The following is a 72,089-nucleotide window of genomic DNA, read 5'->3' as shown; positions in this document are numbered from 1 at the left end:
TTAGATGAATTTATTAGATTATTTTATAATAAAAACTTGAATTTTGATTTACATTATTCTCAGCGCTCTATAGCAATTCGTTAATTGTGCCAGTCAACGCATGTCGTGCGAGTATACTATTTTATTTTATGTTGTGCGTATTACTGTATTGAGATGGAATAAAATGATATGTGTAATGACTTACGAGAAAACGTCTTTTCTTATCCGTCAATGTACTTCTGTTTGGGTTCAAATTATTACACTGTTGATTAATTTGAATTTCTATTATATTGCTGTACATGTACTTGATAGTATAAATGATGGTGCGTTCTGTTTTGCATGTTTCATTTATATTTTTTTACGTTCAATGAACAACAATGATGAATGCATCATGTATGAAATAAAATACTCTCATAGTTACAATAAAACATTTAGGATGCGATCCTTTAAACGCTGCGCAAATGCTTTATTATCCGTAGACTAATCAAAGCATTTGCAGCGTGAAGTGAATCGCCACCCTTGATCAAATTATTCTACAAAATTTTGTAAATATACAGGGTGATCAATGGGACTATGAAGTAAAACTTAATGATTAATCCTTTACAACAAGTCGAATGAAATGAATCAAATGTGACTAAGGAGAAAAATTGAAATGTTACTATTACTATATTTATAAAAATGAGACGTAATTATTTAACAGGTGAAACATTACAATAAAAAAGGCAACATGCTTGCATGCAAGAGTTAATGAAATAGCGTCCTGCGCGTGTGTTTCGTGTTCAAGCGACGCGGACGTTTGGTACGCGTTGTGCCTTGATCGTCATTTCCGCAAACGGAAGTAAATCTCTTTCGTATAAAAAATTTGAAATTAGTGACGTATTCGAAAAGTGTTTTCAAATCATTTATTTTTAATTAGAGTTAACTTTGCGTAATCTTGAATGAATTTTAATTATAGGTCATCTTATTTGTCTTAAAACGCTCTAGTTGAATGTAAATAAAAAAATTATAACAATTCATTTAAAAAAAAACGGGGTTGATACTTTGGCTAATACTTTGCGTTTCGAAGTACAAAAAAAATTATTGACGTTACATTTTGTGTCCCTTGAAACCAAGCAACTTTTGTTTGGCACTTCTCCTTCTATATTGTTAAAATCAAGCGAGTTGTTCAGTTAACCTGTCTTACAATTAGTTAGATGCCTTACCATGTATATTATACATTTTCATTATCATCTTCTTTAGTAATTAAGGACAAATGAGAGTTGTTGGTACGCACAGTAACAAGAATAAATGAAATTCTTTATATTGCTGCTTTATTCCATTAAAATAACAAATTAGTAAGTTTCGATTCATTTTGGAGTCATCCTCCTCAAGCAGCACAGAAAGATAGGGGCAACGTCAAAGCGACATCAACAATGCAACTATTAGTTAGCAATAATGACGTCGGCGCGATATGGATTTGACTGCAATTTTACCGAAGGAATCACACAATCAAGGTCGATACGACTTCGCGCACTTCGATCTTTAATTAAATTTAGTATAAATGCTTATATTTAATCTGACGTTAGATTCTGTACGGTAAATTCAACTTAAACTGACTACTCGTTCATGTAAGTAGAAATTATACATAAACCGTACTATATTCTGTAAAAGTTGACCGATACTATACTTATTGTTGAAAATTAGATGACAATTTTATACCTACTTTATTTTTGCGCACAGTAAGTTTAAGATAATATTATACAAAGGTATAGATCAAAACGAAAGAATATGTACGTTGAACAAAATTATACTCAACTTTAAATATAATATTTCAAGTGTTCGGGTATGAGAAATCCAAACGCAGCAAATTTTTCTGATAAACAAGTACAACATAGATCAAGAAAATTAAAGCGCCTTTAAAATTAGACCATTTTTATTAAATAAAACTTTATTATAAAGTTTTGAAAATTTATTTTTTAGTTTTTTAATCATATATTCAGTAAATACTATTAGTTAATTTAATTTGTATATGTATAAGTAGAAATATTTTGTGATTAAGAGAATTAAAATGCAAAAAAATTAAATTATAATGTTTTGTCACAATGTGTTTAAATAGTGTTTATACAAATATTTTATATTGAATATCTTTTTTACACTCGTTATTGCGATCTATAAGTTCTTTTGTCTATTTCTTATCGCAATTGTACTTAAAGAGAGAGAGAGAGAGAGAGAGAGAGAGAGAGGGGGGGGGGACCCTCTACTATTTTAATGTTATATGTATAGGATAAAAAAAATAGAAAAAATGTTTTATATATATATCTATTTTTTAGAGATACTTCTAAAATTGTCTATAAATGTGTATGTACCCAGCAAATTTTAAATTACACATGTAACGTATATATACATGTTTGTGTAATGTCAACAATATAATTGTAATATAGCACGTAAGTTGTATGTTATTTTCTGATATTTAAAACTGGTTCGAAATAATAAATGTATTGGAACAAATTTTTGATCTGAAATAATAAAAAATGTAGACAACTCTAGATTATACATAAATCATAGATAGGTGTAATATATTATGGAAAAATAACATATAATTATTTTCATATTTTAATTTATAATACAAATATTATGTTGAGATGATATCACCGGAATACTATTAATGCTACTTGGGTATGCCAAGTTTTTTCTTCACTATAATCCAGTTAACAATTTTAATCACTTTCAATTCATCTTATGTGTCTGGCATTGTGAAATATTTGCATATATTTCGTATCCATTTTTTATAAAGAAAGATATAATATTCAAAACCTTTTTTATGCACATGGCGCATATTTTTTTCTTTTTTAAAGAGGTTTTTTTAAGGATTATTAAACACATATGTATTTTATAAAATAAAATTGTATACGAATTATTATATTCTACTATATCGACATTGCCGAGAAAAAGATCGGATAGATTGCTTTGACTTCCAAAAGATTGCGCTAGAAGTATTTTCTCGCCTCAGTATTTACGATCCAACTTATTCCTGTACAAAAAAATAAAAATTAATTCTTAAAATTAATTACACTCCTAGAATGAATAATTTTGATATGTTTAAATATAAACAGTATTTAATTGCATCATTAAATATTTTAGATTTTTCTTCAGAAATAGGAAATTTTGGATATTCTGTATGATACATAACTATTATAATAATTATATCAATATTCAAAATAACTGAGGCCTTATAAAGTTTAAACAATTGTGCTAAATACACGAAGATCTTTTAAAAAGAAGTTAAAGTTTTTTGATAATACACTTCAAACCCAGGAATGTATTTAAATAAAGTGTGACCAGAGTTTTTCAATGCAGTTTAATTGATTATATTATTTTTTATAGATTATTACGTCCGCAATTTTGATTATCTTATTTCAGATCTTATTTAATACATTTGTAGAATACATTTAATGTTACTATAATGGATATTTGAAAAATGCATCGTCAGTTTTCACATTGTGTGCAAATTCTTCGGTGATTTAGGTGGCACCGTCATTAGTGCCACGGTCATCGATAAGCACAGGCAATGTGTCAGTCACACCGTTGGTCACACAACTCGTGAAAGATGGGACGAAGGAAAGAGGCAGAGAAAAGGAAAACATGTAAAAGAAAAAGGGAGAGAAAAAGGGACAGACTTCTGCCGAGCATCTATTCTCTCGCTTGCGCGTCCCTCGTGTGTTTCGTGCGGCTTGAGCTGGTGGATCATGGTGACCACGGTGCTCTCAAATCGGTGTTGGTAGAGATGGTATGTACACTAAGCAAGTGGCCCTCCCCTGCCTCCTATGGTTAGTCTCGTGTTACGTCTGGCCTGGTCGGAGCGACAACACGGTGCACATCGGGTGACACAATTTCCAGTCAGTACTCTTCCTTTTTATATAGGATTTTATACTGGATGTACGTCGTACAAGACATTACGGAAATTTTTGCTATTTATTTTTAATCCTACATCGACTAAAAAATTATGTCCTCCCAAGCATTTATTGTTTGTCGTGGTAAATTTGAAATAAACTTCAGTGATCGTAGTGGTATACGTAATATATATCCTCAAAATCAGGAAAGTCTAGATTTTTAAATCTATAATATGTATGATTTAAGTATAAAATGTTTATTATTACCCTTAGAAAATTAAATTATTTATCAATATAATAATACAAAATTACATAAAATTCTACCTGTTAATGGAAAGACTCAATATTTATCTATAATTCATCGTTTACTGATATGATGTACTTGTTATAATTATACAATGTAAAATATGATGTATTTATATAATTAAAATATATATAAATGGAAAATTTAAGTTGCAAAATCAAAATTAATAAATAACTCTGCAAGTCGATAAAAAACGCGAATTACGTGTTTATAGGTTTTATTTTGTTCACTCCTTATTGGTCAATTTTAATAAAAATTTATTGCTGCATTTATGTCTGTTGAAATAGGAACAATAAAAATTGTATTTATTTGATCGAACGTTTGCAGCGATAATTACTTTTTTACGGGTTGTTACAGTTTTTGACACGTCTCGAGAAAGCAAAAACATCTATGAAATCTACTGGACTACTCGGCAAACGAACCACCCGTTGTGCAAGATTGGCGCACACTTTGACGGAATCACGTACGGGCAATTATGGATATGTGGTGCAAACATAGGTAGCAAAGTGTAAACCATTATTATTTTTAGCCAGACATGTAATAGGAGACCGGATCGGAGTTTACCAAAGAACGGTAATACAATAACCAGCGAGTAAACCGGGCTCGTATTTTTTCGCCCCATTAGGCAGCAATTATATCGCGACCTGTTGGCGATTGTGGCAGAACGTTCTCGCAGTTGTGCGCAACAGCAAAGCTCATGCTCGTGCTCCATCGAACAAAACAGATGAATCGTGTTGTGTAAGAGAATAAGCGGTTTGCCGTATTGTGAAACAATCTGATTAGAGTAGCATCGAGCGTTCAAGTTCTCAGGTTGCCACGAAATATTTCATTATACGTTTATGGATCAATAAATCTGCCAATAAATTCGTTGTCGATAGGATGGGCGGGATGAGCGTGAAAATCTAGGACGGCACTTTGCAATCTGACATTTCGCGAAACTCTTTTAAACCTCGCGTATATCTGCACTTTACGCTCAATCATTGGCTCGTTTGCGCTATAAAAATGTATATTTCGCAACAATATGTGGTCGCCGATCAAAGATTGCAAATATGTATAAGCGTAAAATGTTGACACGTTGACCACATTTACAGATATAAATGTAGCACTGCAGAAAGATCGACTCGTAAATCATCGCGTCGCATTTACACGTTGAGCAGAATCCCCTTTTCACACGTCATTTAAACCACAGAAATGGGAAATACATAATCGCAGTTGTGACATTTAAGGCAGCATAAAGTCTGCAACCTATTTCCGCTTCTCGTAGGAGCGTCTACGATCTAGTATCAGGTAGCATTGAGTACGTCGGCAATGTGCATCTCTCTCGCTAACAATAAATGTACAGAGAAAGTAGAAGCTGGCGAACCCGGGAATATTGATTGCGTTCAGCAGGAAAAAGCAATTATAAGATTTTTTTTTTATGACCTCTCTTTTTTAGTTTTTTTTGCAAAAATTTAGATTTTAATATAAAATTTCTACAATAAAGTCATTATCTAAATTTTAAGTCTTAAGTCGTAAGAAATTAACCAATCATAATCGATTATTCTTATATGGTATACGACTGCAATGGTCGATTTCTTATGGTTAAAGACTTAAGCTTAAGTAATTCTTATTGTCCATAAACCAATCACATTAAAGAATCTTATAACAACTGCAAAGCTGCTTTTTATACTGAACGCGATCATTGGCTGCAGAGAAAGCAGCTTTGCAACTGTTGTAAATTTTTTTAATATGATTGATTTTGCCCTTAATTCGTTATTGGATCAAAATGCATAAACAAAACATATAAACAAAATGCATAAGCTAAATACGTGAACTAAATAATTATATTATGAATTTTACAATTGTTGCAAAGCTGCTTTCTCTGTTAAACGCAATCATTGCCTATCTTCTTCTGTTTTTTTCTCAAGAATCATTAAGATAAATGATGCACGTGAAAGGGGAAGATCGGATGGCATCAGACAGCGGTTGATATCGGACAAGATTGTTTAAAATGTTAGATGTATGTGATAGTATTTTAAACTATTCTTATCAGCCGTTGTGTCCAATATTACCTGCGACTTTTCTGTACACTCGCTCGGCCGAAGGAACAAAAAAAAAGAGAAAAACATCTTGTACTACACAGATTATTTGAGCAATATTATAAGCAACATTGTAATATTTCAGCAATGTTGCAATAACATTACAAACGGTACAATAATATTGCTGCAAATTTACGTGTTGTATGAGATCGCCCAAATATCAAGAACCATTTGTACTCTGTCAACACGCAGTTCTATTTCTAACCACCTCTAACTATTGCAACATCCGTTCTCCGTCGTGAATTCGCATTAAGAGATGTAGCATATGCATGCTGCAAGATTCACCCCATTGAATCCGAAAAGCAAGCGGAGAAGACGAAGTGGTGGGTGGAGGGCGAGGGGGAAGCTGGCGGCGGGGTTGCGCCGATGTGATAGAGCGAGAGAAGACACTCTGTTGCACAAGGGACGGTGGAGCAAGGGGGAGACCGGTGGTTGTAGCCGAGAGACGGTAGTGGAGAAGGAGGAGGAGGAGGAGGAGGAGGAGGAGGATGGTGTGGAGGAGAGCCGAAGGAGGAGGGGGGGAGAGCGACATTCCAGAAGGCGGCGGCGGCGGTGGTTCTCGTGGGAAACCAAAGAGAGAGAGAGGAGAAAGATCTCGTCTCGAGGAGAGGTTGCGGGCCTTAAGGCACCGTTCTCATCTCCCCGACGTGTGACAAGATCGTGGAGGCTTCTGCCGAGGTGCGCTGCCACGATGGCAAGTCACCGAATTTATAAATCCGTTTGAAGACAAGTGCGATTTCTCGTATACTATTCTCGTACTGCTCCGAAGCTAAATGGTCCACCTCAATTCGCGTGTTCTTAGTGGCTTCAAGAGGTCGATGTTCGAAATTAATTAAAATACGCTTTCGCGCACCGTTCCATGTATCTCGGAAGAAGCTCAAATTCGAATTGGATTACAATTTGAAATTAAATTAATGTAAAATGGAAAATCGAAAATACAATCGATCTTCATGCATGTATCAAGTGGGAAGATTTTTAATTTTATTTTTGCAAGGCAGTTTAGATAATATTTTATCTTTATGTATTTATATGTCATATTTAATTTAATCCTAAATGAGAAAATCCAAAATTTGAATCATTAAAATATGTGTGTGTGGTGGAAAATTTTAGTTACTTTTGGAATATATTATAAATAGTAAGAATTAGACAAATATTATTACGTTTCATTAGCATAATTCTATTATTTTTATTAAAGTTATGTTTCTCTAAAGTGTTTTTTAAATATATTTTTAAGGTTTATTTTATTGAAAAGATACAATTAAAAAGTCAAAATAATTTATTGCAAGGAAATTTTGAAAGTATCAGATATTTGATATACTAAATATACTTAGTAATAATGAGCGAAATAAAATAAATTAGATGATTGATTGACGATTAATTAAGAAGAATCTATTAAATAATTAATTTATATTTTACTTCCTGCGCGAAATACATTTTCTTCTCTATTTCTTGAATTTTGAGGGCCATTTGAGTATATCATTATTTTACAATCGGATGATAATAATGTCAGAGGTTTCTCTTTACAGCGATGACGCAACGAGCTTACACACTTGTCTTTTAGTCTTTTGTTTAGTTTCACGCGAACAATCGCTGCATCATATACCACGGTTATCACAGCAATAATGCAACTCAGCGTAATCCGATTACCGCGCTGCCAATATCGATAACTCGCGCGGTCGCGATAAAGAAAGCCGCCCCTTGAAGGAACGCTTAGCGAAGGCAAATCGGGTAACAATGATCTCGACTCGTAATCCAATGATGGAAGATTTCTTACGACGTGACACAACAAAGTGCGACAATCGGTTAGTATATCGATTTTATCTTATGTTTGCCCGATTATATTATTTGCTCTCTGGAATACTTTTTATGATTATCATCACATTACTCTTATTCGCGATGCAACGTTATCTTGTTTGCTCGATATTATTCAATCAGTAATATATTTTTTCCGTGATCGTCAACACATTACAAAACCGTGTTCGCAGTGCAATGCGATTTAGCACAGGGATACCGAGACGAGAACTTGCCGCGGGCCCTGTGAATCAGCCCTTAGGGCGAATCCGCACAAGGTCTCGGGCAACTGCTTCCCAGTCAAGAACGAACGAGTCAGGAGGAGATAATGGCACGTTCACGAGGCGTCGAATCATTACGGACAATCAAACTCTATTTGCGTCGCGATAAAAGGATTGTCTTGTAGTCGAGGATACGGCAGAGAGGAGAATCCTCAGATTCGTGCGATTCTTTATGTAAAAATCTACGAGTAATGAAAAGCCAAGCTATATATATCGTACTAACAAATTCTGTTTGATTCTCATAGGATATCGTTTTACGAGACTCTCCAATCTCGGTCTTCTTCAACCCTTTTAACATCGGTAACATCGTCGGCGGATCCAGAAATTTGTCAACGAGAGGCAAAAGCGAAATATTTTTTAAAGTTGAATGTGAAAAATGATAAAATATTAAATTATTACTTATTGATTTTAAATATAAATTATTACTTATTATTTAAATGTATAATTCATTAATTCATAAAACGTTTAAAATATATGTTTACACAAAAAGAGATGAACAATATAATGGAGTATACAATTTTATGTCCAGTTTTTAAATTAAAAAGCATTTTTTGAATATCAAAATATAATGATTAGGCATTTAAAAAATATTAAAAATATATTATATATAATATTTTGCGCGAAATCTATCGAAAAGGGAGACTCAAGAGGGGGCATGGTTCCCCTTCACAGTGGTTTCATCAGTGATTATCTCTCGATTTCACCAAGAAATTGATTCGTTAATGTAAAATTTTGTCAACTAATTCATCAGAGTGCAGATTTCGAATAGGATGTCGCATCAGTCGTCTCCACTTAACCGCGAGAAATTTCGAGAGATACAACTTCCGTAACTGTATCTGTTTTCTACGTGCGAGCGAACGAGTGCGAGAGCGCGGCTACTCGCGAAAGCGGATGCATTTTCAATTTCTGGTAACAATGTTCTTATCTCGTCGCGACCACTTAACACACGACAGGTAGGACAGGTTCCCACCTGTATACGACGTCGATAAAGCGCCCCATTATTATTAACTAGTGTCGTAAGAGTCAGCGCGTCGATTGCACGCGGCAATTACAGCAGCGATAATCGCGCGTGACATTATCACCGATGACACGCAAGTACCTGAGTCCCCCGGCTGCGAGGATACCGTAACCGACACGTGGAAATCCAACACCGTTCACAATTAACGAGAACATATCGAATCGCCCTATGAATGTACGCGCATCTGGCTCGAACAATTTTACCCTGAAAAGAGAACACGCGGCGCGAGAGACTTTCGCCACGGTTGCGCGAATATCCACGCGGTGCTTGCGCGAATATCACTTATCCTGAAATCAAAGTCTTCGGTCGAGACGCTAAGTGATGACGTACAGACGTCCCGAGGAACACCCTGTATAAGACAGGAGGAGGAGGGGAAGGGAAGGGGGGGGAGGAGAGCAGAGCCAGGCATGCCGGCCGCGAGATGAGAAGAAAAAGGAGGGAAGAAGGTGGAGAGTTAATTGAATCCGAGCAGCGTATAAGTAGAATGGCCTATTCCTCCTTTGGTTCTCGCTCCTCTTATTCTTCTTTCTTCCCGCGCGCTTCTCCTCCCTCGCCACCATCTCGGCCCTCCCCCACGGCACCCCGCACCTCGCGCGCCTTCCTTCGCAGCTCCTTGTACCCTCTTCGGTCGGGGTACCAAAGAGGATCGGTGGAAGGACGCCGAAGGTTCCGGAGAGAGAAAGAGAGAGAGAGAGAGAGAGGAAAAAAGAAAGAGTAAGAAAAAGAGAAAGAGAGAGAGGAAGAGGGAAGCATTCCTTTGTCTCTGCGCACACGGATCTAGATCATATGTAGCATATAATGCGCAGAGGCAAGCATAAGGATATATACGCGTGATATGCGTGCGCACACTCGAGCCGCATCGACGGGGCACACGTGAAACACGGACGGACGGTGCACGTGCGCTTTCAAAGGGTCCTGCCGCGATATTCCCTCCGGCCATCCCGAGGAGGTTCTTGTCTCGGACGATATACTCGGTATGAGTTACGTCCGCGTTAATTCGATTTGCCTCGCGCACGTTATATCCACGGGTACAATTATCATTTGAGGAGTTGAAGAGCCGAGAGGCCTCCTCTTCGCAGTACGATATGATATGGATCTTACGGAACCTCCGGCGCGGGCAGAGAGAGAGCCGGCCACTTAAAGAATCACGTATAGCGAAGGAGTACGCAGTCGCGCGAGTCCTTAAATAATGTCCAAAGGTTTTTGGCCTTAAGGTGTATTCGGGGAGACGCCGCTATTAGTGTCACTCTATCCTTGTTTTACGTTTGATAAACGATGAAGATAGACTGACACAAGTAGCGCTAATAGCGTCTCCCCGAATGCACCTTTAAGCGCAAAATTCGATACATTCTTTGACGAAAATAAAAATCAAATGTAAGAGGAGCCTAATACACACACACACACACACATAGAAATATAAACGAATAGGAGGTAAAAATTAGAATAACGAAACGTAAAAGAGGCATCATTACGTTTTTTTTTTTATTTATTCTCTGATCCTTATATTTGATTTAAGCTCTAATTTTTATTTTCGCGAGGGTTTTTTTTTCTTCACGAAAACAGACAAAATCGACAGATGAATAAACCCCGAGATTTCGCACCACGCTGACTTTTGTCGATGATATTACACGTGCCGCCCGCCACGGCTGCTCGTTGGCACCCCTCGCATACGAGCCGGGTGTATTTGCGTACCCCGAAATAGCTCTGGGCTTCCCTGAGACGGCGGGAGAGAACGGCGGTGGAGGAGGGCGACGAAGACGAAGAGGAGAACGGACGGTGTATACCGCAAAACCAGTTCGTTGGTGAGTAAACAAAAAACGAGAAGGGGCCAACGCCGCGGCGCGGCCTCGTTGTCCGTTGCGAAGGGGGAGAGAATCGCTGCTTTATTGCTAATTCGAAGACATTCGCCCGGCAGAAATGAAACTTTATAGTTCGCCCGTAGGCCAGGAGAGACCTCACGCCCGGACCCACGTATACACGAGGATTGACCCACGTGGGTATCAGCTATGTTCCTAGTTCGGCACCGTCTAAGAAAAAAAAAAGAAGAAAAACCGCTAATGAACCTTTGAGATGCATCATAAGATTGTTTGCGTCGAAATATTACAGGTGGGCGTTTGAAACAACAAATTATACCAAAGTTTATGAGATAATATAATTGATTTGATGCTAAATATTTCTATCGCTGTCCGATAGTATATTAATTATCGAAAGATTTTCTAACTTGTGTACATTTAAATGAGAAACATGAAATTTTATTTTTGGACATTGTCGTGTCGTATGTCTCATTAATTAGTTTTATAATTTAAGATATAGAATTATTTATAATCGAATGCCTAAGCTTGATGTTCAATGTGTTAAAAGGAATCGATGTTGGAGAAACTACGGCGCGCGATATTGACGAGACGACGGAGTCACGGCGGGTGGCTTAAGTTGTGAGAATCTTTGGACTTCCCGGAGCGTCGAAGCTCGTTACGTCCTCTCATTACGTCCAATGAGTACATAAGAATGCGTAATGCACGTTGCTGTAACCGTTTACGCAAGCATCACCGTAAATTGCGATATTTGGTTGTTAACTTTTAGTCATCATTTTCGTGTCACGTACGGAGATTCGCAAGTACGAGAGTATACTTGCTATATCAATATCGCTAAGAGAAAGCAAGTTTTCTTCCACCTATGAAGTAGCTAGACAGTGACACACGTGATCGTGCGTAAAGATAAAAAGATGGAGCGCATCTTGACGCGACAGCTGTGTAAAGTGTCGTGATTGCGCATTGCTAATGCAGGTAGGTGCCAACGTGAAAAGGGAGAGAGAAGAACAGGAGAGGAATGCCCGTCAAGGTAGCGGGAGATGCGCGTCAGGGGCCCGTCCTCCCCCTAATTGACAAATTGGAATCTTATTAGAAGCTCGTGATGCCGGTAGAACTGAGACCGGAGGGGCTCATGGGCTACGCCGACGGGCTGCGAGAAAAGGAAGGTGAGAAGAAACAGAGAGTAGGAGAGAGCCCGGCGGTGGACGCGCTGTGAAAGACGAGGAGAATGAGAGGCATAATGCGTGGACGGCACGATACTAACAGGTTGTACGGCCCACGGTGGAACGAAGAGAAGTACCTTATGCTCGGCCTGCCGGCCGGCAGGCGAATGCCACCCAGGAAGCGTTCGCGCGTGCGCGATCTGTGTGGCCTCGGTGCAATCCGACTACGGGGCCCGACCGAGGACGCACGAGCTCGCTCGAGGTAGAGCGAAGATGCCCGAAGCCGACGTGTGCTGGCCCACCCGGTAGAGCGCGCGCGTGCCGCGTCCTGTGTGGTCTTCTTGGGCCTTTACTCTCTTCCCGTCTCTACCCCTTACCTACTCCATTCCGCTCGTCCCTTCTGTTCACTACTCTTCTTGATGCTCGCTCCCTGAGACGGCTACGTGCGTGCCACTCTCTTTCTCTCTCTCTCTCTCGCTCCTTCTCCGTCTTTTCTCTCTTCAACTCATTGCCTTCACCGTCCGCGCCGTCTCTTAGCTCGGCCCGGGCTGCGAAGATGAGGTGGTTCCGAAGAAGAGAAGAGCGAGAGACGCTAACAGTGGCGCGAGTATTGAGGGACGTAAAGAACACTGCGATAACTACCACGAAATCTATTATGATCAGTAGACTGTATATGCACTGAGTATTTAACGTCTTCTACAAGGGATTGTGATAAATGTAAACTGACAAGATGTAAACTCACAAAAAAAGAACGCGCGATTGGTACATTTTGTCAAAATCTAAAAATTCAACGATGAAAGGCAAAAGTTTACGTAAGACTATAAATAAAGTATAATAAAAGAAAATATATGTGGCCAGTGGAAAAGCACAATCGGACAATCTAGATATCTCGCGTTATTTCGCCTTCTCTCCGGTTACTCATCGTGAATTATCACAAACAGCCGATAACGTCTACGACAAGGCTTCCTGAGATCGCGTCGACACGAGGGCTACTTAGAATTCCATCTACGTCAGTGGTTGAAGAAGCGAGATGAGGTAGTGAGCCCGCTTGACTCGTTCCACCTCTCCTTTCCCGCTTCTCGGTTTCCTTCGCACGGCTTGACTCGACCACGTGCTAACTTACGAGCTACGATCGCTGTGTGTACCCTTCCACGTTTTCTTCTCTCTCCATTCCTCGTTCCATCCAGCTTTCTTTCTCTTCCTCTACCTCTTTCTCCCGCTCGTCCTCCTATCGGTCCCTCGTTCTAACGCTGCCCTCACGTCGTATCGTTTTTTCGCTCCTTATGAAAGAGAGAGAGAGAGAGAGAGAGAGAGAGAGAGACCACTCTAGATTATTAATCCACCAGCGAGAGAGAATCCGTGACGTTCGCGGAGAAAATTATGGGCTGAGAGCACGGTCAAGGTGCTGCTGCGTTAACAAGCGTCAGCACAGAACGGGAGAATAGCGGCTCCGAAGATGCAAGATCGTGTTTCCTGCAAGAGTTCGAGACTTTAACATCACCGTGATACCGAATGTCAAAACTGATAACAACGACAGTTTGCTTCTCACGGATTCTTCGCGCGATCAACCTGTCCCCCTTCATAATCTTGCCATTCTTGCGGCAAAATGGCTTGTCTCGGCATCCCTTGATATAAACTGTAAAGTTATAGCGAAGAACATTGTAAAGCTATTACGTAGCTATCGAGTTAGAGTCCCGTATTCGAAAAAAACGTGCGTGTAAAAACGACTGCGCCGTTTCACGTTATAACGCACTGTGAAGATTCAATTATTGGAGCGAGCGCTATCATCTACGGAGGATACAGATTCCCTTCTGAATCGATCGTCGGCGAATGTATGCCAGACAGACAGTTTATGCAAAAACTTGACGCCTGTTTTTCAGTGAAAAAGAAAGGCGCGAAGAAGACGCTTGACATGAATCGAGCTGATGAGAGCGGGGCAATAATTGATTAGAACAATAAACAATATTTTCACGTGTGAAATGTAAATGATATTTTACATTTACGGGTATATACGAACACGAAGCAGGCACATTGAAGGCACAAGAGACAAAGGGGATGGAAAGAGAAGGAAAATGATAGCACGCTGGGCAGAGGCGGCACGAAAAGATGAGAGAGAGAGAGAGAGAGAGGAAGGGAGAGAGAACGAGAGGTAGATAGAAAAGAAGAGAGAGCGCGAGGGAGATCGGCAAGGTTCAAAGAGCCGACAGTGGTTAAAGAGCCTTCTTCCTCTCTCCATCTTGACACGCACAAGTACAAGACGCAACGTTTCGAGCTGACCAGAAGGGAGGGAAACCAGTGTTCTCGCTTTTTTCTATTGCCTCTCTCCTCTTTCTTTCTCTCTCTCTTTCACCTCTTCCTTCCTCTGCCCTCTGCCCTGCGCCGTCTTCCATCTCACATCGGCGCAGCAAATTTATTTCATGTTGCTGCCTTTTCTGGACCTTTCACAATATTTGGCCGCGCTGCGGCATCCAGTATACCGTCGTCGGGCACCGGTCACTAGAAGGTACGGCTTTGAGCCATCCGTGATGGATGGTTCGCTCTCCAGGCTGCCACGAACTGCTGCCTCTACTCTCTCCCTCATTCCGTTCCTCGGTTTCCTCTTCTATCTAGAGGATGCTAGACGACGGCGAAACTCAGGGCCGCTCGGTCTTTGAGATCTGAAATCAAAGTTGCGCGCATCCTTCTCGCAGGACTGCGAAACACGCGTAAATCGCGCGGACCGGGACTTTCATCGAAGATTTACGTTTCTTTTCACGAACGATTTCTTTTATTTTCAAAGAATCATAAATCCTACGGCTATCAAAGTTGTAGACGCGTCGTCCGACGATTTCACGTATATAGCCTCTGGACATTCAAAGTCGACCGAATGTCGAGATCAAAACGGACTCGCGAACATCGCTGAAAGTATTGTCCAGGAGCGCCGGAGTATTGTCCAATGAGCCGTCCCTGGGTCGGCGGACCCTTCCAGCCGCGGGACCGTTCTCCACGGAGTTCGTGCAGGTATATAAATTCTGGTGCTATTATTGGGGTTTGCGCCTTCTCACAAGGCCCTCTGGACCCCGCGGCGGCCCCTTTGAGCTACTCTTTCCGCCTCTCTCGCTCCTGCTTATCGTTGTTGACCCCCCTCAGCATCCCCGCTCATCCTCCTCCTCCTCCTCCTCCTCCTCGTTCACCGCCGCTCCATTCTCTCCTTCTCGCCGGCTATGCCACACCGCCCCTGTCCTGTTTGTTTTTCCTCGCGTCGTCTTCCGTTTGCTAAACGCACCTTAAATTACGCGGCCGATGATAAATATTTGAGCCGTCCATTACATGAAAGGCCCACTCGGACCGTCGTTCGTTCGGCCGGTGTTACCTCCGCTTGCTCGACATTAGGTTCCTCCAGGATATCGTGTTACCTCGAAAAAGAGACAGCTGAGCTCATACGTTCACGACGCATCATGGACCGCTTGTCTTGCCGACAGAAACTTGCAGGCTAAAGAAAAACTTTCGGCCTGCGCTGGTATTTTCCGACTCAACGCGATAGCGAAAAGTTAATTACTAAAACATTAAAATACCTTTAAGTTTTGACAAATACTATATATGGAATATCGTATATTTAACGGATACACGTTACAGCATTCTGTGATCAATTCAGAATAAATTCTTTTTTAGTTAGGACGGTAAGCATTGTTAAGGTCAAATTATATTGAAATCATTTTTAGTCGTATATATTTATAGATTATCATTGCAGTAAAGTTAAACAATTTAAGTCAAGAAGATGTATTCAATTTGATCCAAATTGAATTTATTATTTACTAACAATAAGTGCATACATTTGCGCGAACAATATTTACTTTAAAACTAACCACAGAAATGATTTTTAACATCAATAAACAGTTAAATTTTTTATAACAAAATGTTATTATTTTGATTTATCAAACTAGAGTCATTTTGACTTTCTCTCGTGACTTGAAAGTTAAAAAAAAGTAACAAAACATTATTTAATTAACTCAAGGCACTGAGTTATCAGTGTTCTTTTGATATCTAACAGTGAAATGTGAATGAAAATGCGTTTTAAGATACGAGATATATAATTTATCACAGATATATATATGGTATATTAAGACGTTCCGTGAATCCGTATCCGTAAGAAACGCGATAAGAATCGTACGCAATCAAGGCTGTTAGGTATAATAGATAGATACCATTTCGATAAAACCGATCGATAGCATGCTATTTTCGTTGGTCCCATAACTCAACCGGAGTCGAGTGTCACGAGTGAAGATCGTCCAACGCGACACGAGGAATCTTAATCGTAGCTCCGCGCGCACAGGACCACCGACAATATTCTCTTCTCCTTTATATTTTCTCACGATGCAACGATCTTACATGGCACGGCAACGCCGCGCCGTTACTTGCACCTCGATAGCAGAATTTTTATTTCCAATCCCCGTGCGCGCGCACCACACATACACGCGTGCACATACCGCAGCTGGCCACGAAAGTCAAAGTGCCTCGTAACAGGATTATGAAATGTTCCGGAGTAGCGTTCCACGGATGTTTACAGCCCGCGAATACTCGTTACCTTTTATTGCCGGCAAGTTTCAGCGATTTCTGGCATTGGCTCCGTTAACGAGCGACATTTTATACTTTCATTGGGCCGTAATTCTCCCCCTTTCCGCGTAGAGCGATGCATACGGCTCGTAATTCGGCCATTGTGTTTCCGGATGCACCGCGATGAGGAAAATTCGCGAAAAATCGAGTTCGTGAAACCGTGTCGTGTCGGAAGACGCGAGAATTTGGATTTGGAGCGCTGAAATACAGTTTCCATTTTCACGATGATGAATATCACGAGTTTGTCTCATTGCGTCATTCTTGCTTCTAAGGATTTCCAATTTTCTCCAAATTTTCGAGATTTTATTAGAATCTTTACAAATTTAACATATATGTATAGGTGCTCAATATAATCTTTTCTATAACATAGGAACTATTCTGGAATTTCCTTCGTACATTAAAAAGTACAAAAATTCTTACCATTTTATTTGATTTTTTTACTTCTTTTTATCTAACTTGATAAAAAAAATTGATATTGATTCTTATTTTGCGAAAGTCTTATTCGTAAAGTCATTGCGTTTTAAACGATCATGACGCGCCTTGTTCAAATATACCTGTTAACAAGTGTTAACCGGTATTTGACCAAAATATTTAGCAGTAATTTGTACAGTTATTAGATACAGTGAGAGATATAAATATTTCGGTTTTTCTTCCTTGAAGAATGATGACTTCATGAATCTAATGTCATTATATTAAACAAAACTGACATCATCAATTTACTTTTTTGTCTCATTTTTTTTCTGTGAAATCTGATGAGCGGATACGAGCGTAACGTTTATATACGCTCGCAGTGTCAAGCATTAGGAAATATTATTTCACAGACGGACGAAGAGTTTTGCTTTTCAACGCGGTTGTAGTTATGGCCAGAATGCCGCGGGCACGTTTCAGCACGACGTTGTGTAAATGCGAGCGGGCCAGTGATCGTCTGTGTATTTGGGAAAGATGTTTATTATCAGTAAACTGAACTCTTTGCTGTATCCCCCTTCACCGCTTGTTCCTCACCCTCCGTGAGGTAGACTTAGACTTTCATATCAGTTGCCGTGTAGCCGTGCTCGACCTCGTATATTTCACTCGATACACACTGCCGTTTATAATGCCGATCAACGGTATTTGGTTCGCATAATCGGTCCTCCGACGTGCAAATACCAATCGCATTTCTCGCAGACAGATCGAACGGTAACGATGATCAATGATCGTGCAACGTTCGCACATCTGTAATCGGAACGATGCGTTTACGAATTTTTCTCACGATATCGCGTGAAGCGTCAAGGTGCTCGAACAGATAATAAACAGCTTACGCCAATCCGCACGTGCAGTTATCAATTAACAATAACGTAAAAAAGGAAAATAACACATTCCGGTAAACGATAGTTAGAATGATAGCTAATTATTATTCGTGTACGTCCATATCATATAATTTTCGTGTAATATAATAATTATCGAAAGCCGAGTGTTTAAATATCAGTCTTGAAATCTTTCCGTGAAAATTTCGTGAAAATGTGAGAAGGAATTGCAAATCTATATGCCGAAGTGAATCACAAATACTAATAGTAGAAAAAGAAATGGGAAAAATTGAATAAGAGAAGAGAAAGAAACTAGAGAAGAAGAAAAGAACGAAGAGTCCTACAGCGCTCCAAGTATCCGTCAAGGTCATTCTTGCAAGCCTCCCACGCTTCGCGCGTTACTTTTATCATGGAAGTACTGATTCGTCTTTCGAGGGTAGGAAATCATTGGAAATCTTCGCAATGAATCTTATACGTACTATAATGTTGGAAGGTTTTACAAAGTGGAGAACCGAGAGAGTGCGATAGACGCAAAGAAAGCTACGTGCTTCGATGAAGAGAACAATCGAGTAACGAGGTAAGACGTATGACGAAGAAGAAGTATATAGTCCAACCAGCGATAGACGAGAAACGTCGAAGAAACAAAGATAGTGAAAGAGGAAACAGTTCTCGAGGGATGAGAGAAAGAAGGAAAGAGAGAGAGAGAGAGAGAGAGAAGAAGAAGATTACGATGAGTGGAAGAGAATGAGAGACCGCGATCGCGTCTAGCCGAAGAAGAAAACTGGAAGATTATCATCTTTCTCTGCCTTTCTCTCATTCTTTACCTTTTCCCCTCTTTCTTTCTCACACTTTCTAACTCTTTCTCTCTCTTTTTCCTTCTCCCTCCCGTCACGTGCACCTGTCTTCGTTTACCTGGTGAATGCCCCGCCCCGGCCAATAGAGGTACAGCGGGCCTCGTGACGTCAGTCACGCGTACCAAGAGGCCCTAGGTGGAGGGGGCGAGATCATCCACCACCACCTTTGGAGGCCACGAAAGCCTCACGGGGACCAGCAGCTAGCAGCAGCCAGCGGCGGTGGTCTCGCCGGCCGTTTGCCGCGGGGTGGGGGCAGGAAGAGGGGTACTCCTGGACCTGGTCAGGCCAAAGAAACAACGCAGGAGTACCCACCGAAACCCATCCTGCATTTCCCACCACCGGCTCGTCCGGAAAACGTGCGCTAGCTTCCGGACGTCGTTCGTCCGAGTTCAGTCAAGTGAGTCGACTCGCACGTACCTTCTCTCCGACGAAAACGATTGCGGAGGGTTCCACTCCGGAAAGGCGGGAGTGTGTTGGCGCGTGCCGACGAGAATTTAAAGGGCCCAGTACCGGTTGAGAGAACGTCGAGATTAGAGTCGAGGAAATCCAGCCTTTGAATATATTTCTCCGTGAAAGTTCGACAACACTTAAAGGATGCGGAAAGATCCCTTCTCGTAAATTCTTCGATTTGATACCATACGAGTTAATGTTGATATCACGGTGCGGTGACCATACGTCACCTCCTTTCGATATTCAAAACAGAAGAAAAAGGATCTTTTCTCGATCCTCCGAGAGAGCGGTAGCCTCGCGTCGATCGCTTGTGTTCCGCTCAAATTCTCCCGGTGAAGCGTCATTGTTGGTCGGCCGCGCGCGGAGTTTATCAACGCAATACGGGGATCACATCGGTGGTAAGAGTGCGTGCACGGGGGGTGTGTGATGCTCTGGTTATGGTTAAGCGTGAGTGAGGTCAGTGGCAAGAGGCGGAGAAGAAGAATCGGTAGCAGAACGTCAAGCGGATTGTCACCCTCGTCATCGTTGCTGCTGCTGCCGCCGTTGTTACCACCGTCGTCCTCATCGTCGTCGTTCTCCCAGCCGTTCTGGAGACGACGAGAGCAGTGACCGCGCAAGGTCGACCTCGAGGCAGAGGCACGCGATTATGGTGCACCATTATCATCGTCGCCGCGGCCTCCAGGCGACCCACCACTGTGCCATTGGGAGTCGCGTAGGCACATGCACTTCGCTCTTCCAGGTTCTTCTGTTGCTCCTCACCCTTTGGCTGCCCGTGCTCGATAACAGTGGCTTTGCTTTGGCGTGCGGACCCGGCAGAGGCGCCGGCCGACGGCCGAATCTGCGGAAGCTTACTCCTCTGGTCTTCAAACAGCATGTACCAAATGTCAGCGAGAACACCTTACCGGCGAGCGGACTCAGCGAGGGACGGATTACTAGATATGACCCCAGATTCCGAGACCTCGTACCCAATTATAACACGGACATCATCTTTAAAGACGAGGAAGGCTCCGGTGCCGATCGTCTCATGACACAGGTGAACGCGTGCGCTCTTCTTTTCCAAGATAAACAAAGGTGCGAACAAATGGAGGATGAAGTGTTTATCTTCTGACAATAAAATAAAATATGTGAAAAATTCCTACTGTTTCATTCAATAATTTACGTACATTATTTTTTCCGATTATATGGAAAATTATATAAATCTGCAATAGTTTTTAGCGATTTACGTGAGATAAATCTACAGATTGAAATATGAAGTCACATATAACAATAATATTAAAATAAATGTATCGTCTTCATTTGCTTGCACCTTTAATTACTTGCTCTCTAATATACGATGGATAGCTTTAAGAAATACTTATTTTAAGATTTTATTTTCAATTTTTAGAAGTATTATAAATGAAGTTAAACATGAAGAAAAGACATATATTTAATGCTTTTTTAAGCAATAGTAATTTGATTATAAGGCTTTGTTACCTTTGTTGTAATGGGAATTTTTGAATTTTGACACTGTCAATAAAATATGTGCCTTTGCTGGTAAGTGTTGTGATAAAGACGACCGTCCTTGAAGCAGTCCGGCTCACCGGTGAATCATCCTATGAAACGACACCGTATTTACGAGGGATATCATATACGACCAATCGATTGGTCGATCATGGCCGCGTTTAGTCTCATATTAATTAAAGCGACAATCGAACGCGACGTTATCAAGATCGGCGGGTTTCTTGCTTCCTCATCGATTTGTCTGGGTGCAAGGTGGTGAAGCATAATAATCAGTAATCCCAGAAAAATGCAACCGGAGAGATGTTTACATTAAATTTTAGTAATAACAACGTTTGTACACGTTTTCCTGAGAGTTTGCATCGATTTTTTGAAAGTAAAAAGGAAGAATATCATTATCTTTACGTTCTATATAATTTATCCCTTTAAAAGCGTCATATAGCCTCGATAATTTTGTAAATAATTTGTATAATAATCATGCCATTTAAGTTAAACATAAATTTATTTTCTTTCTCCAAGGTTAAATCTCAAACTAATTAAATTGCCGTAGCAATTACTTGCACCAAAATATCAATAATTATTATCATATTGTATTACATTACATTAATAATTAATATAATAATGAGTCACATTGTTCGTAAAGGATGAATAATACAAACAGTTCAGTTGTGCAAACATTTCGACTTCTAATTTGAATTTACTTCAACGCAATAAGATAAGACATGGATAAAAAATTTTAATCCCTCCTCTAACACAGTCAAATTGATAAAACTTTTCGTAACATCGTAGGCATTACGTAACGTTCAAAATAAAGAACTAGAGGACATTTTTTTTTATATCATGATATTATCTATGTGATAATCAAACATATAATTCTTTGAAAATTGAACGTAGCGAAAATGAGAAAAGTTGTAAGATAAAATCGAAAGATAAAGTCGAAAGGATTAATAATGCACTCGTTAAGTATTTCAGTAATATATGGTAATTTCCAATACATACATCGATCGACCGTCTCTTCCATGGACACGTAGTAATGCGTGTTATTACTTTAATGCGTGTCACTGTACTCTGGTCCGTATGACAAACTAGCTACTGCACGTCGTTAAAACGTCGGTAGGTGATTCACGCGAAATGCTAGCCGGCGTGATAAGCGACTCGATTATGTTCGATCAAGCTTGCTTCATGCAGATAGTTTATGTACGATTCTATTACGTTGCGTGATTCTTCTTCGCTGTCAATTTCGAAGTATCATATTTCTTCAGAGAGATCAGGACGAGTTTTCTCCATATAAAATTTACGTATACATATAATAGGATCGAAAGCTACAAAATAGTAACATCAGATTAATGACTATTAGTTAGACGACCTTTGCGAACGATCTTTCTCATGTAAATTTGTCACTTCAGACTTAAAAATCATCCGCGATGCTGTGGGAACTGAATGCGAGAAAAGGACGTTCGATCGCTTGCCCGTCATCACCTTTAAGAAGCGAAGACTATTCGAGGTTTATTTCTCTTCCATGGAGGCTCCATTAGTGCTTTATTCATGCATTTTTTATCGGTGTTTGCCTTCCACTTGGCGCCCCCGCGAAGCGTGAAACGATTCTCCTAACTCCCGCTCCGTTGTATTCCAATTTGTAAGTCGACATCGCCGCGTCACACAAAAGGCAGCCTCGGCGCCGCGCGGACAGTGGTGCTTAAGCGGACAAAACCTGAATTCTTAAAAGCTTATCCAGAAAATATCAAAATATACCGATATAATCTTGAATTGTTGGCTAATGAGAGAAGTCACGATGAAAGTAGATAAAAGATCTTCCCGAGTAGCATGTAGCCTTAAAACTTTAAAAGTGTGCATACGAACGCTTGTTTTAGCGCTTTGCAGGTGTCGCTGTGCTACTTGGGCTTCCGGGTCGAAGCAATTGTCAAATGCGACAAAGTGTCTTTCATGCATTGAAAGACATTTTGTTCGCTTGAACACGTTAATATTCCTTTAACACGTTGACTGTCACGCTGAATTTGCTGAATTCGAAAGTTCTACTAGTCTATGCTTACACAGCAATTGTGACATATTCTGCTACCGTGTTTAAAACTCGAAGATAAACCATTTTTTACTTCTACTTCATTCTGTGAGCTCTTTCAATGAATGTGAAAATCTCAATGAAATGCGTGTCACTCGTATACGTGACACACGCAGTAGTCAATCTGTTAAAACGAAGCATTCTTGAAATATTTTTGCTGTGCGAAATTGTAGTATTTAATAATCTGTTGTGCCCGATTCGAAACAAAAGAATATTTAATTTTGGCTTTTTCGAACACAGTTACTCATTAATCCTCCAGTATTCCATTATGCTGTACTATAACCTGTTGTGCAACAATGAATAAAAAAGAACAGTGAAAGAGTACACATAGATATGAATTTAAAAGTTTGGTACTGATATCCATTGTCTTGAAGAAAAGTTTCTCCGTATTTCATTGAAAATAATTAAAATTATTGTCGTGAAATTTCTTTTGAAATGGATCTCGAGAGCAGAGAACGTGTACGAACTTATTTCAACAAGTTTGAGTTATAGGGTCGCAAATATGAATCCAAAATTTATTCAAGTGAAGCATTCACCTTTTGTCAATGTGTCAAAGATAACAAATCCTATTACACTTGTTACTCGCTTTGTCGTAAATATTCATTCGTATACTTTAATAGGTTTTGTCCTGCGTCCATCTTTAGACACCACTGCGCGCAACGTCCGGACCGGTTGCTTTGTGTAAACTAACAGGCGAGGTGGAAATAGAAAGAGTAGACTTTCCTGGCTTCATGTTTACCCGAATTTCGCAAAGAAGGACCGCCTTTACCGGCACGCCGCTAAAAGAACACAGAACCGGCATCAAATCTATCACCGTCACAATATTTTTACTCGTTCAAACATTACCACAAGATAACTACTGCTGCCGCCGTCACCTCTCTTTTTTTTTTCTTGCCAGGTGCATGCTGTGCTTTTGAAACACATCACAAGTTATAAACTTGTAGTGCTTATTCTGAAAAGTTGACTTTTTGTGCTAGCATTCTTCAGCATAAAATGACAGTTGACGTTTTCAAACAGTTAATGAGAATTGACCGAACATCCGGTCCTTAGACACTTAAAAGTTTGAAAGTCACAAATAAAAACTGTTAGATATAAGAAATAGGTGCAATAAAAATTATCTGTTTTCCTGTAAAGATCCATCGATATTAATAACACTTTTCAGTTGGTATAGAATTTTTTTCTATAAAAATATATTTCATCGATTGAATAAAAGATCGATAAATATTATGAAAATTTGACGAATTTTACATAATCCAACTGGACAACAATATTTAATCTGATACATTTTCGGACCTGTCCGGGCATCGATGTCTCTCAAGTCGCGATCCGTCGGATTCGTAACTCGTTAACGTCACGTGTTTCCCATGTATGCATCTAAAAATACAGAAATACATTTTTCCGCAATGAACGACATTCTTTCCTGTGAGAGAATGACAGTCTGACGATGTCGGGAGAGACGATAGACATTTTTAACTTACTCATAAAGCTCATAAATAATGACGTATGTCAAAACGCTTGTAAAGCATAAATGAAATAAGATATTTGCTTTCGCAAAGCGAAGTTATTTGTTAGGATGATTAATGGCCACGTATGAGCGGAGATTTTCTTACACCTTACATCTAACCCTAGTTAAATTAATTTTTAGCATTCATATAAGCAATGAAATGTGAGATTTATAGCGCGATATTTTAACACGACAAATTTATAATGGTATTTTCAATAGTGACAAGTTAGCTAATTGATATCACTACTCTAATTAATCTTTTTTGAAAATATCAAACACGCCGCATTGCAATAATCACAATCAAGTAATTATAATAGAAAAGACAGCAATAAATTCATGTCCTATGTCTAATATTAAATACAGCAAATCTTGAGCTTTCGTTCGTAAAAGTTTCAACCAACATTATTGCAAGTTGAGAAACTCATGAGTCTTTATATTCCTGAACAAAATAGACGAATCGATATTTTTAAAAAATTTGATACATTTTGCTCGTTTCAAATTATCTATGTGAAGTCAATGATAGCAGAAAAAAGAGCGTTGCAACTATGTCGTAAGATTTTTTCATATGACTATCGTTTATACATTTGGATTTAATGAGGAATTAAAGATAAGGGGGACAATCTTAGAAAAAAATCTTACAAGAGTTGCAAAGCTGCTTTTTTGCTGAACGCAGCCAATGTCGTTTTAAGTTCGGTAGATCGCGGGAGGATTGAAATTTGTGCCAAACGACAATAAAAGGCAAGAACCCGAAAGTAGCTGGGCTCGAGCCGGGGAATAACAAATCGCCGGTAACGGCGGTAACTTGAGTTCGTTCGTCTGTCCGTCCACTTCGTCCTGCTGCTCATCCTCGTGATCGCGCGCGGCGACTAGCAGCGCCGGTCGCGCGGAATAAATAGGGAGAAAAAGCGCGTACCGCGCGCCGGCTCTAAGTGATTGTGGGTAGTTTTATGGCGGCCATAACCGGTGTTTGGTTTAGCGCGTTAAAGCTCCCCCAATTACGGCAAATAAACCTAATAGCCGCGCTTCTCGTTTCTCATCCCGCTGTCCTTCTCGCTCCCCGCCTGACTGTTGTTCTATCTCACACGAGACTTCCCCCCCACCCCCGATTCTGTCAGATCGACCTCCTTCTCCTTCCTGCCTCTTTTTCTTTCTTCGTTCTTTTTCCTTCTACACCGTTTTACTATGTTCATCGTGTTTCTTATAACGAATCGCGAACGCGACAAAGGATTTATCAACTGAGCGACAAAATAGAGATAATCATGAGCTAACTGTGATAAGAAATATTGCATTTGTCAAAAATGACTGTCGTTTCACGGAAATCGCTTAGGAAACTAAAGTCTGATAAAAGTCGAATGTTAAATTATGCCCATTTGCGACACCCAATATAATCCCTGATTCGGAATAGTCGCGAATGATCGCGAATGACTATCACAATGAGATCCAGACGACCGTAATAAGTAGCGCATATAGAGTACCTCCTGAGAGCCGCTTGCAGTGACTTGCAGCCGGTGTCCAATGACGGTCGATGATCAACCGAGTAATCCGATAAGCGCACGTGGCGGCACGTGATACGAATCGTGAAGCTTGCAGGATCGGATTCGCGAACTGCGCGAATCACGACTTACCTCGATCGTTCACCACGTTTGCCGAATCCCGTGCTGCCAGGGATCTTATGTATTTTGATATCGCTTTCATAGAAACTGCAAGCAATACAGAACGATGTTTAAAGTACGTAAATAAATGGTTGCATTCAGACTAGAAAAGACAGCTTTGCAATCGTTGTAAGATTCTTTTGTCCGCATCTACAATAGGTGTTTGTAAGCCTTAAGCCGTAAAAAATTGATCAATTATAGTCGAATGCTAGGAGAATAATCGATTATTATTTGTCCTTGGATTAAGGCTGAAAACACGTATTGTAGACTCGGATTTAACCCTTCATAGTCACACCTTTCGAAAGTAATGGTTACACCAGAGTGCAGAGTCAAAATGATCTCAGCACATTTAACCGGTTATCGTATATTAACAGTACTGTTCGTTCTTTGAGATAAAAAAGATTACTGAACTACTTTAAACATTGTAAAACATAAAAATACAACGGCTTTGTAAAAATTTCAATTTTAATTTAGGGTGCAGTTCACTTGACGCTACGAATGCTTCGAAACTTTTGATTGACCAATCGGAAGAAAGAATTCTATTAATTGACCAATCAAAAATTTCGCATTTGTCATATCAAAAGAACCGTAGTCATATAAAGAAAATCGCTAAGTAAAAATTAAAAAAAAAATGTGTTTTTATGCTAAAAAATAACTGTTTAATTTTTAATTTTTTAAATAAGAATTTATGCTGTACTCTACAGACATAACTTTTATAAAAAATTGCGCAATAATTCCAAAAAAAGTAATTGTTCTGAGAAATGAAGGAGGCTATTTTCGAAAAAAAGTGTGACAGTTTATATAAAATATTGATTATTATACTATAATCAAAAATATATTAATTAGAGATCCTCAAAATTTTTTTAAGCTCAATTTGTCTCCTCACTTATAAGATTAGTTATACATTTAGATTCAGCAAGGAACTAAGAGCAAGAATAGATTATATCAAAGAATCTTACAACAATTACAAAACTGCAGCTTTTTTTCGCCGAACGCAGCCAATATTTCCTCTAACGATAATCTAACTTGACATTTTGTAAGAAATTGATTTTGGATGAAATAATGACTTTAAAAGCATCATTTCCAGCAAATATGTTTAGAGTAAAAAAATATTTTAATAGATAAGATTACTTTGGGATTCGTATCTTTTCCTTGCCTTTAATTGAAAATCAATCGCGTGTCATGGTAATCAATTGGCTAACGCGATAATCGTCGTTGTTGGAAAGCGATAAATAGACCGTTTTGCTTTCTCATACGCGAGTTGCTTATCCTACGAACATATCAGTCGAAAAAAGAGCGCTGATTACAGAGCACTCGCACGGAGATCAACCCACACGCGCGCGATTTCGAATAATAATTCACTCGCCACAACGAAAAAATAGCACCCGGGAAAATTAAGCATTCATCATACTGATACCGGTTAAATATCCCGCGGCCCCCGCAAAAATTTACGACGCGCGTTCACTACAAATGATCGCACGTCCTGAGAATTTATTTATTGGCCAAGCCAACGAATAGGCGTCTATTTGCTGGCGGACAATAGCAGCGATTTACGCGCAGCTGGCTTTGTTGTCGCAACATGTTTCGAGCTATTGGCAATGCAACTTTTCAATACGTATATATGAATATACAAAATATATATATATAGTTCCTTAAAATTTTACTAATATTTTCAATACAGCTTCGGTTCGAAACTGAAAATACTCAGAGTGCAGTTTGCAGAACTGGAAAATGTATATAGAAATTTGTGCAAACATATTATTAAGAAATACTAACAGCCAGCTCTCTCTGACTCTCTCTAAATAAGTTTATTTCTACTTAAAATTAGTCGCATCGGTCGATTACTAACATTATTGTAAATTCGTTTTTAATATTTTAAATAAGTTGGAAACTAAAATAATTCATAATAAATGGTAAATAACTAAAGCAGAATACTAAAAGTAACAAATATAAAGTATGTTCTCTAAATTATTTGGAATGCGATTCCACTTCGTGAAATTGAGTCAAGTTTGAAAACAAGTGACTCAATTTGAATCTTTAAAAGTAAGATTTTGTTAAAAGTTTTAGAGAATGTATTTAGAGAATAATAGCAATATCAAATTCCAAAGAAAGTTAAAACGTTTGAGATTTCGGAATAAAGGACATATGTCTCCTTTATTTTTTATATATGATATATGAGATTATATGCCAAATAAAATAAAGTGAATCATTCCAATTTAATAATTTACGCATCCCTTTTCACTGACTGTTATCAGTCTTGAAATTCTTTGTTTGTTGTTATTTCAAAACTTACGAGTCCTTTCTAATTATACATTCATATTTCTTTGAGAGAGAATAACATCAAATATTATAATTTCCCTCAACTCAACATTATGTAATATAAACACATGTTGTACGCGTAACAGTTACATTATTGAGTAAGAAATTATACAACACATTGATAATATTACTTTGCGTTTAGCGGATAGTAACTGGAGCATCTCTGGTTTCTCTCTCTCTCTTTCTCTCAAATTCTTTCGACGCGAAAAAATGCTTAATCGATAAACATAAATACACTCGAACTTTCGCAACTGCGGTACGCAATCGTGGTATATCCTCTCCGTGTCCGATGTTACTTATTGCCGGCTGTCCGTGGCGGGTTTTACTAATGTGAGCACAGGATTAGCGCTGCCTTAACGTTCCTTTCGAGGGGGGCTACCCGACCTCTCACGCGCCGTTATCTTCGCACAGGCATAACCTCGTAAATCCACGAGCATTTGTTTCCCGCGTGTCCAGACGTCGAGGTTACCTCCGTTAACCCCGATGCGATCGTTCATACCTTTACAGCGACAAATCGCTCTCCCTCCTCTCGATTTCCTTATGCTCCTCTCCTCTCTTCTTGATCCAGTCAACGGCGAGAAAGGACCAAGGCGTTTTGAAACAGGTTATCGTGTTTTCTAAAATGTTTGATATTTTAGCGGTTAATTATTTTTCATGGATCATATTGCCTCTCTCTTTGTCCACATCAATTTTTGAATAATATCTAGAATACGTAACACAGCTTTTCTATAATGGTTGAAATTAAATGACGACCAAAAATATCATTGACAAAAAGTATCAGAGAAGAATATGTTATATATCGGTTTTTTCTTGAAGCCGACGAATCATAATTAAAGTCTCATCGACGTTTCAAAACAATTTTATATCGCGTATAGAACCAGTTATACGCGACCTGCCTGCCGAGGATGCAACCTTTTACAGGAAACAGCTTTGACTGTTATAGCGTATTCCGGTTTCTATTTTAGCTCAGCTATCATTATCGTTATTATCATCATTATTATTATCACCTTGTTGTTCTAACGTATTGTAATTCGTTGAGATTCATCCGTCACGATGCACATGGTGTTCAGGGCGGAACCCGTTAACAGAATGTGTCATCAGGCTTCGCCTACGCTTCGGAATAATACTTGATCCATTCACTATTTGCGAAAAACGATTCCAACTAGATTCCAACTAGATTCCAACTAAACATAAGTTTAAACGGGATAAATAACACTGAATATTCTTGGAATAGAATTAAAGAGGAGCTAAAGCTACAATTTTAAATAATTAAAATTTTTATTACAAAACGTTGCTAATCAAATATTACGTCCCTCTTGCGCTTTAAAGAACTTCGGTGATAATAAAAGAGTCGATAGGCGTGTTAATTGTTAGTATGATTTTTTTTGCAAACTTCTCTGTGAATCATGCTTAAGTCGCAAACCACAAATCGGGCGGCGTGAGCAGTAAAGGAAGTGAGGAGCGAAAACCGTGGGTCTTTCTTACGCGTGCGCGGCGTTCGATTATGTGTGGGATAATGCGGCGACAACACGAAAGACAAGGAGAGAGAAAGAGAAAGAGAGAGAGAGAGAGAAAGAAAGAGAGATAGAGTAAGAGCAACGGCGAAACAACGGAGAGAGGACAATCGAAGAATGGGAGAAAGGTAGACCAAGCAAGAGAACGGAAAGAAAAGGGAGAGAGAGAGAGGGAGGGAGATGAGTGAGGAGAGAAGAAAAGCAACGAGCGAGGAAGAGAGAGAAAGACGTAATCTGGTTGGTCCACCGAGTTTCAACGGGGAAAGGATGAAGGAAGGGCCGAGGGCCTTCCAAGCGGCCGCCATAATGCATCGTGAGAAGTGTGCATGGGGTCAAACGGGTCAAAAGAACGTCATGGCGTTGCTCGTCCTTATGGCGGACTTACTTCGCGCGCTGAATGCCCCGTAATATCGCTCTATGTATTTGTCGCATCCCGATACTCTTGAGGACGACTTCATCGCGCGATTACGTCAAAGCACGAATCGTAAAAATGACCGGCGATCGCATTCGTATCGAGGGATGTGTTCGTATCTCACGCCAAGTGTACGCACACCAAGCAACGAGGCGAACTTATATACATATATCTATACACGAGCCATATAATTAAGAGTACCTTGAATTATCGTATCTCAATAATGTCCGGATCAAATAAACCTTCAATAAGGTTAATCGCGCGATAGTCGAAGTTTTTATTTTATGTATCGATATTGCAAAGCCTGTAAATTTACACATTAAAAGATCAAGCGGTAGTTGTATCGATTTTTTATATTGATTTGTATAACATATTAAAGAGAGAGAGAGAGAGAGATGGAAATCTCCAAGGATAATATTTCTTTATTTAATATGCAATCTAGGAATTAACATATTCATTAAATCGATCGGTCGCAATTGACAAAAAAATTTGCTGCGCGCAGAGAAGAGTTTTACAAAATACGAGGTGCATCAGCGCTGTAAAGTGATCTTATCGACCACTTCCTTCATTCGTTACGAGCAAGGATCCGATGACCAGTTTGAGGTCGACGATGACCGACGTGGGAAAGGATCGTCATCGCCTGGTCTTCCCTCGGGCCCTGGTTCTCTCCTGCGCTTCTTCTTTTTTCCTATCCTCCGTGTTTCTTCGTCGCACACGTCAACTCCGTATAACTTATCAACTTATTACCTTCTTTAACATCCGCGACAAAAGGCTAAAATTACCGTTTCATAATGTTGTACTTTGTGAGATGAAATAAAGAAACGGAGTAGATGGACAGAGACAAGATATATTGTCTCTGACAAACCATATTAAAAGTCAAACCAGATCAAAGAGAAGGAATCTCAAAAATCAATGAAAAAAAGAAGAAAAACTTTTTTAATCAAAGATGCTATGAATAATTTTATAGGATTATTGGCTATAATCAAATGATGGAAAATGCGCTGAAAATATGTTTCAAATTTTATTCGATATATTTTCAAGTTTAAATCCGCCTAATCCTCGAAGAGAGGATTGCGAACCGCTTTGTCTTGACTTGCGCTACCAGTAGTCAGAGAAACTTAATCCGCGAGCCTTGTGGTAACGGCACGAAACACGAGCGCGAGTTAATAAATAAACAAATAACTGTGTAACGCACGGAACGCAACCATTGTGCATTGTATAAGAAGACACAGCTCTCCCGGTGACTCTTACTATCTCGTACCTGTCGTCGTCTGTATAAGTATACCGATGCGTGCATCAGGAACTCTAAAGGCACGCACAGGAATGCATTTGTATATCAGTATATGGTCCATATATATGAGATAATAGTCATTCTAAAGTTATAAATTTTATCAGAATTTAATCAATTCTTAAGACATATCAAACAATTGTATCAAAATTAATTTATGAAAATTGCCTAATGCTTTTGTACTCGACTTCCCGTAATGGCGAGCAATCCTATCAAACATTTGCTAATATATTCCATTTTGAGGAATTCGGAACTTTAACGTTACATGTCGTGTTGTTCATAAATTGTATTACTTTAAAAATTCAATCGACAATTAAATAAAATTGAAGAATTTATACCTGTAAGATTTTAAAATCCACTGTCTCGCATTTGTCGCGAACAACGTCAACGCATTGAAACATGTCGTTTTCGATTTTCTCGATATTTCCACGAATCCGCGGCTTTAATATTCTCATTTTACACGCTCGTGACAGCCCGCCGCGACCCGAGAGGATTTAATGACGCCTTTGCGGTTCGGGTAATTAATCGCGGTCGCGACTGCGCGACTTATTTTCTTTGCAGGTATTTTACTGCCATCAACTTTACGACGATGTCGTACATACATTTATCGAAGACCATAATCGCGTGCGACTCCTGTGCTCACATCGTTCTTCCGGTCGCAACACGTCGCGCGAGACTCTGCAGAAAGTATGAAAAATATTTTTTCTGCTATCTACAGTAAAAAAAGTACTCTATCTAAAGTTTTTAAAGTGAATCTTTCACTAAAGAATGAAATCTCACTCTTAAAGTTTGAAAATTGAGCCACTCTTTTTCAAGCTGACTCAATTTTCACTTCTTAGGGTAAAATTCTACCCCAAAGAATATAAAAAATATTTTATCTGTGATATATACTTCAATGTTATATTTTAACATTTAATTCTCTACATATATTAACTTTGTTAATTTTCACTCTTTAGAGTGAGATTCTACTCCAAAGAATTTAAAGAGTATTTTATTTGATACTTTAACTTTTAGAGTTCTATATATTAACTTTGTTAATATTCACTTTTTAGAGTGAGATTCTGCTCTAAAGAATTTAAGGAGTATTTTATCTTTAGTATTGTATTTTAACGTTTAATTCTATATTAACTTTGTCAACTTATCCTTTATATCGAGCAAATTTCTCGTTGTACGGTACCGTTCGCCCTTTGAGGCACCCTGTAGTTGTTTGATCGCGAGCACGGTTTATGACTCGCGCGTGTTCGGCGTAGGTGGGCAAGTAGGAACAAGCGGCGAACAACGCGCTTATTCAAATACATTCAATTAATTTCCATAGGACGACAACAATGGCTTCCACGGCGTGTAATCGTCCCTGCCGATATGGTCCCCGCCGGTGCATGCCTGCGTCCGCGTTTCGTGGGATCGCTCGCGACGACGGGATCCCTTAAATAACGGCATTAAATCTTCTACCGTCTTATTTATCTCGTACCCGTGTTCACAACGTGTCTCTCCTTTCCAAGTTAATAAGCATGGAACGAGTTGCACAATTTCCTGCAAAATCTTGCGTAATCGTGAATGGAAAATTAGCGATGAAATCGGATCCCTTAAAGTTAGCATTGAGAATTGGACGCAAAGAATTATAATTCGTTAATATAATACGATTGTATAGATAATGCTATGATAAATGAGATATTTTACGTTCAAGTTTAAGAGAATAGAAATGAGTGTACTCTGAACTTTATTTCTGTCTGCTTTAAGGCTATAATAAATGATATCGATTTTCCTAGACTCGTAATTTGGTATATAAGGGGGTGAAAGCCGTATAAGTCTCTTAATGATAACTAATTATAATTTTGAGAAATAAAAAGTTCTATTGGTCCCGTTCTAATAAATTTTTAAATTAAAAATTGAAGGGTGATTGAACAATAAATTGAATGTTGATATTGGGAAGATGAGTTATCTACTTAATTTTTTTTTTTCAACATATTTATTTCAGCACACTGCACCAATGAATTTAAATAGGTAGATTTAAAAAAAGTGACTTACACCACTACGGCTTTCACCCCTTCATATAGAAGGGAAGGGTATGATCCTTACTTCACATGCAATGTTTCGTTCTGACAGGCCTATTTTCTCGTTAATCGCTTAACAGGTTCTGATGCAATTGCTATGGTGAATTGGCAACTTTGTTTAATCACTTTAATTAATATTTTCAACACAATGTGTTCAATACAATCTACATAAAATGTAAGTGTTCGTGAGATCATATGCTCACGCCATAGAACTACAATGCACGTGTCGACCTGTATTTGCAATTCGCTCACTTCTTTCAATTATAGATTTCTTGACGAGCTTGAAATGAGTTTCACTTACCGGAAAATAGTCATCACTTTAGAATTTCATATAATTAAGTCTACACGATTTCAAGACATAACCCACTAATCTCTTAATTTTTTTATTTTGTACGTTTCTAATTTACCTAATTTTTAAAAAAATATTCTGATATAAATTTCATAACACCATTTTCGACTTCCATGTGTAATATACTGTTATGTCTAAATTGGAATTAACGTTTACTGTTAGGGTAGTATACTGCGTAATAATTATTAATTTGTAATTGCGTCTTCTTTTGTACCTCAATATAATTAACCGCACGTTCGAGAAACTGCTTGAGAAAAGAAAAAAAGCGACGCGATAGAACAAACGAGGAGGAGGAGAAGAAGGGGGAAAGATCAGTGCAGCAAGCTGTGAATGGCTGCGCCCTTGGTGGAACAGTCGGGGGCGGAGGGCTGCGAAGAGGGGCAGTTAATTAATGGGGCGGCAACCGACCACTTCCCTTACCTTGTACACGTTTTCTCTTTCTACCATTTTTTTCCGTGCTTTGCCTTTTCCCTTGGCCGGAGCGCGCCAATATTTTCTACCATTTTCAATCCCCTTTCTTGTTTCGGAGATTAATATCAATTTTCAAAATTAAGACACGGTCCAAATTAATTATCATGTATTGCGCGAAGCCAGAAAATCTCGCTTGCTAGCAATACAGATCCATCTGTTGGCTTTTAAATTTTTTTCCATGAAATAATTATATTTTTCTTATTGAATTAATTTTAAAATTCTGTGTACATTACAACATCTAATTGTAAGGTGACTTTTAAAGACAAATTGTATCAATTGTTGTATTTTTATGTTAGATTTGTTTTTTAAAAATCCATTTTTATTTATAAAAGTTACAAGTATATTGACATTATAAGTATGTTGTAGTATAAAGAATTAGATTGTTGCAATTGACTTGAGTGAAGTCGACAACATGGAGCATACGTCTGATTTGTAAATTTCTCTTGCAGCTTTCTTCATCTTTTCCTCGTGCATTTTCACCTCCCATCTTCTTCCCACGTCGATTTCGCTTACGGTAGACCGGTTCTCCGCTCCCGAAGCAATAATAAATTTCGCAAGAAGATCGAAGTGCCAATCACGATCGGAGATACGAATGGGAGTACGAAGCACGTGTCGAATCTGCCGTTTTTACCGGCGCCTTTACTTCATATACTTTACACCGTGTATCAGCCTCCGATCTTCAATCCCTTCTCCGTTTCTATCTTCTTCTTCATCGCGCTACGACCGGTTTTGCGGCCATCATCCATGTTGCCATAATAAACTCCACGAAAGATTCCGAGTATCGATCGTGATAGAGGATATCGAACGGAAGTATTAAATCTACAGTGTTCCTTGATCTTTCCTTTCATCTTTACGTCGCACGCGTACCATTATCCCTTTTGTGCTCACATATTTTTGCATTGAACATTTGCTCTTGACAATCAGTTTTGTCGTTTGACATATCACAGGTAGAATCGTTAAGAAAAAATTTATTACTATTTTCTGAATTTTTAATTTTATGCAATTAATCGTGCAAAAAAGGAAAGGAAATTTTATTACGTAATAAAAATTCTTCCAGAGAAGAACGTTCTGAGCGATTCGCGCGAGCCGCCAGACGCGGATGACAAGACGTGAGCTGGTTTCTTTATCGGCATGTAACTTTCATCGTTCTCAGATCTCATTATCGCCCTTCTCTTTAACGTCCTTCAAAAACTGGTTTTCTTATCGCGAATATATAAATTTCGTCAGCGAAAGCGTGGAAATATCGCCCGTAATCGCGTCTTTTTGAATATCTGCTGGCGCCCGCTGTGACGTTTCGCCGGTCGTCTTCGTTAATATCGAATTCGCGGATTCCTTTTTTCCTTATCGTTATTTTATCGTCATTTACCCGCGCGGAGGCAAATTTCTTTACTGACTATTTTCGAAGTAACCGTGTGCCGTCCCACGAACCGATTACGCACTCCCCTCAATATCAGTCATGCGAGCGCACGATGAGCCATTGATCATCAAAGTGGCGCGGAGGCATTATATCGACATTGTTCTGATCGCCGACGCTGATTATTCGACATAAATCTGTCTTGCATACGAATTACGAGGCAGGAGCGTAAAATTATGCGTCGAAATTATGATGTCGTCGGATACAATTAACCACGTGGCCGGATCATCGTTATACGCGCGATTTATGTTGCCTCTTTTTATATGCAGTTAACAGACACGCCATGTGTCTCGGCTAACAAATTGCAGATTTCAAATTTTTCGCGAAAAGATAACTGTTCCTATATTAGGGTGCCTTTAAGCGACAACTTATTCATTACTGAGAATTAATTATTAAATGTGCCTTTAATTTTGTCTGCTTCAAATTAATATCGGTTTTTTAATTATTTCTTTTTATATTTCATTTTTTAATCAGTGCGCTCCAATTTGTGTGCCTATCCGCATGATTTATTTTAACGTATATAATTATTCAAACAGATAATATAGATGTAAGTTAATCGCTTAAATATTGCGTAAGTATAAATCATTATTTTACTTAGCTTACAATTTTATATATTTATGAAATTAGCGAATCATAACATATACAGCCTAAAGTGTTTAGACGTAATTGGCATTTTGCGTTGTACGTATCTGAACATGTGAACTATACACCCTACATGTTCGTTCTGTCCTTCGTGCCGCATGTGAACACAGTTCTCCATCGATCGGGAAAAGATTGCACCAGTAAAAATCGTAACCCGATATCATTGAAATCGTTTTGGTCTTTGTGTTCTCGGATTCGCCGCTTCTCGAGTTTCATCTGTCATCGATTTCTCTTGGCCACGCGCATTTCTGGGTTAGTGCGTTCGAGATAGGGCTTCTTTGGGTTTCGGGAAAAATGTCTGTTCCCTCCGTGTCGGGCCGTGTCAAAACATCCGCGCGACGGCCGTTAAAGATCCGTCGTCGCGAGGTTTTCATTCTCGGAGGTACACGGAGAATGCATTTCCCCATCTCGAAAATGCCTCCATCCGGTACCAACGAGCATGTCTAGATCGACGATAACGCCTGAGTAATTCCGATGGCCGGTAATTTGTCGTGAGACCAGCATCACGACCGGCATCCATTATCAAATTCCTTATCGCCATTGGATCTGATACCGACCGGATTCGTCGCGTGTGATTTAACGCGGACGAAAGCAGAGTCGAGATTAATAATAAAAAATAATCGATCGAATCGGTGATCGCCGGGTCGATGGCGCGGCCATGATATAATAGAACTTTGCGCACAATGTCGATAGCAATACTGGAAACAACCATTGAAATTTCGACCCAAGTGCACCTTCCTGCGCATAATAATAGAAGCAACTGAAACAGCTAATCAAATTTCACTCCCCTATTATGTTTCCATATAGGAATATTACGGCGGGAGCATCAAATTTTATCTAACATATAATCCATAAGAGAATGAAAATCAAACAAACTTCTTCGTTTTCGTCCGTTTCTCTGGAATTAAAAGACTCCGATTGATTAACTTTCTTACACTTTATACATTATGCGTTATATGCAAATGTCTGTACTCCGGTTTTTACACCTATCTTATTACACCACAGGCGCGGCGCGGCGCGCGTTTCATATTTTAATATTCCTAGAAGCAAGAGTCTGGTCAGTCTTGTCCTATTTTTGATTGGCCAGATGAAAAATGTTGAAACCAATCAAATGATGACTGAGCACGTGAAAAAATTCATATATGCGAAACGCATTTCACCTTTTACAGTTGTGTAAGTGCACGTGCGTGCGCTATTTTTAATCAAACTAGGAGATTGGCCAGACTTACTTTTAAAGACTCCACCGTATCCGAACGGCGGGATCTTTTCACGAAGATCAAGATTACGCGTCGTCGTAGGTTCGTGCGCAAAAATTTACGCGCGCGAGATACGGCTGCGGCCGATCGGGATCATCGCCGGCGATTAAGCGGAAACCTTGCCGCCGAGTGCATGCACACGATCGATTGGCCATTTTATCGGCAACACATTTTATCGATCGCGCGACAAACGAGATGTTGATAAAGAGGATGACGGCGCCGCTCGCGTGAGAAGGGACTGCGTAAAAACCTGCTGCAAAAGACGGGACCAGATTGCATCGACAGAATTGACATACCTCGTTGAAAACATTTTTTAGGACCACCGGCCGAGTATGAAAGTCATAACGAGTAACTTTCATTGAGCTCGTACGAGCTAATTTCGATATAAATATTAAACTAAACATGTTTATCGCCATTCGATATAATATATCGAACATTCAATATTTTTTTAGTTCAACGTAGAAATACAAAATTCCGGATAAAATATACCATATATCGACTAAGTATTTTTTAACTATTAATATTCCTTTTTTCATTTAAGTTTACCTAGACAAAAATTACATACAATGTATCGTGCATAGAAAAACTGACCAATCAAATGTTTCACGTAAAAGACACTATATTGTTGCATCTTTTATATTAAACACTTAATTTTATATGCAAAATAAGCAATATAAACATGACAATATAAATTAGTGATATAAACAAGGTTAATTAATTTGTAAAACAAGCAGAAATTATACGTAGATACATATACAATATCTAACTTCTGTTCGTTTTTTAAATTGATTGACCTTGTTTATATTACTTATTTTGCTTTACACCCCCATATATACGAGCGAATATTTATTATTTTTAATTTTAAATAATTTTATATACTTACACACACACAGGAGGGTTACATTCTAATACAATGTTTTCTCCGAAAAAAATATTATTCGATATGATACACGTTATGTAAATTATTATATATCTATATGCATTTCGAATAAAATTTTTCTTGGAGATTCACATTCAGGGTGAATATAAATAATTTTTGAATTGATGAACATATTATATTTATATTTTTGCTCGATAAAATCTGTATTGAACCAAGATAACTTCAAATAACATGTTATCACTCCAATTATTTTTCATTATCGCATTACTAGACGGAAAAATGCCAACATCGACTCGACGTTCTTCGCCGAGTCACTCGCTTTCTAAAAACCGGCCATATTTTTCGTGGTACGGATTCTGCGGAAGGTTTGGCCAGTCTGGAATTTCGCGATGAGGAATTATGGGACGGTTTTTCCTTGATGTCCACAGGCCCATTATTCGTATCGTCCTAATTCGAAACGCGTCATCGGGACCTCCGGAATGTTCAATGGCATGCGACGCTCCCCTTTTTCCTCATCTCTCTTGTTCCTCCTTTGCTTTTTCGTCTCGCTCTTTACCTCACCGTGTCCTGTTTTAGGTTCCAGTAATTAATTTAACTTCTTGTCACGACGATAGTGGCCGCTAATGGTTTTCTTGTATCCTGCGTGAAACTCTCTAAGTCGTCTCGCCTTTGAATGCCAGTACCGAATGTCGCGATATCTACCAATGGAAATTTCAGGTTATCAATTTAAAATCACGAATTACTTATAATTGATTTTAAGCTATTTATAATTGAATTAATAATTAAAAGATATTCTTATTAATTCAATTAAATTAAATTATCACGTCTAATAACTCCATAAAAATTTTATAAATTTAAAGTCCTACTGCTTCTAATTTTTGACAAACCTACATATTGTTAATATTTAATAATGATAAATTGTAAAACCTTATTTTTTTTCTATTGAACGTACTATTCCATATACAAATTTGAAGAAGATCTCAAAATGCATTATCGCGATTATTCGATATTATAAAACAGCAAGGAAAAAAAGTAGTACGTAATATTTTGGTGAAACCGATTCTAAAAGGGCTAAAAATATCGACGTTTCTTGGCGCGAGGGAAGAAAGGAGGTCTTCAGGGAGGGAGAAATGTGAACCAAAGAGGCGGCTGGTAAATAGCTGCGTGTGCAGCGTCCGTTCTGGCCGCCGCGAGGCGTTAACGAGGCGGGCAAACACGAAGAAGAAGACTAGGTGGAGAAGATGGAAGAGGTGCAAGACGAAACGAAGCGGGAAGGGAGAGGGAGAGAAAGCCGAGAGGTAGGAGAAAGGGAGAGGAGCCGAGTAAGGCACGAAGACGCCTTTTCAAGGTGAGGTGTAAACTCTGCCGCCCTTCGGCTGCCTCTATCGGCCGCCTCTTCGTGCAACCACCAACACAAAGCATCTCTTTCCATCTTATTAAGACCCCCGACTCTGCCGGCACACAACAACCGGACTCTCTCACGATTCTTTCTCTCTCTCTCTCTCTCTCTCTCTCCCTCTCTTCAGCATATTCCTTCTCTCTCTTCTCTCTATGCTCTTATCCACAATGTTTCTTCCTCTCTACGAGTCTTTGAGCTTACGCGCTCGCCGACACATTGCAGGCCTATCGAATAAAAGTTATCTCGAAATATCTCACAATTAATGGAAAACGGAATGTCTTAAACTAGGTCATCAAAATCTTCAGTGTAAATGAAAAAAAAAAGCGTTGAAGAAGCTTTTGACAGCAAAAGAATCTCAACTAGATGATACAATTTTTTATCTATTAAGGGATGAACCGTGATAAGATTCATTACTACTGAATTCTAATAAATTCCCATTTGCAGAAATATTCGTTCTTTTTATTCCTGGAGGAATTTTCAAATTTGATATTATTAGCGATAAACAATTTATTGAGGAGGACAGCTCAAGTTTTGTACGAGCGTTCCTTTTTCTTGTTTCTACGTTGTTATTTTAAAAGTACTAATTGCTTTGGTAGCGCGAGCAGCGCCTGATTGCGCGGTGTGTATTCGAAATACGAACTCGCTCGATTGGATATCGTGCGGAAACAGCGGCGAAGAGAGCAACAAAACGCGGAGCGGAGGCGAGCGAGCAAACGAGCGAGCGAGCAATTGCAGGAGGCGGCGAGCAGCACCTTGTTTATTTTAATCGGGGCTCAACGTGCCTGCGAGATTGTTTCGTCTCGCGGCACCACGATGTTTAGCTCGCCGTTTAATCGCCGTTAACGAGCGGTTATCGTTCACCAACTGGAAACACGGCGATGCTAACGAGGCGATCGGCCGGAAGCACGAGCCCTTTCGCGTTCACTTGCCTCTTCGCTCTTCTTCTTCTTCTTCTTCGCCTTCTTCTTCGCCTTCCTTCTCTTTTTAGTGATATTCTCGTGCTATCGAGAGAAGAATAACTCTTTACCTTGACAATGTGCACGCTACGCAATAATTAATTTTTCCCTCTTTTTGACAACCAAGGAAACTACTAAAGAAATTAACGAAACAAATTACCAATATCACTCTTTTTATATTTGAACACATATTGATAATATAGTTGCTTTACACACAAGTGAAACTGAGTCTGAAGTGAGCTGAGTATAAAATACTCAGATTAATGACGTCACTACTTTGGTAAAATTAACAAATAACAACACAGGTTTTTATAACTTCACTTTTAAAGTGAGTCTACGAGATTCAATAAAGCACACAGTCTCGATCTTATGCAGTTTGTAGGTAAAAACTCAGTTGAATCTCACTTCTCAGAATGCAAAAGGAGAACGCATTCAACTGAGTTATGAGAGTCACAAGTGAGAATTACCTGAGAATCGGAGTAAATGTAAAGCAACTGTTATGACATGAGAAATATTTTTACTCTCTTTTTAATAGAAGAATTCTTTATGTTAAAGAAGTCACGTTGAGAGTCACCAACTTCAACTCAATGTTGAGAAACGTGAAACGACTAAACGCGAAGGCGATTTATCACAGGACACACGCAAACACATGCAGAGTTTCGAGGTTATACTATTCAAATACAGAAATGTCAAGAAATATTTCGGAACAAACATAATCCCATGTTTCGCCCGTCGGAAATCTCATTGACCGATCATTAAACAATGCTTCCTGTGAAAAATATAGAAAACCTTTTGGCGCGACCCTTCATGTCACGCTCTTTTTCCGGATGTTTCCGAGTTCCTTTTCAGCCTGTCTGGAAAAAAAAAGAGACAAGTTGACTATTTTTCTTCTCCCGCAACGCAGAATTTTGTTTCTCAAAGCGCGTTACATTTGGCTGCGCGACTAATCTGCCTGTACAAATATTTAGGACAACGTGACAAGGGAAAAGTCCCTCTTGTTGTGTTTTCAATTTATAACTGTTCTTGTCGCACGATAGTTAGCTCTTTGTATAAAGGTACAATTTCACGAGCTGCTCAAAACTGACGCTTGATACTCGTCAATTTTTGACCATGTGATCCTTTTTGTCGCCGAAACGGCCGGTTTGAGCAGCTCGTGGAAGATCCACCTTTAGCAGCATGAAGAATCGCGAATCAGATTGCAACTTAGCTCACCTCGAAGATAAAAACGATCATCCTTCTTAATAAATGCTCCTTTAATATTCGTCTTATATTCAAAATCTCTGGATTTTTATTCATTTCGCCTTTTTCCTGAAAGTCTCTATTGTTGCATTGCCGTCACGTAATACCTCGCCCGCTAGATACGTGTATATGTCCTTTTTGGCTCTACGTTATATCTTTATTCGTTTCACAACGTTTATTTTAGTTTCGTTTGAGAATGGTTGAACGAGCCATCCCTGACAGGGGGTATTAGCGGCGTAAAATACAGCCTACAGTCGTCCAGCGGCTTGTTACATTAACGACTCTTCGCGAATCACACGCATCCTACTTCGTGTTTACGGAAGCGTCAGTCGCGGTCCAATAAATAACGAGATTATTGCGCGGCGCGTCGAACAAAAAGTAGCCACAATCTGTAGATAATACCCGTTTAATTTACGGTGTTTTTGATTCGGTTGGTGCGAACCAGCGGGGTAAAGTTAAATGGGATGTTTACGACCCGGCGTGGAGCGTTCAATGAGAGTTATCGGCTCTCGGAAATCTTTGAATTTGATCTGGTCGCCAAAAACGATATCTCGAGCTCTTTGGTGATTAATCGAGACAAATTTGTCGCGATTATGGCTCGATTAATGTCGTCGGATCTCCGAATGATACGAGAGACTGTAATCCTAAAAAGATCTTTACAGCCAGAAGGATCGCGGCATTGTTATGCACATCGTGATCACGTTAGGATTGTCATAATATTTTACAACAGTCATAACAGTCCGGTTTTTTCTTGTTGATGAGACATCCTAGCGAAATCCATATAAGACTCCTTCGTCATCTCTGGTGTGTCTGTAAATTTTGCTCAGTTAATCAGAAACCGCTTCGCGCGAGGACATGGTGCATGTTTGACGATTCTTTTTTTCGAATAAATTTTCTTTATTGTGATTATATTAATGTGCGTAATCAATCAAATGTACATCATTAAACAAGTCGAACTTTTGAGTCGTAAAGTTTTATAGAGAGCATCCGCGAAATCCGAACGTCATCGTGTTCCGAAGGTGACCGACGACGATATTCCGTGTCACGGACAAGGAGGTACCCTGCTCGCCAGGATCATTTCTTTTTATTTACACATACGTCACAATAGTCGCTTGGCAGGCGTGATAAATTCTGGTAATAGTTGGCCATCAATCTGGCGGGAATTACGTGCACCGTGCGTTCTCTACCACAATGGGCTCACACCAGGCTAATACGGGATTCAGCGTCCTACAGCCGGCCCTATTAATAAACCAACCGTATTAACAAAGGACACATCCACTTGTTATTTAAACTGTCGGATGATTCCCCCCTTCCTCAATCGCACTTAATCGATTGTCATAGCTTCACTTATGGTAATTACGGCGCGCGACCTGACATCGAATGGAAAAAGAGACATCCGCATGACAAAGATCATTACACCTGGAATTGAATTTCGATTTTTTTTAAATCGAAAGCTCCTGCATGTACAAATGTTACACGGAAAAAATGATTTATTAAAACAACTAAATAAACTTCACTGATGCCCATTTCCACTAATGCGCAGATTAACTTTAATCTCAGTTCAATTTACGCTCTTCGTCTTTTTCTAATTCTAAAAATTAGAAAAAGATTAACAGTAAGTTGAACCGAGATTAAAGTTAATCTGCATTGGTGGAAATAGGCATGATTCAGAGAATTTGAATCAATATAGATGTAATATACGGATAGCCAGCTTCTTTATGTTAAAATAGCAAAGTTGTACAGCTTTGTTAATACAGCAAAGAAATTTTCTACGAAAATCAATTCAGTATATGTATATATAGATCAAAATTTTTAACAAAAATGTTAAAAATTTTTAACGTATTAATTAAGATGACGCGTACTTTTACCACTGTAGTGAAAAAAAACTTGTTACATTAGCAATTTTTATTGTAGCAAAGATTTAGTTGAATTAGCATACTGATAATTACAGACATAATTTAATGACGTAGAATCGCGCAGTAAGCTTTGCTGAATCAATCTATTTTTCCGTGTACGAAATCAACTGTGTTAACGGTTAAAATTATATCTCTCTTTTTATCAATTACACAATTCGACTTCCCAATCGTGGCGTATCAGGTGCCAATTGGCAGAATTATGTTCCTTGAAAATTCGATGTTTTCTTTTCCCCGCATCGACGTCGTGGTACGTCGGAGATGTTTTCTCGGTCAAGTGTCGATGAATCGCAATTCGCGAATGCTTATCACATGAATGGGCCTCCCCATGACATTCGGAAGCGACGGAATTCGCGTCGATCTTCGCGCCTCATCCCCGTCTCTCCTGTTTCCCCTTCCCCCCCGTTCCACCCTGCCTCGACTCTCCTTGATCCTCTCCATGAATCTCCCGGGATGTAGATGGTGAGCCGAGATAAGGGGGCTACTTAAACTTAACCCTTGCACGAGCTCGTGCTCTCCAAGAGCAGGACGACCGGTGAGACCGGAGGCCACACACCAAGAAAGACTAATAGCCGAGAAGATAACGCTCTTAAACACTTTGCCAGGCCAATGCTTCTTCTCTTCTGTTGCAACCTGCTCTCCCGTCTCCCCTTCTGCCTCAACGAACGAGCTACCACTCGACACCGATAACACCGCCGAACATTTAAACCAGGGGCAGTCGGAACTTACGACGCGGAGCGCGTCTCTTTGCGGAAAATCTGCGCGATCGCGTCGGGATTCCGCAGCGGAAGAATCTAGTTTTACGATTTGTTTTTCACGGGACAAACTAGCGATGCTTAGGGCAGGAGCCCTACAGATTCTTGCATAACCCATAACGTAATAAGACATAAGAATATCAACCCCTCCAATCAGAGTCTTTTGTTTCACAGAAAGAAAGGAAATAAAATGCTTTGATTGGTCCGTTTTCTCGTGTACAATGCATTATATGCAAGACTTCGTGTTCTCGCCCTTAAGTTTTACCCTTCCAAGGCCGGCCATTCGTGGTCCGTTCTTATTTTAAGACTGTCTTAAGTATAATGTCTTAAGATGCTAATATATACGGCTCTGTGATTAGTTATGACACTTTGAGACGGTCTTAAAAGTCATCTTTGAATTCAATCATTTATATACGGCTCTGTGATTAGTTATGACACTTTGAGACGGTCTTAAAAGTCATCTTTGAATTCATACTTTTATGGAATTAAGATCACACGTGGCAAAGTTATTTCTCCAATGTTGGTTTCTCTTCTTTCCCTTTTTTTTTTTTTTTTATGTTAAGATAGTCGTTCGCCAACGCGTGGCAACGCGATCGCCGCAAAGTGTCCCCCGGTATCGTCGATGAGCTCCGTTCTCGCCTACAGCACGGGATAACGGCTCGATTATTGCTTTACGGTACGCCGAGATAAGACGCAGCAACGAGTTTATTGCTCCGGCATACGTACTTGTAAATATCGCTAACGACCTCGCGTACACGCCACCTCTGAATGTTAATCTTAATTTCCCGTGACAAGACGCGCCGCTACCTGCTCCCGCTCGTGCACGCGTGAAAGATTGAATTAATACCGCTCGTATACACGCCGCGGAATCATAACGAAGTAGCGCTTCCGAGTAATCTCGCCATCAGCAACGGCGCGGCAGCCGAGGAGTTACTTAGATTGATCTTATCGATTACGCGTTTAATCGGCGCAACCGGCATAATTTGCAATGCCGTGTTTAACGACGAAACATATCTCGCTACATAATTCCGAGACACGTTTGGCAGCCAACAAGCGATATATTTAAAGCTACTTGACAACATTAACGCGCATTTATACGCTGTTAATATATCGACGAAAGATTTTTATCGAGATATCGATCGATATTTTCTTTCAATTTACGTTAACTCCTCTCTTTCTTTTCTTTATATAATCATACTTATAATATTAATAATATCAATTTCCTAGCCTTTGCTTTTAATATGGATCTTAGTATGACGTATAAAAAAGAATGTTCGGTAGTTTTTACTTTTAATATCAATTTTTTTGTGATCGATTTTTATCTTTATTTATATTTTAATATCGACTCTTTTCAACATATATTTTCTATTGTAATTTTTCTAAAAAAGACTTATAATCAAAACGTTTGCATTGTACATTAATAAATTTCCTTCTTGATGTTTTAAATAAACTAGTGGCAACCTTTGACCCAATTAATTAATTGCTCATTTGTTTGACCTTTCTACCAATTTTATTATTATACTTATAATAAAGGATACAAATTTACCTTCTGATATTATATAAATATATATTTTTAGTTAAAAAAATATATTTTGTTATAAAGCAGTAGGAGATTGACATTAAAAATATCGAGAGGATGTTCGCATGAAATACACGCTTTTTTTTTACTTGTCATTAGATGTATTCCTATAAACAGTTTTCTTTTTAATCTTAATATGATTAAAAATATCACCGCCTCTTGATAAATCGTTGTTTATGAAATATTACAGTTATCGTTGTTAAATGATTTTTTGCAAAAAATTGCGGTTTACGAGCGAGAACCTGACTCTATGTTCATCCATAAACGTAACAAACTGCATGTTTCTCTGTTAAAATACATTGTGTATATAGAAAACGCGAGTATTCTATATAGTATTTGTTTTACACTGCGTTTTTTCGATATTACTATTTAATAAAATAGCAGTGAGATACGTTACGGTAAATCCGAGAGAGATATGCGGATCTTTAGATCTGAAGGGTGACAAAAAAGTAGTCATCGATCTAAGAATCGTTTTACTTGTAAAAGGGCCGACGTGTACAAACACAAAGGCAACAGGTGGTGAGTGACTTCGGGTTTAGGTTACCGGTTCGACTATTCAGTTTTATTCATGACTCGAGAGAGTCGCGTATACAAATCTACTATCCATGGGCCACTCGACCCTTCGAATTCTTCTTTTCCTTCCGTCGACCTTCGAGGTCCCCGGTAGGTTGGTGCGTCCTGCGGTAATGCGTTCACAATGGATTTAACGATCCCTTTACTTGCGCGATTTACGTCCCGCGGGGCACAGATATCGGATTATCGTCCACGAGTAGCGCAATTACGCACGCAATTGTTTAACTAGAAGTTATCAAACTCCATTATCTTGCACCAAGATAGGATATCGATAGCTTCCCATCGAGCAATATTACGCAGTTTGCACATTTCTGCACTAATGATAAGTCGAACTGCCATAAAATCGTATTCTTGCTATCAGACTTGTCTCTTGATTTTTTTCAAATTAATCGTGTGATAATACAGCAATACTTTTTGATAAAATGTGTACACGTCTCAGGGCAAGCACTTCAGAAATCACGGAATGACTATATATATAAATTATTATCTGATCGGGAATTTGGAGAACGGCGCCAACGGCGCGCTTAGATCTAATCAATCAATCGTAGGGTGAGATAACCGATACGTGATGGAATGCAAAATAACAGGCTGATTCAGGCCAATCGTTATCTACACTCGATAGCGCCGTCTGTCAATAAACGCCACTTGCGATGTAAACCTGCCGTGCAGGTGCTCCTTGATGTATACAATCTAACGCACGGTATAAAATAATAAGTTCGATTTAAGACACTAAAATATCTCGGTCACATAAAAAAAAGTTACATTCCATTTACTATTGAAATCATACTTTTTAAATCGGTCAATATTCAGAACTAAAAATTTTTTAATAAATAATATTCTTTAAAACTTTTAGGGTGGATTTTATTCTTAAAGATTATCAAGATTAAGTCACTCCTTTTCGAGACTGTTTCAATTTTCATTCTTCAGAATGAAATTCCAATTCAGAAACTACATTTCATACATCTGGCAAAATGAAGTCAGGATGTTAATGAAAGAAAATGATGGAAAATATAATCTTGCTAGTATAAACGAGTAAAACCTCCTATTAATCGAAGTTTAAAATTCAATGAAATTAAATTGAAAATTTATAATTTTCGGTTACAAAGTGACGATTGCAAGTAAGTTATTCATAATTACCATCGCTTAGAATGTAGATCACGCGTATGATTGGAGCGAACAGTTTGCTGTTGCTCGCACGTATTTACACGTCGATAATAATTGCGAATGCGAATATTTTTCTCCAAGCGCCACCTTTGCATGTGCCTGTGATGTACATACATGATGTATAATAGCGTTTGAAACAGGATAAATCAAAATTTAAAAGAGCGTAATAAATACGATTTACTCTTGCCTTTTATACTAATTATATGCAGAAACGTAGGAAGCCAATCCGGTGAAAATAAAATGGCCGAGACTAAAGACTAGCACGGTCCAAAGGTCAATTAGTACTAATTAGCGCGGCTGTTCGCGACTGATTGATTTAGTGGACGTGCCGTAAATGTTTCTTCTCTCGCAATCTTTTTATGTTTCTTTTTGTTGAGTCTTGCGTTCGACTTCTTTTCTCAAGTATATTCCTTTGTATTTCTTAAAGCGATAAAATCATTCAACAAATTGTGTAAATAAAGTTTTTTTTTTTAAGTTACGATAAAAGAAGTGTCAGCAGAGTATTATTTTCAGAATAATTTTTTGCTAAAGTTAAAAATCTTTCAATTAATTAATGAAAGATGATAATCAGTGACGTAATATATATATTTACGAAATAGTCCATTTTTGGAAAATTGAATTATCTATTTATTCATTGTGATAAAACCTATTAAAAAATGTATCTGTTATTTAAATTTATCCAATTCTAAGTACTGCCTTTCTCCAGGGTGAGAAAAATGCATCCAGCTTTTAGTTCCTTCCTTCGGAACTGCTTGTCCCACGCATGTCGATGTCGGACGAGAAAGCGCAGACTGAGATTACCATGGATGATTCACAGACAGGTGCTTTAGAAGTTCGTGCCGACGGCACAGAGTAATCACGCAAATGACAAGATAAATAATCATCCGCCCACGTTGCAGATATTGTGTTAGCTAAAGCACGTTGCATGTAAAGTGCGTGTGATGTGTGGGATCTCGCTCGAGGAAAATATTCATATATATGTTTTAAAATATACATATATTTGCACTTTACATACATTCATGCAAACGAATCGTAAATCTTAACTTCATGCAAACATTATATTCTGCACGATCAGCAACTTTCTTCAACACAAATTGCATCTTGACAAAATGGTGTCGCACATATAATGAATGATCGGGCCAAAAATTATTTATTTTTTTACAGCACAAACTTTGTAACCGTAAATTCATTGATAACACGTTACATTTTTGATAAAAGCCTACGAAGAACGAAGATGTTAAAAACTGACGCAATCCAGATGCGCAATGAAGCGATAGCAAACGTTTCTAGATATATTAGCAAAGGTACGAATAACGTGTTGGAAACTATTAATAAACCGGTAAGACTGTTTTGAAGATCGCCAGAGTATACAAACCAAAATTTTATGAATAGCATCGTCCGGTTTACACATGCTATATTTTAAATTCGCGATTTCATCAATGTAGGATGCTCCTCTTGAAGCGTAAAGCGTTGCGAGGCTTACAACTTCATTCATCGAATTCGCAGAAGATCTATTTTGCGAAATTGTATTTTTGCGTTTCTCCTGCAAGCGTTTCTCTCGCTGATGAAACGCTTCACGGAATTTGCTTTTTCAACCAATAAACTTAGAATGCCGGAATCTTGAATTAATGTCTAAAATCGTACAATAATAAGCAAAAGTCGCTTTTACTTGCCGTCATTTCGTTACAGCGGCGATATTTTCAGCGTAAGTATACTGACCGTCTTATTTTTCTTTTTGCTTCCCTTAACGTGACCTAATGTTATATATCCGATACCGTATTACGTATATACATTCGATACGATATTACGTAATCTACTATATTCGCATATAAAGTTGTGTACAAAAGCCTTTTTCCGCTAAACGGCACGAATCAGTTTTTATTTTATAGACATCTATAAATATTTTTTATTTCATTTGGAGTGGTCTTTAATTTTGTAAACATTTTTTATGTAATTAGTGTCTCAAGCGATATCTTAAATTTGGTTTACTAAATTTTTTTTCAATAAATGAGATAGTAAGAGAATCTATTTTGCTTGCCGTCTTGTAAGTAACCATAGCAATAATTCATCATTACTTTATATTGACAATGTTGTATCATTACATACTTAAACCGGAACGTATTATTAATTTTAAAAATTTATTATTAACTATTGTAAGTAAATCTTCTTTTCTTTTCACTTTTAACTGTATTTATATCATTATAAAACTTTTTATATTAATGTATACAGAAATAGTTATATTAACAATGATATATATCTCTATAATAATTTTATCCATCAAACATATTTTAAAGTCTGAGGAGGACTCAATTCGGAGTCGAAACTGGTTACATCATCATTTAAGCAGATTTTAAGTAGTTTTTTTTGTAATCATATTTTTTAATAATTTTGTATTCTTAGTTTCAAATTAAATATGTCAACATTTCCATAATTGTAATTATAATTTATGGAATGCTGGTTGTATTACATTAACTAAATTATTCTCCTAAAAATTTATATTAAGGTTTAGAACTTGGGCCGTTATTTGTTTTGAATAAATCAAACAATAGTATGAGAAGGCCTATATGGTATTTACGGACAAAGTTTAAGATGTTTCAAATAATTATACAATAATATGTATTTTCCAAATATTTCAAATACGCTAATAACTTTCGGGTTTTCAACATAATCAATCCGAAACACTAATCCTTTCTAAATAAATTAGGAATATGTAAAGAATTTAAAAAAAAAAATTACACCGCGTATACAGCCTCAATTTTGTGGAATGATTTCGCGACTACGCTGTGACTTTGTGTTGTGACTTCATCCCGACCACAAATCAAGATGACTTATCACGCGCGGTGAAAATCACAGGCAAGAAGGTAGAGGTAGGGAAAGAAAGGGAAGGAAAGAGGAAACTAGTCACGATTTCGCCTCGACGTACTTCTTCGTGCGGTCTGCCTCGATCTTCTTACAGCGCGCTCGACGAATTCGCCTTATAACCCGTGATTTAGAGTGGCATTTACGAGGAGTGTCGCTATATAAAGTTTCATAATCCCATCCCCGCCACCCCGACAACGTTCGCGAATTTTTCCAGAGGCGACGTGACACCCCTCGACTTGAGACGAGCAGCGCGTACGAACTTTCAGACGTGTTGCTGGCACGTCGTTTAGTAATAACAATCTCTATCGTCGATAGGAAATATTATAGAACATGCAGATATAACACATCAATCAAATCGTGAAATTTCTACCAGGTGAATATTTTTATCATCTGGATATCGTCATCGGGATTAATACATCGAAAGAAATGATAGGGTTTCGCCTTCGTTTCGGGCTAATCAAGCAACGTGACAAATTGACGTTGACATATCTGATTCACATGAAAAGTCGATTCGTTAAGTAAGATTTGTTGAGTGTTCTAAAAGATAAGATAAATATATCATAAGGATCATTGACATTCAAGGAATATTTATTCCTTTCATTATGATGGATAAGCATTTCATTTAAATGCATGTGAAAGAATTATGTTATCTGGTTTAGTAAATGGAATAGTGATCTCCCTGTACGATCATATCTCTCAGATAAATAAATTTGATAAAACACACTCCAGAGTTACAGATAAAACGTTCGTGGATATTGCCACTTAGCGCTCGTTCTGGAATCATTATCGACAAATGCGATCATAAACGAGGTATATGAGAGAGCCGTATAATTTCCTGATTTAAGGGCACGCATAGCACGTGACACTTTTGTCACGTGTCGTGTGTGGATATTGTGACGGCGATTAAAACCTCGTTAGGTCGGACGCTCACCAAGCATTCCTGCGGACCGTACGCGAGATTTAAGGCCTGTCTATAGGGTAGGTCCCGGAGTGCTCGACGTGGCGGTGGTGACGGTGGCGGCGGCGAAGGAGAACGTAGAGAGATAGGATCAGGCAGCTACATCCTGCGGGATCGCAACGGGCCCGGGCAGGGCCGGCCCTGCCGCGGTATCTAATCTGGCCACTTTCGGAGCCGCGGGTAGCCGTGTTTTGCCCGGGGATCGTGTTAAGGGGATTTACATTCATTTCGATCCTAATAACCCGATCCCTCGGATCCCGATTTGGAACACGATACCCGTCCTCTCTCTCTCTCTCTCTCTCTCGTATACATATACCTTGCCCCCTCTCCTCCACCTTCTCCTGCTTTTTCTTTTCCCCTCTTGCTCCCCCCCCTCCCTCCCTCCCTCCCCCACCCCGCTTCTCTCTTCTCCGCTAGCGCAACAAGCTCTTAAGTTCAGGGCGTCGAGTGTCTCCCAACTTTCACCCCTTTATGAATACTTTCTTCTTCTTATACCGCTCTTTCCTCGAGCCGGCTACACAGTTTGATATAAAAAATATCTTCAACTGAATCAAACTGAACGTTCTTTTTTTTATTATACATTTTCGTTTTATATCGCCTTTATTCTGTAACTCTGTATACGTATATGTATCACAGATTAGACGTTGGATTCTTATGCGTAATTATATATTTTTTTTTTTAGAAACAGTTTGAGAAGTAGAAGAAGAAACTTCTTATTAGAAAAGTATTCTAAAAATACATATTTATTTGTACATATTTTCATATTTTGTCTGCATACAAAAATCCAATGTCTAATACCCATAACACGCACTGACTGCATTAGTATATGATCTCACAATATATTAATGACACAAAGTACTCCTTCTTTTATTCTTATCGTACTTGATATTCTGTTCAGACCTGTTCTCACGCGTTCTCCGTCAGATCTTTCAATTTCTGCTTCGATACGATTCCTTTGACGTAATCTCGCACGTTCGCGACCACGAAGGGATATCGATACGGATAGCCGGTCGCTCCGCGGGACAGAAGGAGGAAGCCGCACGAGAGCGATCGAGCAGCGAAGCGAACAGTGGAAGCGACGAGGCGTGCTTTGATTGCGGTGGACGAGGCATCATCACCCGTGGTCACCTTCGTGGAGTGCTCGAGGAGCCTGTCGACGACGGGCGTGACGTGCCTCGGGGCCAAAATAACACGCCCCTGGTGTCGTCCTCCCCCCCGTCCCGCCACGTTCTCGCTTTACGGGTCCTCCTTAGACTCTCCTCCCTCTCTCCCCCCCGCTCTCGTCGCCATCACTCTGTCTGATCCTCCTTCACCTTCTCTCTCTCCATAGATAATCCGTTCCTACAGACAAAAGGGCCTCGCGGTCCGTCGACTTCGATCTTCCTCCGTCGCCTCGATTGTCCCTCCTCGCGGTCTTGTCTTCCGCTCAGGTATGTAATAAGGATGTAACATGAGCTCCCCAGGACACGGCGAAACCTCGATCGATCCTACGACAGGTTCGAGCCTCCTTGATCGCGCGCGATCCGGGAGGATCGATCGGGAATTCCGAGAAATTGTGCAGCCGGTCACAGCTAGCGAGAAAACCGGGAGGATTCTTGATGACTTGGTGAAGGCATTTGTATGTTTTTTTTTTTCCCCCATTGATTATCTGCAACGTGACGCGAATGTCAGAACGCAACGATCAACAAGATTGTATAGTGAACATTCACGAAGTAAAAGATTAGAAGATTGCATGTTTTTAAAACGACTAATATCCATTTCTATCACTGTAGATCAACTTCAATCTTGGTTTAACTTATTTTTAATAATTTTTTACTGTCAAGAATTAGAGAAGGATGAGGAGCAAATTAAACCAAGATTAAAGTTGATCTACATTGATAAAAACATAAATATAAGTCCGCATTCAAGTCCATTTCTGTAGATTAGCTTTAATCTCGGTTTAACTTACTTCTTATCTTGTTCTAGTTTTTAAAATTGAAAAAAGATAAAAAGTAAGTTAAACCGAGATTAAAGTTAATCTACATTGGTAGAAATGAACATAGAGGAAAACGAACAGTTTTATTTCACTATTTGAGCCAATGAAAAAAAGATAATGTATAATTAGTACAGCACTCTGGTAAAGTCTAACTGTTTTAAGAACACTCTGTATATCAACACTTCACACTACTCTGAAAACATTAAAGAGCTACTTTTTAAAGTCTGCAGTTAATACCCGCCTGAGCCTTTTAAGTTCTCTTTTGCCTTGTTGTCGCTCTCGTCCTAGAGTGTCACTGTGCAGGTAAGCAATAAGGATGTAACCTGATCTGCTAAGAGCGCAGAAACACAAGGATCGAAACCACGACAGGTTGAAAATTCCTTAGCGAGATTGATCGTCACGTCGATCCGCTTCCTGGAAATCGCATATCGGCAAGAATACGTTCGTCGTAAGAGAATTAATTCAGATTTTATTTTAAAAAATAATAGTTACTTTTCGGATTATATAAACTTTCGATAAAGAATTTAGAAATATTAGATATTTTAATACTTTGATTTTTTTATATGAATAAGATGCGCTTAGTAAAATTTCTTTTGACTAATATATAGCCTGAAAAGGTTAACCACTGTGGATTGAATTTTCAATTCACAATCTTCGTCGAGTTAAACTCGAGGAGATATTCGGTTGTTTGACGAACTGCTAAAACAAAGAATGTAGATTCGTACGGCATACAAATGAACAGCTACGAGGTGAAAGAAATCAGAATAAAGATGAAGGAAGAAGAGACGAAGAGAAGCGTGAGATAGGTCGTTCGGCGGGCAGGAATTGCTCTTCAGTCGTTACTGCTGGAACCATCTAGAGAGCTCGACAAACACTCGATGCACCTCGCACGATTCTCTCTGAAAGCACGACTACCATTGTTGCCGTGTCATCTCTTTGGTCCCGGGCCATTGTCCTTCGTGCACCGATCGCGTCTCATTTCGATAGTCCCTTTAACCGTCGATTAATCGAGACGAACCAATCATATGAAGAGAAAGAAGAGGACTCGGGCTGTTTTCGGGAATTTTTTCATAAAAATCTGAAAGCAAGAAATCAAGGTAGCTTTGACGTATAGTAATTTTAAAAGTCCATAAAAAGATTTGAAACTGTCCGCGCGCGCGCTGCAGACTCCTCTCACTGTCTGAGAATTTAAATCCTTGGCGATCCAGCGGAATTGATAAAAGTACGGACACGACGTCGACCGTGTGGGTGTCACGAGAGGGTTACCGTCGAAGCGGAAGTGGCTTCCTGGAAGATCAGCTGACGCCTGGGCGGTTCGTTTTGTTGCACAGTGAATGGAACATTGGGGACCCACTCCCCCGAGGCCCTCGAATGCGGCCGGCATGCGGACGGCGGGAATGTCGGGAAGGAGGCGAAGGGTGGAGGATCTCACGAGAGAGGAGGGGGTAAAGCAACGAGCACGTTAAAACAAGAAGATTGGAATAAAAGGTTGGCCTGGCCGCGCGCGCGCGCGGGAAGGTAAAGCCAGAACGGGCCCGGAGGTGGAGAAGAAACGGAGAAGAAACCGGTGGGGGCGGGGCTCCGTCTGCGGATGCTGGTATGGAGCCCAGTCTTGCTTCGCACACCATCTTCCTTCATCTCGGACCCAACCCCCTTTCGAGACCAGCAGTACGTGGCCCATCTTCGGGTTCCTTTGCTCCCGCCGTTTCTTCTACTTTAACGTGTGCTTCTCTTCTTCACCTTTCTCTTTCCTCCTGCTCTACCACCTCCATCGCCTCCTTCTTTTCATCTTCCTTTCTGCTCCTTGACCTCCACACCCTTGGTCTCCAGCGTCTCCAACTGTTCGGCAACACTCTGCGACGTCGTTTGTCTCGACGTCCCACTTCTTTGTTCTCGGCGATGGCTCGACAATTTCGCGGACGTTATCTGCGATTTAACGAGCCGTAACATGCACATGAGGGTAATTAGTATCATGCCAAACAGGGAAATTAATATCGCTTTAATGTCGCTACGTTGATTATATACTACAGAACGCATGCACGCGAGCGAAATCGCGGACGCGCGAGAGTTAACACGGGTTTACCCACACGTTCAAGCGATAAGATACGAAATATGTAAACGAGGTGTAAGCGACATGCGCTTCGTAATTAGTGGCCATCGGGGCCAAGTGATGAAGGAGAGATAAAATAACATCGAGGCAGAACGCGGAGAGAGCATCCTTCACACGACGCGACTCATCATCTCCCATCAAGCTGACTGGTTTCTCAGCTACTGGCAGCCCACTATTCATAACATCACATATATATATGTGCGTGTGTGTGTGTGCGTGTAAACCTTTTATTTGTGCTTGTAAAAATTAATTGGATCTAACTTACCTTCGTAAGAACTAAAAGTATCGATATAAACTTTCACAAATAATAAGGTGTGTTCCATTACACTTATTTTACAGTACAAAAGCAAAATTCGCCACATTGTTAACTGCAGCTGTTTTATTTTTCGATTAGATCGAGAACCATTATAATAAGTAGCCGAGCGATATTCCGAATGACGATGCTCCTTCAAACGATTTCCAGGAAACTTTCATCCTCGTATACCTCTTACAGAAATTGGGATTGGCCCAATTCCATTAAGGCCCCTTCTGTGAACTAAAGCCGCGGCTTCCCTTTTGCGTTTCACACGAACAGTCGTTTTCGGGACGTTCGGCGCGCGTACAAGCACTCTCGGCTGAACTTTTTTCGATTTCCGCCGCAGTTCCTTTCTTTCTCCCCCTCCCTCTCTCGCCTTCGCGCGCGTAACGCTCCTTATCCCTAATGTATTACGGGCCGAGTCATTTTTTACCCGAAATGGATTTTCATAAGACCCGACATTCTCTCGGCTTTAGCCAACCGCGCGCACTCCTTCTCACTCCATCATATCCTGTATATCTCTTCAACTCCGCCAAAATATTTGTAAATAGATATAAAGTCTGGGAGGGGCCCAGGGGGTACCCTGCTGTGCGAACAAGGCTCCCCATAGCGCACTACGGCCGATATATCTCTCGGGCCCTTCACCATTCTTCCCTCTCTTTATATGAGACTCCTTCGCAGCCTTTTATACCTCCCCCTCCTTCATCTTCCTCTTCGTCTTCTTCTTCTTCTTGACTCCGTCGTCATTCTCATACTCTATTACCTCGGTTCTCATCGTGCAGTGCGAGGTCTACACATGAAAGCCATCAGAGGCGTATGAGAAAATTTTCAAGGATCAATTTTTTATTATAATCTTTGTGTATCAAGAATATATATATACCATATGTATGTATTTAATATTTTGGTAACAGGTGAAATCGGAATACGCGCGCATTCCTGTCTATATATCATATCTTTATAATCTGTTTGACAATATCTTTATGTGGAAGCAGCGTTATAAGGCAAAAATGTCTCATTTCAATCGCCATAAAATGATCGATTCATTTTAAATCAATTTTTCCAAGGGTGGCATGAAGGTGATCGTCCATTTGTACGCGCCGGAAGTACGCCAAATAGATCGAATGTTGACCGTATTATGATATATGGTCGAACCAGCAACTTCGGCTATAAATTTCGCGAAATGTATAACACACGAGGGAATTAAGGGCCGCCTGTTCAGCGGATCTATACAATTTCGGATATACCAAATTCACAGAAGTTCATTTGAATCTCAGAGATTTTAATGGAAATTTATTCGACAGCCGTGCAATTCACTTGCGGCAATCGCGTGCACGTGGCGTGAAGGTTTCCACCGGCGAGAGAGGATCCAAGCCCAATGCAGAGCGCGAGGGAATAAAAAGGAGGCGAGAAGAGGTGGAGAAGGAAAGGTGGGACCGGTCCCCCGATGGGGACGAGAGGGCCGTCGTCTGCACTCAATAGGGGCTAATTGCCGCAAGGAAAGCTGCAAATTCGTGGACATTGTTAGCTCCGTTCCATTCTCGGTTAGTGTCGAACGGGTCTCATTGTGGATCGCGAGACCGATCTGCTTCGTGTCCAACGCACACCATCGAATTTAACATACCGCCATTGAAATATCACGAGAATGAAAAGGGGTGAGATGGTAACTCCGTCGGAGTGTGTAAAATTCGTCGCGGCCGCAGCGCGTTCTCGCGATCGACAGGCCCCTCTGCACCGACGCGGCTTCTGGTCCCTTATTTACCCCCCTCCCCTACTCCAGGAGTCAATTGTGCCCTCCCGAAAATTACTTTCTTCCGCGCACTCGGCTGGGAATAAAAAGTGCAAAAAGAGTCCCTTCGGCAACCTTCGATGGAGAGAGGATCCGCTCGATTTACACCGAGCGCGTTCACGCACAAGCGAGCCTCTGTCTGTGCCCTGATCAGTCATCCGCATGATACTGCTCTGCGTGGGCGATTGCCCTCCGAGAATCAATTTGAACACGGGCCTCGGACGCTTCGAATGCCCTTCGACAATGCCGCGGCTTCGGTCAATGGGGACTCCCTTGCGTTTGGCTTCTCGCGCCCTCGATACGCCGCGTTCCGGATTAAGCTCGGGTTTACATGGGTCCTGTGCTATTGGGACCCCTGTCTCACTGAGTCGGCTATCCATGCTTCGTTACGAGAACGCGTACCCTATTGACTCACTGGACTCGCCTGGCTGTCGTCGTCGTCGTCGACGTAAAGGTAGACAGTAAGAGAGAGAGAGAGAGAGAGAGAGAGAGAAGTGATTCCAAGCAAGAAGAGGGGAAGCGGCTCGGCGTGACTGAATGATCCTCGACATCGGTCGTATTTATATTCCTGTTTGCCCGCTGATTCGCCACGGATCTGAGTCCGTTAAAGTCTCTTAAAGATCCAGGACCGATCTTATAACCGGTCAAAATACGCATTCGTTTTCCTAACCAGGCGGTTCTCGCGACGGAACGATTGCTCTCTGTACCTGATGCCACTGGTCACGAGGAAGGCCCCATTTTTCCCCGTGAAATCGGCTGAATTCCTGGGTTTGGACCGAGCCGGGACAAATCGTCCTGCGCGATGTTTTCTCAAATATGACGGAAATCGTATTAAGTGAAACTAATCGGAAAAGTGATTAGAGATGAAAGAGTTTCTCGCTGAGAAAAACGAAAACCAGCTCTGATCTTAGCATTTCCGAATGTACTTAACCTGAATTCTAAATAATACCTGAAATAGTCTTCTGAAAGTAGGTTAGGAGAAATATGTAAATATAAAGTCTAGAGCAATACTTTAAAACCCTAAAAATACATTTCAACATGTCAGATTGTGTGAGCTTATAGCATTAAAATAAATCTAGACGATATAGTGTTTTTTAATGTTCACCATATTGCCTAAACAATCAAATGCGTCATAAATCCTATTGTTAAATTTTCAAGATTAATTTAGTCATATGCATATAAATACATTTGAAAAATATAATTGTAATTTTTGTTTCTGCCCTTTCGTCAGTTAAAGTAACGGCAGTCTATCTATCTGTTACTAATCTTGAAACGTAATATTACAGAGGTGCAAGGAGAAACTTAACACTTTGGCGATCTCGGTGATGAACCAGTGGCCCGGAGTGAAACTGCGAGTTGTCGAGGGTTGGGACGAGGAAGGCATGCACGCGACAGATTCCTTGCACTACGAAGGACGTGCCGTCGATGTCACGACGAGCGATCGCGATCGCTCCAAGTACGGGATGCTGGCGAGACTCGCGGTTGAGGCTGGTTTCGACTGGGTCTACTATGAGTCCAGGTCGCACATACATTGCTCTGTCAAGTCTGGTTAGTAATTTCCATCGTACCGTTTAAAACGTATTATCAAATTAGTGCAAAAGAATGTGCGAATTGCGATCGAATTGTCTCGTATCACTTCGAAGAGAGTGAGAGCATTAAAAGCGGTCGATCCACAGACCGCATGTGGATTTTAATTGCGGTCATTTCGCGTTAATACCCGCATAAACGCCATGTCAATAAAGATGAGCGAATAAACTACCGGACAGTAGTTGTAATGATGTCGTTTTATGCAATAAAGATGCTGAAGTCGGTGCAGTTGTATAATAATGTCGTTTAATGGAACAAGGATACTAAAAGCGCACTGTTCTTAAATCGCGAGTGACAAAGTTACTTGGCACGTATTACTTATATAGCGACATAAAATCGTTCAACAATGTTGATCTTATTATGATCTAATTAAGATCGTTCTACTTCAAATACATAAAGTAGATTAATTTTTTGAACGAACGTCTAATTATAATAATTAAATGAATACCGTGTGTTTGTCTAATTCCTCTATGAAATGACAATGAAAATTGGCGCCACCACCTTGTACGTAGTTTCTAAAGATGTCTATTTTACCGACTCTTTATTCTTCTCTCGTTTATTGAAATTCAGAGATTAAATCCAATTATTTCTATCAAATTCAATTCAAGTTCGAATAATCGATTAATCAAACAACTTGAATATTTTTATCCGAAATATCTCGGATACTTTCACATTTCAGAAATTTTATTAGATGTTTCTAATAAATTTTTCTAAAGTAATCCGTGAATGTAGTTAATCACGTGAATACTATTTAACTTCAAATCAAATTTAATTCGATTCGAATCAAAGCAAATTATCAAATTTTCTTAAAAACCTCTCAAGTAACATAAGTAGAGAATATCTTTCATCAATTTTTTTTTGTCGTTAATGAAGAGCAATTCACAAGAAGTCTCAAAAAAAAAAAAAAAAATTTCATTTTTATCATATATGTAATAAGCAATGAAGAAATTTCTAAATACGCCAAAAGATGGCTCCTTCAAAGGGTTTCTAATTTACATTAGAGATTTTATAAGAGAATCTGACCACAAACAATTTTGTCAAGAACGAGAAAAAAATATATATATATACATACACAAATTTAATATTAAAAAAAATATTTCTAATATCTTTATGTTTCAAGAAATGAGAATATCGCTCAGAATAAAATAATTCTTAATTATGAAAGAATCTTCTCGCACATCTTCTCTTTGATCTAGTAATATTTACTTATACGAGAGCAATCATAGCGATTCGTGTTTATTCCAAGTCACGGTTAGGTCTCGAATTTCAAAATAAATGCCGATAAGTCAAGGCGTGCCTGTCGATCCGAATTAAAACTGAGTATAGAAATTGACGCGAAACCGATACGAGTCGATGTTGGGGGGATCGAAAAGGGAAACAATAGGGTGGAGGGAAGCCGAAGTGCAACAAAAAGTGTGAACGCGACCTATGCGTGTTTAACGCTTCGCCAATTTTCATTGTAATCACGTTAATTAATCGACAGAAGATTTCAAGAACGCTTAAGAAGAGATGATACATCTTTTTTATCTCAGCATTTATGTTTTCATAATGCATGTCAAAAAAATATAATATTACATTAAAAGATATTTAATTTAAAAAAAATGTTATTTTTTCTAAATCTATAATTTTGTAGTTTTTTTTAGAATAAAATTGTGTACTAACTTTGTTTAACTATGTACCTGTAATAGTATTATAGCGAGCATATTAAAAATCTATCATCATTTTTTATTTTAATCATTCTTAACTTCTTTCTTTTTATTTATTTCATTAAAATCTTAACTATCTACGCACGTCTTGCTTTCAGAATCGTCTTCAGCGGGTAAGTCCGGTGGTTGCTTCCCCGGGAGGAGTCTGGTCCGAACGGAGGACGGTAGTATGAAGAGGTTGGACGATGTGCGCCTCGGCGACCGTATCGCCGCTGTGGACTCTCGTGGCGATGTGGTGTACAGCGAGGTGATCGCTTTCTTGGATCGTTCTCCGTCCGAAAGGAGGCAGTTCATCCGATTGACGACCAAGTCTGGTCGAGTGCTCACGTTAACGCCAGCGCACTTGGTGCCGGTGGAGGGTGGGTCGTCGGTGTTTGCCGCCAACGTGCAACCCGGCGACAGGATCCTCGTGAGCGATACCGATGCAGCGAACGCGGTGAACGAAGTGGACAGTCGTTTGCGATGGGACAGAGTCAACGAGACTAAGTTGGTCATCGAAGAAGGAGTTTACGCTCCGCTTACGATGGAGGGTACTCTTCTCGTAGACGACGTCGTCGCGTCTTGCTATGCTGTCGTCAACAGTCAGTCTTTAGCACATTACTCCTTCCTGCCGCTAAGATTTTGGCACAGCGCGACATCTTTTTTCCTACAAAGGCTGAACGATGCAAAACACTTTGTGGCAAGACATAACTATGTGTCCAGAACAGAGTCGACGATGAGAGGAGAGCAAGAAGGCATCCATTGGTACGCATCGATGCTTTATTCGCTGTCCTTGTACGTACTGCCATCGAAAATGATCTACAATTGAGATACGACAGGAACAAAAGAACTCGTACAAAATGTCGAGTGAATCCTCAAGGACAAACTTAAGTGTTCAACGCGAATGTCACGTTCTAAAGACTTGAAGCTATGAAACTTAGGTGTTGATTAATCATTGAGAGACGTCGTCTTGTCTCTTGAATTTTTTTTTTTTTATGAATCGTCGTTGTGGATTCCGGTTACACGAGTGCCGTTGAAGACAGTTAATGTATGACCGCGGGGATGGAGTCACCGTTGAGAGGAATGCATGTATTTAATACGTAGAATAAAAGACGTCGTCGTAGGCGAAAGACATAAAGTTGGCCAGTGACCTATTAGTGTTCACCGAATGACGTGTAGCATATATTAGATCCTTAGGATAATAGAAAAATAGATGAGAAACAGAGCTTTAGGGAGAATCGGGACTTTTCTCTTCCACATTTTAAATGTATGTATACAATATATTGATATACAACTATTTCTTTTTTATTTTTTAGTACTCGCGAATCGTGTGCATCTCGTTCGATATACTTGTTTCTGAGATGTCAAAGGAAATTACCTTTGTGTGACGGAAAAAGTGTGTAAGATAATTGCCGACTGTTCTATTGTAATGTTATTCTAAATAATATTCTCTGGATGTACATGCGAGCAGTACATGAAAGCATCTGTATTTAAATATTCTAAACAGATTATTGTATATATCCTACTTTTTTATGTTTCCCTTTTGTTCAAATGAGAAGGGAATGAGACTTGCTTCTTTTAACATTGCTTCTATCGCATAATTTAATATATCGAAAACTGTAATTATGCGTTTGTTCAGTCGAGATGCACTTTTTTTCTTTTAAAATAAAATTAGTATAGACTTGGACTTTCGAAAGAGCAAACGAAAGAAACAAAGTGCAAAGAAAATGCGACTTAAAAAAAATAGGTATTGTCACTCTCGGTTGTGGCAGTAACTATAAGTACCGCTGTATAATAATAATATTAAATCGCCTTGCGCTCTCAGCGTGTCATATTTTTAACAATAGTCAATTATAATCAATATACATATATTAACAAAAAAAGTTAATTAATTATTTTAATAATTAGAGAACTTAATTATTTTAATAATTAAGAATTATTATTTTAATTATATTATTATTATTTGTATATTACAGCACACAAACAAATTATAAATTATGTATATATATATATCCCTTCCCAAAAAACTGAATTACATTATTAACGAAAGCAGATACATTGTGTCTTATTATTTTTATACAACAAATTCCATTAATTAAATAAGTTAGAAAATTTGAACAAAGAAGGTTATAATGCACTATTTCATATCATGGAAAAATTATAGAAAATTTTCGCAAATTTGATTTTGTACTTTACTTATTATTTATATTAAAGCAACTTACATCTTAGCTTAGACTATTGCTCATAGTCTATTGAGTTATTTATTCTTTGAAATTTGAGTCTCTATTTTAATATTAAAAATTTTAGTCTTTTATTATACTTAATGTAATTTTCTTTTTTCCTCTTTTTCTTTCACTTTCTCTCTTTTTCTTTCTTCTAAAATTTACTTTAAAAATTCTACGAAAGCAACTTCAGTGCTATACCGTACCAATAGATCGAAACAAAATGTAATTAACATAAAAAATATTATTGATATTTTTTTGTTCTAAAAGATGTTATATTTGATGTCTGAATTTTTCGAGCGGTTGATTTGTACTTCAGAAATAGATCTTATTTTATATAATATAATCGTAGGAAACAAACATAATTTAACGATCATTCGTGATGACGGATAATGAGACAACAGCCGGAACAGAGGATGAACTTGAAAATGTAAGATTAAATAAAAGATTGACACAGACAATTTCTCTCTCCTCCTTCTCTCTCTTTTTACTTAACCTTTTTTAATGTAAAAATATGAATAGATATGACACATCCCTATAAGTTTACTTCAAGGTTATTTTATTGCAGCATGGTGTAATATTTTCGCATCTGCAAGAACTTGAGAAAAGGTTCTTCGAAATTGTTGATGACGGAAGTGTCACTGAAGCGCGACTATTCTTGGAAAAACATCCGAATTACAATATAAATGCGACCAATTTTCAAGTAAGTACGTAAATTTGTAATTTTCTATATTTGAAAAAGTATAAAATATTAATATAAAAAAAAGTTAGTGTACAAAGTTTATTAATTATATTGAGTAAATTGAGAAAATACATTTGTGTGGAATCGGAAGTATATAAAATTATTTTATGATTTATAATCACTAAAATTATTAACAATTTTTTAATATTTATAAATATTATTTTCAAATCAAACAAAAAAAATGAAGCGGGCAAATACCGTTATTATTTGCAAATATTGTTGGAGATCCGAAATGCTAAATTATATAACCATGGCGGAAATAAGTTTTCCCTAAATTATTACAGCCATCAGATTCCATCTATTTTCTATTTGATTTGTTGGACTACCAAGGCTACCCACGAAGCCATACGAATGACGGCTTCAAACCAAACTCTTAAGCGGCTCATAAAGATTTCTAAATTTACCTTTTTTGTCACTGACTTTTCTTGATTTAAACGATACCGTCACACTTATGTTAGGGTTCACCGAAAAGACACGGCGCGTCAAAGGGAGGGTTTTTCGCATTGCTGGTATTCAGGTTACCTCTGTCATCTCTTTCAATCTTCTTAAGAGCGCCTAATACAATTTAAAATGGGCTAATCTAGCGATCTACCGTTTTATTTATTATTTGATGCTCAGCAAAAAGAGAATCGAGGAAGGATAGATTGCAATATAGATAACAAAGTTTATCACTAATAGCAATTTACGCTATTGAAAAATATTAATGCGTAATATTTTATTTTTAAAATTAATTTTTATTAAAATTTTCGATGAAAATTTATACACAATTTAAAAATATTTATTTATATATCTTAAAGAGCGAATCTAATTGTTTTAAAGTCTTTTACAAACTTCTGTGGTTACCTCTGTGCAAGAAACGGCGGAACCAATATAGGAAGAAGGGAGACAAAACGAAGAGAAAGAAGGCGATGCGAAGTCCAGTTATCTCAGATCTTTACCCTATAGAGGAACACGTACCCCCCGTGGAATGTTTCCTTCATCCATTCGGTCAGCACGGTAACCATCTCAGTGTGCTTCTCTCTCTCTATCTCACACTCTTTCTATGAGAGAGTATCAGAAAAGCGACCAAACTCTCGTTTGACTTTGAGACCGAAATGCCGAAGCGACACCGAAGAGAGACGGCACGCGAATGGAAGGAGAGGAGAGAGAGAGAGAGAGAGGGGGGGAGGGGGAGAAAGACAAAGACAGCATAGGGAACTCGTTGGAAAAAAGAGAGAAGTGCACAGAGAGGAGGAAGCTGGGTGTTCGCCATGTATCTCCAGCTATATTTCAGACCGTCTTTTTACAAGACAATGGTTTCAACTGAGACCTGATAAAAATTATTCAAATGACTCGCCCCATAATAAATTTTATACGGGAATTTTCTTGACATCAAAAGCTCTTCCACGCTCTATTTGTGTGCCTTGGTGTGATCTACGATACATCAATAAGCTTCGCGAATTTCGCAAAGTGCCAATTTATCCCATTACACTCTGGCAGGACATTTAAGCCCCTTTAAACTATTTTTTTTTGTAAAATATAAATGTAACAAAAAAATATAAAGTTAAAGCATCCGCGAAAGGATTATCACACGTCAATCTAATAGAACACACCTCAATCACTCTACCGAGTGTTTTTGGCTTACAAGTCATCCTTCACAAAAGAAAAATCGCAAAAACAAACGACAAACAAATATTTAGCAGGGCGTAAAATCTGGTCGAGTCATGCATTAAAGGCGGCAGCTGTCTATTGTTAAAGGACAGCTAACAAGGACTTTTGGCGAACATATATCACGGACAGTTATTGTCGTTTGGCGTGTGGATGTACATGGATATTCCCAGGGGCCTGTCGAAAAGCCAAAATATCAGTGAATATTGTGACTGGTGTCGGCGACAACAATGCGGTGCTGGCCCATTGTTGGAGATCCGCCTCTGTAAACGCACCGCAGATGGGCGAGAAACGTCGTCGAGCCATTCTTCCTACAAAAAGGGACACAGCCGAGAAAAAGAGTGGAGCCGATAGCCTTCTAAAAGTCGATCTTATTACGGACCGTGGCAAGAAAGAATTTCGACATCCAGAAATTTTCGGTCATTCAACCATTACGAGGCGTACCGTTTTGCGTATTCTTATGCAAACTGTTATTTCAGCTACTTACATTATCGACAGTTATAAGTAGAGGGATAATAGAAACGGAAAGAAAAAAATACTTTTGGAGAATCATCTATTGTGTTTCGCTTTATTTCTCTTTATTCTCAATTTTTTTTCTAATTTATGAATAATCGAACTTCTTTCGTCAGTTATTTTAAAGCTCACCTCAGCCATATTGAATTGTGACGTCATAAGGGAAAAATTTAATGTTGACTTATTTGCATGCCATTTTGTAAATAAAGACAATTTGGATAAAACGGAATAATGAAATCGTTGTAAAACACTTGTAAAAATGGGTCGAGACTATCTTTATCCCTCCCTTATAATTAGTGAATAATCGAAAAACGTTCATAAATGGGCTAAAACACATGTGAATTAAGTAAAAACTAGTAAACGTATTTTACGTGCCTTTACCATACATATATTAAATATCAGGAAAAATATACTGATAATCTCGATCAATTTTTATAAGCGTTTTACAGCGATATCATTATTCCGTTTTATCCACACAAATTTTTATTTATAAATTACACGCAAGAAAAATCAACGTGTCGCTTATGACGCATTTCTCGCTCATGATGTCACGATTCAATATAGTTGAGCGGAGTACTCAGGAGCCTTAATTAAATATCTCATTTTCAGGGTGTTAGTGCACTGCATACTGCTGTTAACGACAGAAATGCGGCGATGGTTGAATATCTGTTGTCTCATCCAGATATCGATCCGGGCGACACGCATCTGCATGCAATAAGAGATAATCAAGTAAGGATTGCTGTGCTGATATTGAATAAGCTGAATGAATTGACGCCGGGTCTTGAATACGCCGGTGTCACTCACAGCCCCGATTTCCCGGATGATACAACACCGCTGGCGGTGGCGGCACAATACGGACGTTTTGAGATGATCGATATACTCAGATTCCGACGTCATATTCTGCAGAAACCACATCCGCCTAGTTGCAACTGCAACGAGGTTTGCAAGTATGATATCGTTGTACATGCACCGAGTCGTTTGAAGATAACATTCACAATAAAAAAAAAGTTCAGAGTATCGTAATTAAATAACCTATTCCATTATAATTATTGATTTCATTAAATATTATTAATTATTCATTTATTTCGTTAAATAATTTACTCTTACGTTTACCTTTATTGTTTTCTCTGTCACAGACCGGAAAGGGACAAGGGTGATATCGTGACTTTAGAAAAAATGAGATTGTTTATATATACGGCAATATCGAATCCAGTATACCTTTGTCAAACCGAAGAAGATCCAATCTTAAAAGCTTTTCAATTATCGACCGAGCTTAGTAAGGAAGGTTCATTTGATAAAGAATTCTATCCCGATTATAAAGCATTGGCTCAGGTTAGTGAAATCTGATTCCTTATTCAAATTTGTTGGATATTAATAATTATCAGTAAAAATTTGTTCATTTTTAATTGCATAAGGTAGATAAACTATACAAGAAGAATGATAAATTATGTATCTATTATTAATGTATTCATTTTGACGATATCTGTGACATATCAAGATATTATATATGTTGCTTATAAAAAGTTAATAATCTACTTAGTTTTATGATAAAGGAGGTGTCTCAATTCGCCACAGACTTGATCGATTGCGCTCGTACCGCCGAAGAAGTTCAATGTGTATTAAGACAAATCACTGGTTTCGGTCGTACCTCTAGTTTCGAATATCCCCGACTCTTACTAGCTTTGGATTACAAGCAAAAAATCTTTGTGGCTCATCCAAATGTACAACAGGTATCACAACAATGTGATAATTGATATTTAGATGAAGTTTTATCAAAATCACTACCACAGTTAGTATTAGAATTAGATAATTAAAATTAAAACAACATTTTTTTTATATAAAATAAAAAATCAAAATCATTTACCGTTTTTTTACGTCTTTCTTTCTTCTAATTTTAATATTCTTCCTTAATCAGATTATACAGAATTCATAATGAAATCAAAGCTCAACTTTGTATAGTATTTGCTAAAAATAAATTTCGCTTTTCACACACACAACAGAGGTATAGAATTATTATATAAAAATACTTTGCAAACTCTAACAAATTTTTGCAAATTAAGAATCTTCCATCGAGAAGTTACATTTGATTTTCTTGCAGATCGTCGAGAGCAAATGGATTGATACGTGGCACGAATGGAAGGTCAGAAACACGTTGCTCAAGTGCTTGACGATAATTCCGCGGATCGGCATGCTACCAATCATGGCGTTCGTTATATTGTTCGCACCGCATTCGAAACTAGTCAAGTTCTATGAAATCCCGGTTAACAAATTTCTCTCCTCTGTGGCAAATTATTTGATATTTCTCACGTTCGTGTTTTTGCAATCGCAAAGCGACAAAAGTGAACAGCTTCGCGGACCACCTAACACTGGTGCACGTCTAAAATTACCTTCAATTAAATTTATATCTTGTGGTCAAGTTTCTGTTTAAATCAACTTTTATTTCTTTAGGATACGAATGGGTTCTCGCTATATACGTGATATCATACACATTAGCATTTGTTCGACTTTGTATTGTGGACGGTCCAGTGAGATGCTTTAGAACGCGTACAAATTGGTAAGACGAGAGTTAATTGATATTAATCGTAATTAATTAATATCGAATCTTAAACACAAAAAATCAGGCAAGTTTTGCAATCTAATTAATATATAATTTATGATCATTTTTTATATAAACATTCTTTCTATATGACGCAGGTATGAGCTCGTTATGATCGTGTTGTTCATTCTGACGTTTCTCTTCTGGATAGTCGCCGCGTTCGACGTTAGAATAAATGGTCAACGTGATTTAGAAAGAAAATACTGGCACAAATATGATCCGACTTTGATAGCGGAAGGGATATTTTGTATCGCAACAATTATGGCTTTTTTTAAATTGTTATTTATCTGCCAACTAGACTACGATCTAGGACCTCTGCAACTTTCTTTAGTTAAAATGATTAGAGATGTCGGTCATTTTATTGCAATATTCGGTATTATTGTTATGGCATTTACAATTGGTAAGATATGGCATATTGATCTATATAAAAAGTCTCTTCGTATTAATGGAATAATTGCGAGATTTCATTTAGCGAATTATGCATAATTTTAAAGTAACATTATTCTAGAACTTTATATGTATATTAAAAGAATTAGTGTCTGCAAATCTACAAAAAACAAGTTTTATAAACTTGAGACGTTTTCTCAGGACTGTGTCACCTTTATCAGTATTACAATGGAATGGTGCAGACTGATGACGAATCAAAATTAAAGACAGAGCAAGAAAATTCTTTCGTTGATTTCAAATCTACTCTAAAAACTCTCTTCTGGGCTGTTTTTTGCATGAGTCCCGTAGAAAGCGCCGATGTGATCATCGAAAATCTTCCAGGTGAAAGGGACTCGGAAACAATAATTAATCATCACAGCTTCACCGAATTTATCGGTTATCTTGCCTTTGCCAGTAAGTGCACTTACTATTTCATTAATACTGACAATCTACGAAAATATTTTTTATAGATAACCGTCTTAATAACCTGCTTTCTATTTTTCAGGTTTCCAATTTATTTCCGTGGTAATCGTTTTGAATATGCTAATTGCGTGTATGACGAATACTTTCACCAAAGTGACTGATAACGTCAATGTAGAGTGGATCTTTGGTCGTACTGAAGTTAGTGAAAATTTATAAACATTATATGTATAAAATGTACTTATATTCGACGTTTATTTTTCATATTTTAAAACAATTTTTTCGAGCTAATAGTTCCATGTAAAAAACAAGAGACGTGTGAAGTTAAAATAATAAATTGTAAATTATTTATAAATGTCACTAGTATATGATCTCCTACCGCCCTACTTTTTCAGGCTTATGTCGATTTCATGCTTACAACAACCCTTCCACCTCCATTCTGCATTTTCTCAATTTTCACGGAATTGCGACCAGTGATCGAATACATAAAAATATTGATTAAACCACCACCTGGTAAACGGGCACGATGGGATTTTGTAAATTGTTGCTACATAGTCAGTATACCACTTTTAAATCTCAATGTTGTGTGATTTAATATTATTAAATCAAATATTAATAATTAAATTTTATAAAACAGAAGTATACACTTCATATTGAACAATTTTTCATTTCTCTTCTTGACATTTCATTCGTGTTTTATTTATTTATACGCGTTACTGTTAGGAAGATCTAGAAGAAAAAAAGGATGAAAGATTCGCACAAGTCATGACACAACTGGTACAACGTTATCTCCGTCGACATGAAAAAAAAGTAGAAGAAACGGACATACAAAAGTTGAGAAAGGAATTAAAAGAATTTAGCAATATTTTAAAGGAAGCTCTTAGTCCAGCTTGAAAAAGATTTTATTTTTAAGAGATATTTCTATTTACTTTATATAAATTTTGTAATTCTTTGCATAGTGCTTATCAGAAAACGTGACAAGACTTCGAAATCTGTAATGAAGATTAATAATTTTTATTTTGTAGGAACTAAGAAATATTTTCTTATATCAGTACCAAATAGAGGTAGTTTATTTTCACTACGACTTAGTTTATGAATTAATAAATAAATTATATTTGTAACAAGCAAAAAGTATCATTTATTAGATGGAGAAGATTTGATGTTTAAAACATGTTCTTTGGGGAGGGAGAGAGTTACAATTGTTTTTTTTTTAAAACATCCTAAAAGAAAACAGAGATTATTATACATGGTAGATTTTGCACGTAATCGAACAGTATTGACAGAATTAATTTACACAGAAGTAATTTCCCATAGTGAGTGATTTACAGGCAATTTCGTATTTTTTACTTATTTCGATAGTTGTCAAACCGTGGCTGTGGTTCGTTATGCACTGCAAGTACTGAAAATTTATAGTTCGCGTTATGTATACTATAAGATTTTCAGTACTTGCAGTGAGTAACGGAACGCAGCCCGTATGTTTCCTGCCGAATATAGGCTTACTTTACGTACCTTTTACGACCATTTACTTCAAGGGAGAAAGTATATGGTATATTCTGCCTATTCTTTATTCTTAATAAATAAATACAAAGTACAACTTCTAGGTATTATTCTTAACAAATCAAAATCAAAATATAAATGAAACAAGGAAACATCAATCTTTTTTAAATAAGTTATAGTACAACAAATCCAACAAATCTGTACAATTCAGTCCGATTTCTTGTTTTTTAATAAAAATTGATTCTGATATTAGTCGTTTATTGTACATCCTTTCCCTATGCAAATTTATACATTGTTTCAATCGAAATAGTGCTTATGTTCCATTCTATGTTTGGAAATTACAGAGCATTGTCTTGTATTTCTACATATTAATACCGCGCGTACTAGATTTTA

General features: G+C 38.6%; 2 protein-coding genes across 2 annotated transcripts; both read left to right on the top strand.

Moving 5' to 3' along the window:
- The first annotated feature begins 20,117 nt into the window (after nucleotides 1-20,117).
- Nucleotides 20,118-62,529, top strand: hh (hedgehog signaling protein). Its single transcript, XM_018543200.1, has 3 exons — nucleotides 20,118-20,504; nucleotides 59,648-59,909; nucleotides 61,753-62,529. The coding sequence occupies exons 1-3, from the start codon at nucleotides 20,118-20,120 to the stop codon at nucleotides 62,460-62,462; spliced, it is 1,359 nt and encodes a 452-aa protein (XP_018398702.1). The 3' UTR covers nucleotides 62,463-62,529.
- A 1,708-nt stretch (nucleotides 62,530-64,237) lies between these two features.
- Nucleotides 64,238-71,093, top strand: LOC108776559 (short transient receptor potential channel 4). The gene is made up of 12 exons (XM_018543214.1): nucleotides 64,238-64,285; nucleotides 64,424-64,558; nucleotides 67,367-67,704; nucleotides 67,894-68,089; nucleotides 68,311-68,487; nucleotides 68,856-69,126; nucleotides 69,206-69,311; nucleotides 69,452-69,753; nucleotides 69,942-70,193; nucleotides 70,285-70,400; nucleotides 70,595-70,753; nucleotides 70,923-71,093. The coding sequence occupies exons 1-12, from the start codon at nucleotides 64,238-64,240 to the stop codon at nucleotides 71,091-71,093; spliced, it is 2,271 nt and encodes a 756-aa protein (XP_018398716.1).
- The last annotated feature ends 996 nt before the right edge of the window (nucleotides 71,094-72,089 follow it).

The sequence above is a fragment of the Cyphomyrmex costatus genome, unplaced genomic scaffold (assembly GCF_001594065.2).
Source record: "Cyphomyrmex costatus isolate MS0001 unplaced genomic scaffold, Ccosl1.0 scaffold361, whole genome shotgun sequence".
In the NCBI taxonomy this organism is placed as follows: domain Eukaryota; kingdom Metazoa; phylum Arthropoda; class Insecta; order Hymenoptera; family Formicidae; genus Cyphomyrmex; species Cyphomyrmex costatus.
The sequence above is the reverse complement of the archived record's forward strand: the minus strand, read 5'-3'. Positions and strand labels throughout refer to the sequence as shown.

Excerpts from the sequence above, each read along its gene's own strand:
- hh (XM_018543200.1), top strand. The coding sequence starts at position 20,118 with ATGGTGCACCATTATCATCGTCGCCGCGGCCTCCAGGCGACCCACCAC. Across the intron at positions 20,505-59,647 it reads CCGATCGTCTCATGACACAG|AGGTGCAAGGAGAAACTTAA; the intron begins GTGAACGCGTGC and ends GTAATATTACAG. Across the intron at positions 59,910-61,752 it reads ACATTGCTCTGTCAAGTCTG|AATCGTCTTCAGCGGGTAAG; the intron begins GTTAGTAATTTC and ends TCTTGCTTTCAG.
- LOC108776559 (XM_018543214.1), top strand. The coding sequence starts at position 64,238 with ATGACGGATAATGAGACAACAGCCGGAACAGAGGATGAACTTGAAAAT. Across the intron at positions 67,705-67,893 it reads AACTGCAACGAGGTTTGCAA|ACCGGAAAGGGACAAGGGTG; the intron begins GTATGATATCGT and ends TCTCTGTCACAG. Across the intron at positions 68,488-68,855 it reads CTCATCCAAATGTACAACAG|ATCGTCGAGAGCAAATGGAT; the intron begins GTATCACAACAA and ends ATTTTCTTGCAG.